Genomic DNA, 72089 nt, shown 5'->3' with positions numbered 1-72089 from the left:
CGAACGACAGTATCAGACCGAAAACAACCCATAAAAACCACCAAAATTCAATTCTCTTTACACCACACTCTTAACCAAACAAACTAAAAACAGTAGCAGCTGAAGCAGGGGAACACAGACCTGGAGAGTGCGTGTGGCGAATTCAACACCGATCGTGGACTTAGATTCCAAGCAGAACTCATTCCGAGTGAATCGAGACAGCAGATTCGACTTACCCACGCCCGAATCGCCGATTAATACCACCTTAAACAAGTAATCGTAGTCCTCATCAGGTCTTCTCGCCATTTTATTAAAGATTCCGAGTTTTTCGGCCTCGGAATCGGTCGTTGATTCAAGAAAAAGATATAGTAAAATCAGATCGAGCTTATAATAATCGTTGGGGGTTACTTTCGAAGGAACATAAGCGTAATTATTGTGGTGGAAATAATTGAACTGCACACACATTCCATGCCCATGGGAAAATGAGCTGTTTGCAACTTCCGATTTAATGACTTAAATACCCTTCATATTTTCATGAGAATAAATTTCATTTAATAAATTGATAATTATTATAAAAATAGCAACAAAAAAAAATAGTAAAAAAATATAGAGAAGAAAAGAGAAAAGTAATTTTAAAGAATGATTTCGAAATATTTTATTTGTAATCGAGAGCTCCTATTTGTAGTATACAATGATAGAATATAAATTTGTAGATAGAAAGACTGAGATATCAATCATCTACATATCACAGTACTATCACTTACATTATTATTTACACAACTAGTTCGTTCAATTTTTTATTTGGTAAGATGTTTTTTTGAAAACTTCATGAAGAGTCGTATGTTGTCTCGTTAAAACTTTGACAATAAAATCTGAGCGACGGAAAAAAGAGAACTACAATATATATTTCTCATTTTATGTTCTCTTGATGATCGATACGTCTCGTTAAAATCTTACTAGAAAAAACACAATGGGACAAAACCCAGTGAAGGAAAAAGAGTACGGCATCTTTTACTTCTGCCCATCGGTCTCGTTAAAACCCTCTGATGAAAAATTGCTTGAGAAAATTCACAAACAAATCATAAAGAGTGTAGTCTGGATTACTCCCCTTATTGCAAACATATTTCGAAATCTTTAAGTCATTGTCTAATCTTGCATGATATTTTGAGAAGTTTTTGGTTCATGTTAGCTCATATTGTCATATGTTAATATCCAATTACTTTGTTAACAATGTATAGAAAGTGTAGTTTTATATACTCATTATTTTTCATATCTTCAAAAGATATATTGAAATCAAAATAATTATCAATAATTATATTACCTTGATCTCATAGTTTCGAGAAAACAAATAATTTGTTGAAATCTCATTTCTTACATATGTTTGTTATGAGTGTATCTTTTGTGAGACGGTCTCACGAATCTTTATCTGTGAGACGGATCAACCCTACCGATATTCACAATAAAAGTAATATTCTTAGCATAAAAAGTAATATTTTTTCATAGATGGCCCAAATAAGAGATCTGTCTCACAAAATACGACCCGTGAGACCGTCTAACACAAGTTTTTGCCGTTTGTTATTTAACATTATTTTGATTTATCAATCCTTTTATTGTATTATTTAAAATTACTACTTTTAGAGTTTTTATACTTTTAGGGTACAAAATCTTTTAAATTTATTGGTTGATGACGTTTCTGACGTACTTTAGATTTATCTGTGTTAAGACATTATTATTATCCCAAAGTTTTGGTGATTAACAAAATCAAAATGGCACCTAACTGTTTCAAGAAAATACCGCGATTTATTTTATATAACAAGAACACTTCAAAACCGCTTGAAGAGGTTTCAACCGTAAGAAAATTTAGCAACATCAAGGCAACATAGGAGAGTATGATGGCCAAATGTTTTCTTGACCCATATTATATGTGGTTAAATTTATTTAAAGATGATATCAAAAGACTCATTCGGACGCGTCTTGTCCAACGAGAGGGGTGGTCGAGTTGAGAGTTTAAGGAGAGAGAGATGTCTAACCTATAAATTTCACATGTATTGTTATATTTATATTAGGAATTTTACTTAAAAGTGTCCACTTTGTCAAAAATTTCCACTAAATTTGATTGTCTAACTAGAACTCCTGTTAGTTAGACTGTGTGAGAATTCTTCCGTCGTATTAATATCAAATAATCCATGGTTGATACGACAAACTCTTCTAGATCAAGTGTCTCTCTATTGTCAAATATCTCATGTAGCAGTTTCAATTTCCGATAATATATGATATGATTAAATAACTATTAATTAATTTATTCCAAACACTTTCTAGAATTTTTAATGAGAATTTTCATATTAGTCAAAATTACTTAATTAATATTTAATTAGTATATTTTAAATTGTCAACTAAATAATTGTGACTCCATCGTAATCTCGCTCGTCGAACAGAAATCTTATAACGAAAAGTGAAAATTTCAGAGATAAAATTTTTCTACTAACTCATTTTGATAAGTGTCTATTTTGGTTCATTAAATTAGGCAATTGCATTCTCCTCATAAAATTAGCAGTCAAAATAATTTCCATTACTTTCAAATATGAAATACACTTATAAACTCTTTTATAAACTATGTGTTTGATCTCCATCAAAATTGATCATCAAATTCAACTTTTTGAATTCGAATATCTCAACGAAAACACATAATTCAATACTTGTGTGACCTTTAATGATTAGAGATATAAATAGTTGTGGGCTCAAGACTTCATATGATTCGGGACAACATTTGTCGAATCTCTCAACTTGATATCTTGTAATTACACACTTGAATAAATATGTAAGAAATACAATAAATTTTTTTGTTATCTTCAAAATCAAAATTGTTAACATTTCCACAACTCAACACTACTAATCAGATTACAATAATTAAAATATTTTTCCATCATTCTTGCAAACTTGATTTTTGTAATTAAAATATGTTATGATAGAGTAATGAGAACTTGGTATTCATTTAAACCCTGTTGCTCCAATTTTAGGCAATTTATTTTTAAATATAATCTTTTATTTTTATTGTAAATAATCTAACATTTTATAAATATATTTTGTTTAGAATATATATATATATAATATTATTATTTTGTGCACAACATAGAGTGAGTAGAATATCGGCACGTAGAATCAAAATTTTCGGCGGTTCAGTGTGCTTAATTGGTTACACAGTTTCAAAATGGATCAAACTTCAATGACCTTTATAAAAATCTCAGCAGATTCAATCGTTCGGACTCATTTGGCTTTTGATTATACTAGAAACAAAACGCAAGAGGCGTGATTCGGAAACGATAAAAGCAAAAAGAAAACGAAACCTGTGGGCGAGATGGAAGTCTCCCATTTTGTGGGGAGTGAGCAGAGGAATGGTGTCAGGTGAAGATCCGTCAGAACTATGAGTGGCAAACGCCGCGGCCATTTCCACGAAGCAAGAAGAGGAAATATCAGTTTCCAAGCTGTGCGGGAGCCGCCAAGGCCAATGAAATGAGAGAGTTCAGTATCATTCATGGACCTGTCTTTGTACACGTGATCATCGATTCCTTCCAAATGTTTAAATATGAAATATTTATAATAAAAAATAATCATTTAAATAAAATATTCCTCTCAAAAAATTAACTAATCATATCGTCTAAAAATAGTTATAGTTTTTGTGATATGTAATTATAATAATTAATTAGCAATTTAGAAAGTGATTAAGATATATAATCTTTTATACAGGTGGTTGATGTTTCCGTAATCCGGACCCAGTTAATAATTAATAATAATAATAATAATAATAAACAATTAAAAGAGAGAGATTCCTTACCAAAAATTTAATAAATAGTTGTAAGAAGTTGAACACGTGTTCTAATCTCTTCCACATACTAAAGAATTCACATGTAATTAATTATGTGCTGGCATTTTATTCGAGGACTTTAAGTTTAAATTAATTGTACCGAATCACTTGCTTGCTTCAGGTGAATGCTCTCATTACGTCTTGAAGAGATTTCTTTTTCGATATATATTTGGGGGTTACATACATTTGTCTCGAATTAGTCAAAAACTTGTGTGAGACGGTCTCACGGGTCGTATTTGTGAGACGAATATCTTATTTGGGTCATCCATGAAAAAGTATTACTTTTTAAGGTAAGAATATTACTTTTTATTGTGAATATCGGTAGGGTTGACCCGTCTCACATGTAAAGATTCGTGAGACCGTCTCACAAAAGACATACTCCTCGTATTAATTGTACCAAATCACTTGCTTGATTTAGATCATTGAACCATAGAGCTTATGAGACTTTTTTATAAAAAAAATCAGGGGAGAGGTTTCTAGGAATATAAACGAACTGATTAAGTTCACAAGTTTTTCGAGACGACTCGAATAATATTCGAATTTATCGAATTCGAGTCGGACTCAAGTTATATTATTCGACAGCTCACGAGCCTTGATATTGTATATATATATGTATGTATATATATGTATGTATATTTGTATATATAATGTCTAGTTATATATGTATAAAAAACAAAATAATAAAAATAAATAGATTTTGAATCTTTCGAATATTTATTTTCGAGCAATACTTCGAATATCTAGCGAATATGTTTATTCTTTCGATCCGAAGTCGAATCTGAGCCTGATTCGAACCAAACTCAAACCAAAATTTAAAATAATCCAAGCTTTAAATCGATCTCAAATATATATATTTAGAGCCATATTCGAACTTTAATTTTTTCATAAAATTCGATTCGATTCATTTACACCTTTTAAGATATATCAATCATTCATGGCAAAAAGTTGTGTGAGACGGTCTCACGGGTTGTATTTTGTGAGACGAATATCTTATTTGGGTCTTCCATTAAAAATTATTACTTTTATGCTAAAAGTATTATTTTTTGAGTAGGTCTCTTGTGAGACGATTTCACGAATCTTTATATGTGAGACGGGTCAACCCTACCGATATTTACAATAAAAATTAATACTTTTAGCATAAAAATTAATACTTTTTCGTGAACGACCCAAATAAAAGATCGGTCTCACAAAATACGACCCGTGAGAGCGTCTCACACAAGTTTTTGTCTTACTTTTTATTGTGAATATCAGTAGGGTTGACCCGTCTCACAGATAAAGATTCGTGAGACTGTCTCACAAGAGACATACTCATCATTCATTAGACATAATACCCAAATTGTGACATTAGATGCCATTAAGACAACAAACCATGGCCATCAATATATTAGCTATTAAAAATAAAATCGATGTAACAGTAAAATACCGAGATATTTCAATATGAAAAAAATCAAGAAGTCTAAATTATTTTCAAACAAACGCATATGCATCATGACATAAATGTAACTTAACATTTTAATATTCAAGTAGAATCCTCTCACAATTTGTTATAGTTTGATAATTTTCTAAATTGTATAATATTTAATTTAAAAACCCTATATCGTTGTTGTGAAAAAGTAAAAATCTTAAACTCTCAAAATTATCAAACTACACACTTTATAATATTTTTCTATCAACTCAATTGTGATTTTATTCACAAATATTCACAAATGAGAGATCTATTTATAGAAAATCTTTACAAATAATCCAAAAATAAATTCATCATTACCTACATAATCACACACTAATTTTCAATATTTACAACTCTTATTTTCAACATTCAAATATTCAACATTCAATTATTCAATACACACATTTTAAATATTATTTTTCAACACTCCCCCTTGTGATGATGATCATAATGATTGTCTTCATTACGTGTTTTTATACTGCCTCGTTAAAAACCTTACTAGGAAAAACCCATTGGGATAAAAACCATAGTAAGGGAAAAAAAGTGCAGTCACGTAAACTCCCTCTCATGTTGACACAAACAATTCTTCACAAATTTCGTAGATTGCACATCTCAATATTATATATGTGCTTTCTGAATATTGTCGTAGGAAGTGCCTTTGTGAAGAGATCTGATGAGTTTTCACTTGATTGAATGTGACGAACATCAATATATTTATTCTTCTCAAGTTCATTGGTGAATGCGAAGAACTTAGGAGGAATATGTTTAGTTCTGTCGCTTTTTATGTATCCTTCTTTCATTTGAGCAACACATGCAGCATTATCTTCATATAGTATCACAGGCTTCTCGTCAAATGATAATCCGCATGAGATTTGGATATGTTGGGTCATTGATTTTAACCACACATATTCACGACTTGCTTCATGTAGTGCAATAATCTCGGCATGATTTGATGAAGCTGTTACGAGCGTTTGTTTCTGTGAACGCCAAGAAATTGCAGTGCCTCCACGAGTAAATATATATCCAGTTTGGGAACGTGCCTTGTGTGGATCAGATAAGTATCCAGCATCTGCATAACCAATTATACTTGGATTAGCATCTTTTGAATAAAAAGGTCCCAAGTCTGTTGTTCCTCGTAGATAACGGAATATATGTTTAATTCCGTTCCAGTGTCTCTTTGTTGGATATGTGCTAAATCTTGCCAATAAATTTACGACAGAAGATATATCAGGCCTTGTACAATTTGTAAGATACATAAGGGCACCGATAGCGCTTAGATATGGTACTTCTGGACCAAAAATATCTTCATCATCTTCACATGGACGGAATGGATCCTTTTCTATGTTTAATGATCTAACAACCATTGGAGTACTTAAAGGATTTGATTTATCCATATTAAAACGTTTAAGGATCTTTTCTGTATAATTTGCCTGGTGAACAAATATTCCACATTCTTTTTGTTCAATTTGTAAACCCAAACAATACTTGGTTTTTCCAAGATCCTTCATTTCAAATTCTTCTTTCAAGTATGACACAACTTCTTGAATTTCCTTATTCGTTCGAATGATGTTTAAATCATCAACATATACAGCAATAATTACGCATCCAGATGCTATTTTCTTAATGAAAACACAAGAGCATATTGAATTATTTACATATCCCTTTTTCATCAAGTGATCACTTAGTCGATTATACCACATTCGGCCGGATTGCTTTAACCTATATAATGATCTTTGTAATTTCACAAAATAACATTCTCTGGATTTTGAACTTTGTGCTTCAGACATCTTAAATCCTTCAGGGATTTTCATATATATATATATTACTATCAAGTGATCCATATAAGTAAGCTGTAACAACATCCATAAGACGCATTTCTAAATTTTCAGATACAGCCAAGCTAATCAAATACCGAAACGTAATTGCATCCATCAAGGGAGAATACGTTTCTTCATAATCAATTTCAGGCCTTTGAGAAAAACCTTGTGCAACAAGTCGAGCTTTATATCTTACTATTTCATTTTTATCATTTCGCTTTCGAATAAAAACCCATTTGTATCCAACAGGTTTTACACCTTCAGGTGTAAGGACTATAGGTCCAAAAACATTACGTTTATTTAGCGAATCTAATTCAACCTGGATGGCTTCTTTCCATTTTATCCACTTCTGCCGATTTTTACATTCACCAAAAGATTTTGGTTCATGATCTTCATTATCATTTATGATGTCGATTGCCACATTATAAGAAAATATATCATCAATTTCTTCTATATCTTTTCGGTTCCATATTTTTCCAGTATTAATATAATTGATAGAGATTTCACAATTCTCGTCAGTTTGCGGTTTTGACAGAATATTTTCATCATCATGTGTTTCTTCAGAAACATTATTCTCTATTTTGTGATCATCATGTGTTTTTTCAGGAACATCATTCTTTATTTTGTGATCATCGTGTTTCTCTATAAATTTTCTTTTTCGAGGATTTTTATCATTGGAACCAACTGGCCTTTCACGCTTCAGGCGTTTAATGACATCATGAGTATATTCAATTTGTTTTTTCGGAATTTCAATTCGAGCATGGGCATTTGCAGCATGTATATATGATTTAGTCACCCCTTTTGTGTCTGCAAATGCATCTGGTATTTGATTTGCTATTCTTTGCAAGTGTACAATTTGCTGTACATCCTTTTCACATTGTTTTGTTCTTGGATCCAGATGTAACAATGATGATACATACCATGTAATTTCCTTTTCGGTATGTTTCTGTTCTCCCCTAACATTGGGAAGATTTTCTCATTAAAATGACAATTAGCAAAACTAGCTGTGAACACGTCGCCTGTCTGAGGTTCAAGATATCGAATGATTGATGGACTATCATAACCGATATAAATTACAGTCTTTTTTTGAGGTCCCATTTTCATTCGTTGCGGTGGTGCAATAGGCACATACACCATACATCCAAAAATTCTCAGATGATAAATGTCTGGTTCTTTACCAAATGCAAGCTGCAATGGGGAGTATTTGTGATATGCACTTGGTCTGATGCGAATTAATGAAGTAGCATGTAAAATTGCATGTCCTCATATAGAAATATGGAGCTTTGTTTTCATAATCATTGGTCTAGCAATCATTTGCAGACGTTTAATCAATGATTCAGCCAATCCATTCTGTGTATGTACATGAGCAACATGATGCTCAACAATGATTCCCATAGACATACAATAATCATTGAAAGTCTGGGAAGTAAATTCACCAGCATTATCAAGTCTAATTTTCTTGATTGTATAATCGAGAAATTGATTCCTCAATTTTATTATTTGAGCAACTAATCTTGCAACTGCAACATTTCGAGTTGACAATAAACATACATGTGACCATCTGCTGGAGGCATCAATCAATACCATAAAGTATCTAAATGGTCCACATGGTGGATGAATTGGTCCACAAATATCACCCTGAATACGTTCAAGAGACATTGGTGATTCAGTTTGGATTTTGGCTGGTGATGGTCTTATAATAAGTTTTCCAAGAGAACATGCTTTACATTGAAACTTATTATTTTGAAAGATCTTCTGGTCTTTCAGCGGATGACCATGTGTATTTTGTATAAATCTTCGCATCATTGTTGAACCAGGATGTCCTAATCGATCATGCCAATTGGTTAATATTGAAGAATTATCAACTACCATGTTTGATTCAATGAGACTTATATGTGTATAATGCAATCCAGTAGGGAGCATTGGTAGTTTTTCAATCACATATTTTTTTCCTGATTTATATGTGGTAAGACACAGATATTTCTCATTCACTTCATTCATTGTTTGAGTATCAAACCCATGGGAATATATATCATTAAAACTCAACAAATTTCTTTTCGATTGTGGTGAATACAAAGCATCATTGATAAAAAAATTTGTACCATTAGATAATAAAAATTGTGTTTTACTGCATCTTTTATTCAAGTCTACAGGACCTGATATTGTATTCACCATTGTTTTTGTTGGTTTTAGTTCCAAGAAATATCTTTTATATCGGAGGATAGTGTGCGTTGTACCACTATCAGGTATGCAAACTTCAGCTTTGTTCATAGCATTTTCATGTTTGAACTTCAAAAAAAAAAATGCAATGGAATAAAATTACTGACAATACATATGTAAATATAACATATATCATAATTGTACAATAAAACGCTATTATATGAATACATGAAAAATAAATTATTGTACATTTATATTCCACCAATATATTGTTCATTTTCAGAGAAATCATTGAGAAAATCTGCAGCATCAATATTTTTCATTTCTATCCCACCAACATATTGATCATTTTCAGAGAAATCATTCATAAAATCAGCAGCATCAAAATGAGTTGAATCACTCAAACGGTCACTGCGTTCAGTGAAGTTGGTCTCTTTTTCTTTCTCCTTTCTCGATTCTTTATAGAGCTTGCAAAGGTGCTCGGGGGCTCGACAAATACGAGACCAATGTCCTGGAGTGCCGCATCTGAAACAAGAACTTTCAAATCTTTTCGAGTGATTTTCATTAACTCTCATGTTCTCATGATGGCTTTTTAGTGGGTGGTTCGTGACGCCATTTTGAGATGAGTTATAAAAATAACTATCTCGATTGTTTTCAAAACCACGGCCTCGACCACGACCACGACCACGACCACGACCACGGCCAATTCCACGTCCACGTACACGACCACGACCTACGACCTCGACCTCGACCTCGACCAAAACCTTGTCTTTGAATTTGATTTTGTTTTCCATGTTTGAATTCATTTTTACATACAGCATTTACTTCAGGAAATGCTGTTGATCCAGTGGGTCGAGACTGATGATTTCTCATTAGCAGCTCGTTGTTCTTTTCCGCCACAAGAAGACATGCGATGAGTTCAGAATATCTTGCAAATCCACGCACTCTATATTATTGCTGTAGAGTTATATTTGATGCGTGAAACTGTGAAAAATGTTTTTTCAAGCATTTCCGATTCGGTAACCTCATGTCCACAAAATTTTAGCTGCGAGATTATTCGATACATCGCTGAATTGTAATCACTTACTTTCTTAAAATCTTGGAATCTTAACATATTTCATTCATCACGGGCGGTCGGAAGTATAACTTCCCTTATATGTTCAAATCTTTCTTTTAATCCTTTTGACAGAGCCATAGTGTAACGCCCCGAAAATTTAAGAGTCCACGCGAACCACATGCATACAATTATTAAATTTCTTGTGTATTTTAATTAATTATGTTGTGTATTTTGCATGTTTAAAACATATTTTTCTACATTGTCGCATTAAATGTATTTTTAAAGGGTTTTCGAGTTGCGATCAAGGAACGGAGACCGGTGGCTGAAAAATAGAAAATGTTTTTATTAAATAATTGTTTTTAATTATTTAAAATATGGGTGATGTTTTTTCTTATTTTTTTGAAAATAAGGGGTTTTGAGGTGATTTTATACGCCGGGACATAATTTTTATTGGTGTTGGATTTTTAACAAAAACGCAAACGTTTTAGCAACCCGGCTAATAAATTCACAAACTTATTTAAACGAAATTATTTTTAAGATTTTAATTAAACTTTAATAAGCACTAATGGGCCTAATTACATTCTTAATGGGCCTAAGCTTGTTTAAGGGATTAATTAGTATATAATACATGAAAACCCTCCCACTTTGACACACAACTCACGCCCCACTTCTCCAACACAATTAGGATTCCTTTTCACATAAAATACACGGCACACACACACAAGTTTAAAGTAAGGAAAAATTCAAAGGTTGCAAAATAATTCAAGCCAAGGTCGTTCCTCGCCGTTCTTCGCAATCGTCAACGCAAATTCGTGCGTAAAATACGCAAAGGCACGTCATATTCTCCTTTTAATCATCATCACACCATAGTATTTGTTTATGCATGATTTTTAAGGAAAAACATAACACACAAGTTGAATTTTCGTAACTACATGCCTATGTGTTCTAAATTTGTGTTTTTGAATTCCAAAATCATGTTTTATATGTGTTAAAGGGGATGACATGATTAGGACATGTTTAGACATTGTTTTACATGAATTTAGAGGCCTAGAACACACCACACACGCTGGTAGAACATAAGAAAACAAGCTGGAACAAGTTGCTGTCTTAGTGATCATGTTGTTCGGTTTCAAGGGTTTGGTGGCTAGGCATGGGTTCGGCTTGGGACCAGGGCTAGCTAGGGACGTGGTTGAGTCAAGTGAAGAGTCCTAGCCACGCTAGGACTCGAAAATCAAGGGCTGGGAGGAGTCCTTGTCAACAAGGACTCCAACCGAGAATTTAGCATAAGTGCAGGCTGGGGGTGCAGCAGCGTGCAGATGATTAAGGGGCTTGGTCAGGGGATTTGGCTGAGCTGGGATAGGTCCTTAGGCTCCTAATAAGGTGCAAAAGGGGCTGGTTCAAGGTCTGGTAAAGGGGGTCAAGTGGCTAAGCAAGAAAACATGGAGTCCTAGTCTAGGTGGGTTTTCTCGGCCAGTTTGTGTTGCTGGGATGTATGGCTTCGATTTTCAACTGGGGCTCGAGTCCTATGGGTTCTAAGGGTCCAGGAGGGTGCCTAGAGAGTATGGTCATGAGTTGGTGCAGTGTGGCTCGATGGGGCTCGATCCAAACACATAAAACATGAGGGAGAAGAATTTGGCAGCAAGTTGAGCGTGAGGTTGCTGTCAAGGTTCAATGGCTTCGCTGCTGGGTTCTAGGGGTTGGGCAGGTCTGGATATTGCCTGTGCGTGGTCCAGGGAAGGTTAGGGATAGGTTGGCTCGGTGATGGCTCGGTTGGGAGAGTCCTAGTTGGTTAGGAGTCCTAAACATGCAAGGAAGCACACTCACACACACGTACAGAACATGGGTCGAGTTCCAGGAGGTTTTTGGTCGGGCCACGGCTTGTTTTACGGGCTAGGATTGGTCAGGAGGGTCCCTAGATGGGTTGGCTAGGTTTTGTCTCAAGGTGGCTCGGGCGTGGCTCGAGTAAATTAGGAGATGGCTCGGTGTGTTCGATAAGGGGTCAATTTCAAAAATTAAAGGGCTAAAAATGAGTCCATGGGTCCACGGGGGTGGCTCATGACTTGGAAGGGTAGAATAAATATTGAAAATGCTATGATTAAAATTTGGGATCAAAATAACGAGTTTTGGATTTAATCAGGATTTAATCGGCGCACGAAACGCTAATTAACGAATTAATTGAATAGCCTAGTTTTAAGCTTCATAAAATTATGAAAAAATATATTTAAGCTTAAATAATTATTATAAGTCTAATTTTTCAATTTTGGATTTTTATATTAAGGTTTGGTTTAATTCGGGATTAAAACGCATTAATATGTTATATTTAAAGATTAATTTAAAAGTCATCGATTTAAGCTAAATAAAAATATGAGAAAATTCATGTAGGACTTAAATAATTATTTGAGACATATTAGAGTCAATGAATTAAGAAAATATCAAAAACGAGAAATTTTACGTCTAGGGATAAAACTGTCATTTTACACCTAGAAATTAGTAAACGTCATGGCAGTGTCCTGAAGGCTGTTTTATATGCTAACATGATTATTTTAAATGTTTATGGATGCTTTTATGATTTCATATGCCAAAATGTTATTTTAAAATGATTATGGAATTTTATACGTTTATGGAATTTTACGTCAAAATGTTTATTTTAAATGTTTATGATTTAAAATGTTAAAATGTTCATTTTAAATGTCTATGGATTTTTATGATGAAACGATAACGTTAAAAGACATATTGCATGCTTGGTTTAAAATGAAAAATGTTATATGCATGATTTTTGTTAAGTAATGATAACATGTTGAAGGATGTGAAGGGATTGTGACTAACACGATGATATGTTGGAGATATCGTGAGGGTGATGGTCCCAGTGAGAGCCCGACGATCGTATTTTCTTGGATACAGATATGTATATGTATATGATGATATGTTAATACGTAAGGCCAAGGCCCAGTTGACGGGTGAGAGTGTTGCTGGTGTCTCCGCCGCCCAGTACTGTGGTTAAATGTAGATGGATCCATCGCCCAACACGTATATGAAAGTCACAATCAACGATCTGAATTCAACAAACACGAACATGAATATGAATATGAATATGAATATGATGATATGAATACGTTGATATGAATATGGATACGAATATGAATATGTTTAAGTTTATATGAAAATGTGTATGAAAATGTTTATGCATAAGATTATGAAAACGTTTTTATGAAAATGTTTTATGCATCATGAAAATATTTACGAAAATGTTATGTTTTAAGTTTATGCATCTTCATGAAAATGATATTTTAAATACAAATATTTTTCACTGTTATATGTTAAGTGTATTACGTATTACTTGTTATCAAGGATATGACGTGTCGAGTCTTTAGACTCACTATGTGTGATTGATGCAGGTGATTATGATAATAATGATTATGGAGGTCTTGATGGTTGATCTGACTGGACTGAAGGTGCACATAACCCGAGGACCGACGCTAGTTTTCCGCACTAGTTATGATTTATGATTTCAAATTATGTTAAAAATATTTTACGACTTTTTATTTATGTTTTGAGAGGTTTTTGAGAGATTATAGTATGGGCTGTATTTCTCAAATATATAGTTGGTTGTTTTATTTTAAAATGATGTCCAAAATATTTTGTGTAATTTTTGGTGGTTCGGCCGATGCTATGGGAGGTTAAAAAAAAATTAGCATGTTTTAAGAAAACGAATAAGCATACGTTTCACATGGGATCTTTTTCGATGAGATATTCACATTTTAAATCTTCATCAAGATGTCGCCGCAAAAATATTATAGCTTTTGCTTTTTCTTGTGATGAAGATATACCATTTTCTTTAATGGTCTCGCTTAGACCCAATGACTCAAGATGCATTTCTACATCAAGGGTCCATGACATATAATTTTTTCCCGTAATATCAAGAACAATGAATTCGAGCTTTGCCAAGTTTGTCATGGTGGTACTTTCTTCTGTTTTGGAGATTGGAAAAATATGGAGGACTTTTAGAGCTTCGTGCTGATAAAGTGTTGTGAAAAGTAAAAATTTATGATAAAAAGTAAAAATCTCAAACTCTCAAAATTATCAAACTACACACTTTATAATATTTTTCTCTCAACTCAATTGTGATTTTCTTCACAAATGAAAGATCTATTTATAGAAAAAATCTTTACAAATAATCCAATAATAAATTCATCATTACCTACATCATCACTCACTAATTTTCAATATTTATAACTCTTATTTTCAACATTCAAATATTCAACATTCAAATATTCAATACACACATTTTAAATATTATTTTTCAACAATCATGACATATGTGGAGCCTCTTTTTTTTTAAAAAAATCCAAATATCACTAAATCGGAGGAATGGTTCGAGGATTGTTATAGTTTTGAAAAGTTTCATAATTTGTCATAGTTTGATAAAAAAAATCGTAATATATTTTTTAAAAAAATAGAAATGGTCGAGATCTGAATTTTAAAAAAAAAAATCGTGAGGAAGAATCAAAATCCGATTTTTTTTAAAAAATAATAACTTGTGAGGATCACAATCAAGATGCACATTCCAGACATACTAAATTCAAAATTTACACCAAATCATGTGTCGATTTAAAAAGTTTCGTTATTGTTCTTTTCAATAAAGAAACAAAAATTCTATTTTCGATCGAGAAACAATACTAGAAAAGAACAAAAGAAAACGTGAAGAGCGCAAATTACAAATGAATAAAGCAAATATGTAAAACATACACGACGATAAAATAGTAGAAACAACGATGAAAAGAATACAAAATCACGAACGAATATCACAAAGATATGACATATATATAAATGAAAATTTCTAAAGAAATTGTGTACAAGAATTTGTAAATATCGTTTCTTGATTTGTCGATCGATCTTGCATATATAGAAGAAAACAGGAAGTGGTAGCCGCATCATCAACAACATTAGATTGAACGTTTCTTCATGCAGTTATGTTGTTGTGCCCTCGTCACTGCTTACGGTGTGGAGAAAATTACAATTTTAGTTCTATAAGTTGAATTGTTTTGACTTTTAGTTTTGTAAGTTGTCAAAACTTGTACAATAACTTAGATTTTTTTTTTGTTTTGGTCATTTTACCTGAAATCACTAAATCCACTAGATTATTTGACATCGGTATTCTCCTATTAAGCTCATGTGACAAGAATAAAACTTATATTATATACATTAATATAAAAATAGAGAAAAATGATTAAAAAATTTGGGAGGAAGAATCAAGATCTGACAGATAAATCTAGAATCTAAAAAAAAAGAAGTAAGTGATACAAATTATTATAAACAAATAACACAAGACGAGCAACAATACAATGAAAACTATATATCCATCAAGGGAAACTCACCAACGAAGGGTCGTTTGCGTTTGATTTCTTCATCACGACGCTTGATGTCAGTTTTAGCACTCATGACTGCTCCCATTAAATCAGAAAAATTGGTGGGTTTATATACTGCTAAGGCCGACTGGTCTGCTATAATGGTTGGGACATAAGTTCCGAGATCAATAAATTTTGAAGTATACTCTATCACTGTCATATCTACAGTTTGCTGAAAGTCTTCAAATTCACTTAGCTTTTGCAAACAAAATTATGTAAGGTAATATTGCTTCAAAAATTTTCTTCGTAATATTTGCCATGCATACATAAAAAATATTAAAAGATGATCGATAACCGAGAGTTAGTTGATCCATACGAACCATATATGTATCCATGTCCAAAACCAAGGTTAATGCAGGGATGTAAATGTCATATTACAAAAATTTCCAATATTTTATATGTCTTCGATCTTCAGAACTCCTTCTGAAGATCAGCCCCACTGTCTTCAAATCTTGATCTCCCCTAAATGTAATATTTAAATTAAATATCTATGGCACATTGGGATACAAATTCAGGGGGTGAGAATAGATTATAAATTAGGTCAACTTTTAATTATCCAATAATTAAAAATACAACACACAAAATATCATAACATACATCTTGCAAATTGATCATGAGCTCTCGATCATCTTTATAACATATAATATCAAATATTATATTAATTCGATGATATCGCTTATTATCTACAAATCATGTATCTCGTAAATTATCACTAACCGTCATAATTATCAAGTTAAACAAACACTTGTATTTAACAACAATAATTAAATTTTTTATAAAAGACTTTTTACCATAAATAATTCAAATCATATTTTAATTATTTATTTTGTAAGAAAATAATTTTATCAAAAATTTATTCCAAAGGCAAATTCGTCTATATCTTCATAAAACATCAATTTAGCCACGAATTTTTCGTAAATTTAGAAAACGGCTCGGGGACTCCCGGAAAAGAGTCACAATCAGGAAGGACTGCCCGAGATGTCGGGCGAGACTATCTCGGGCAGCCTGCCCGAGCCTTGCCCGGTTCCGGCAGCCCACGGGCCGTCCTGCCCGCCCCCTTAAATTATTTTTCTTAAAATCAAGGGCAGGCTTTGTGATACGTATGCGCTTCCCGAAACTTTTCCGGGCAGCGTCACATCAAATTTTTTTTGTTGTTTTCAAAACTTAATTTGAGGGGCGGTGTTTTCCTGAAAATTTTTTACACAGTTAGAAATTATAAACTCAACACGATTTTAATATTAAAACATACGATGAGAATAGACTGACTTTGATATCACTGTTGGGGCACATTTTTCTCGAACACAAGACGCAACAGAAGTTTAAAATTTTTACGTTTCGACATTCGAAACGGTCCTTGGGCGTTGTATGTTTAAAAACATGCATTGGGTATATAAATTTTATACATGCGCGTATATTACGCTTGGATTCCAAACTATTATGAGTTTAAAGTGGAGATAATCCTTCTAATAAATTCCTACGAACATAACTCGCTTTTGATCGTCCAATTGGTCTATGATCGGAAACTATTTTTCTCGCTTGGATTGCACTAGAAATCGCAAGCGATTTGTGCGTTGATACTATAGCCTCCGAATTTCCAAAATTCGAATGACGGCTGCAGCGATGACGACGCGTCGTCAGAAGAACAAAGAGAAGCAAAATTTTCTTTTAAAAAATCCAAGTGGCCGAGAGCTTTTTCAAGGGAAGGGAAGGATTGTTGTAAGTTTTGTGTGCAAGAATTTCAATACATTTTATGACCCCTCATGGCGTATATATAGAGCGCTGATCCTGATCTCATCAGCAGTCCCTCTCCCACAAGGACTTTTAGTCCTTCTCCCAATAGAACTCTATATTTCATTATATTAAAACTTCCATATTATTAATATATATAATGTATTTATCAACATTTTATAATACATGATATATTAATACCATATATACACAAAATTTATATCATCATATAAAATGTGTGTGTGTGTGTGTGTATATATATATATATATATATTAATGTATATAATATATACACATGCACTTTTAATACATGTATAGGTATATTAATTAAATTAAATAATCCATTATTGAATTTATGTAATTAACTCATTAGTTAATATAATTCTAGACACCTCTAGAACATTTATGGGAATTTTTACATGTTAGTAGTCACCACTACTAGCACAATCATTTAATCAGTAAATTCTCAATTCACTTAATAAATGATTCTGAACCTATTATAATCCCGATAGAAGATCCGAGAGCGCTGATGTATCAATTTACAAGTCTTGTTCATAAAATGAAAAAAGAAAATTTCGAAGATCAAAATTTTCATTTATCATATTGGGCAGTAACTGCATATTCAGTGAATTCCTTCACAAAGTACTGCATGCTAGTACGTATTGCCCCTACATTATCCCGAGTCAAACGACTAATGATGTACAACCATAACCACAAACTATTCTACTCAATAAGAGAAAACCGCTTGGACAGTCCGAGAGAGGGTTGTTTAGCGCATCATAATATGATCATCTATCTGTATGAATGGACATCTCCGAGCCCTTGCCAATGAAACATGACGTTTACATCACAGATACTAGTCTCAAGCTCAAGCGATATTTATCCTTATTTTAGGCGGCTGATTCGACTAGGAACCTATTTAGAATATACGATACACTTTTTAATGGGTTTTATGATCTTACGTTGAGTGGCAACCTCATGGTACCTATTGTATATTCAAAGACTTTATCTATGCAGCTTGTATGGATATACAGATAAAGCATAATACCATAATTGATTAAAATCGTAAATATTATTAAAACAAAGATGGTTTTACAATATAATCAACAAAATCTCAAACCATAATTGGCTTGCTGAGCACTCACTCTAATAGTTGTGATTTGCATTTTCGATGTCTTTTTTTGGCAATAATCCTACAAACCACTATTGAGCATATAATGTAATGGATTGTGATGATAGAATCTTAGAAACTATTTGAATCGAAAATATGTATATGGAGATATATGTTCTTATATACCAACTCTGACCCCAATCCAATCACATTCACTTTGGCTTTTCTATCAATTTTTAGAGCCAAGTTCTAATATTATGTAATGTAAACCATCTGCTCCATGAATCTCATCTCCTGTAATAGCAGACAAACAAATATAACATGCTTCAATGGCACTACTAGCGGCCAACCTGAAATCATCGATAATAATCGGGATTTTTCGATCCGATTGTCAGTCGATGAGATTTGGAGATTGGCGATTAGGCTGCATTCAGCATACCTGATAAAAATAAGTGGTATTGTTACGACAAACATATAACCAATTTTCTGAGGGAAAAAACTTTGAATTTCATAAATAATCATATGTGCAACCTCATCAAAAGTAGCCAGCTACCAGGAATATGTCAAATGTGGATTTTGTTTTTGTTTGACGTTATTTTTTTTATTTTTTTGATTATTGGTTAAGAAAAATTAAAATATTGATTTGAAGATTTTTGGAGATAAAGGAGATAAATGAAGAAGATAACTATTCGAATATATTTTGTGATGTGTTGAAGATATTGGATGACATTAATTATTTTGAAAGATGTAATCACGATTTGAGAAGATAATGACTATCTTGAATATGATAGATTATTCTATATAAAAGAATGTTAATTCATTTTGAAAATCGACGAGTGTGGTCATATGTGGTCGAGGGAGGCCATGAGCTTTAAATGTTATAATATTGTGAGAGATCATCAGTTGTTGTGAGCGACTTTTTGTGAAGAAAAACGAAACTATCCATTTTGTATCGCGACATCTGTTGAGACAAGCTACTGACAGTTCCACCTTATCATTTTGTTTTGAGAGATTTTCGATTGATGTGCACACGTGCTCTGAGCCTCGCGATTAATTCCGAGAGAGAGGAAGATGACGTACTCGAGAGAGAACAATCCGTAATTTTGAAGAGAGGTTGATCAAGACGGAGTTAAAGACGAGTGATGTTCACCTAGTGAATTCTATTAAATGTGTTCATCATAGAGACATCATTAGAAAATATGGTCTTTTATTTGAATAAATTCATATATGATCATAAAATTTTCTATTTAGTAGATCAATTTGATAGTTGAGCATGATCCCGTGGATGAAAGACATTTGGATCAAACTACGTTTAAAATTACATGTGTTCTATTTTTGCTTTCAGTTTTATCTCAACAACATGCACTTTTTGTGGATTTATATTTGTTAATTTTGAAGATTTGTTGACAACATGAAGTTCCAAGGACAGACCCAATGGATAGATGCATTATCAAGAATGTGGTAGCTTTATTGATATCTTATGTGAGTGCGTATATGCATTTGAGAATTTGGCTCGTATTTGTGAGACAAATACGAAATATTGGAGATGTTTGGGATTCGACATTCAATTGTGACAAATCATCTCGTTCAACTAATAACAATAACAATAATAATAAGCCTCAAAGTGATGTACGAGTTAGTGAAGTAAGTGAGCGTTTGATCAATAGTCAGGAGTTGGATTCCCAAGTCAACACCTTCTCGGACGAGCTTGTCACACGTGACTTTTTTCAACGTAGTTTACTTAATTAATGTGATTTTCATATTATTGAGTTAGTTCGAAGATCTAACTAATATCCACCGCTCACTTCATAAAAATAAATAAATAATAATAATACCACACAATCCGTATGGTGCGTTTGGCAATGTGTCGAGAAAAACTGGATATAGCTTAGATAATAGATACAAGGTGGGCACACGTGTGGAATTGTCGAACAAGTTTTGGATATGATATAATATTTTTAAAAAAATATTTCATACCATATTTAGAAGCTCGAAGCCATATGGATTATAAACAATCAGCATCATGATGTGATTTTTAAAGTACCAAAAATTATCCTTTTATATTTCAAATCATACTTTCCAAAATTGCTCTCTATACAAAACTATCTCAACTTTATTTAAATTTAATTGCAGATTTTATTCCGATTTTATCTTAGTTTAAAGTAAAATATTAAATAAATCATATGAAAAATATATTTTAAATTATTATCGGTTCTAGTTAACTATTAGAAAAATTTATATTTAAAAAAATAATTTTTAAGATTGTTAACTTCAATATAATACCTAAAATTCTCGCATAAATAACCACGTAATAAAATTTAGCCAGTCTTTGGGAGGGTCAAAATACATTATTTATCGTTAAGAAATTTATTATGGGATTATTGATTTAATTTCTAAATTACAAGATACATGAATATATATATATATATACACGATATATTTTTGCTATTAAATTGGATTTTTTTCCATATATATATATCATCCAAATGATTCACGTATTACAATTATATTTTTAATATAGAAAAAAAGATAATATTATTATGTTTTGAAACAATAGCCGTACAAAAGTGTATATATATGAAGAGTCCTTGGCCAACTCTAACCCATAGAGATAAGAATTGGAGAAGAATTAAATTCATTAAAGAGATGGCAATCTGCAAGTTTATCGCTTATAAATATCCCTTCTCTTCAAATCTTCTTGTATGAAATTGCGTCCACCAGTTGTTTTTTTATTTTTATTCCAAGGGTTTTGGCTGATTCCAGCCAATCGTGAAAACTGCTTAAATGGATTCTAGGAGAAGTAGTATAAAGGGTTCTACACATGGAAATCTCAGTTCCGTGGAGTGGATCGAGGCTGACGATATGCCGGAATGGATGTTAATGGAGGTGCTCATGAGACTGCCGTTCAAGGTTCTATTCAAGTTTAAAACTGTTTCGAAGCAATGGTGTTCTATGATTTCTTGCCCTTCTTTTGCTAAGATGTACGTTGATCGAATATCCCGGTCGCCCCATTCGCAGGACTGGATCCTTGTCTCTAGCTTTGCAGAGAAGGTTATGACAGAACAGTTTTTCCTGAAAAAGTTGCCACTGGATGGATGTTCCCTTGGCATCAATTGCCTAGATCTGCTAACTCTCCCATGTGATGATCAGTCTCATAGTTTCGACCATGTAGTGGTCGGAATCAGCAATGGGTTATTGCTCTACGGTCCTCGTTTGGAGGTTGCCAAAAGACTTCAAATTTATAGTTACGAAATATGCAACCCTATCACCGGGCAGAGGATAACCCTTCCTCCACCTGAAAGTTGCTTTGAGTTTGTTGCCACGGGTTTTGTGACACAAGTTGAAGACAACGTCCTCCAAAGTTATAGAGTTGTGCGCATTGAAGTGCATCATGCAAATTCCGGCTTCATCAGTTTCGACGTGTACTCTTCCGAAACCCGTGAATGGGAGTATTTCAAAATATATTCTCGTATCTGCTTTTATAAGTGGAAGAATCCTGTCGTTCTCGGCAAAATTCTGCATTGGATGGTTGCCACACATAGCGTGATGGCGTTCGATCCTTACAATATGAATAAGCCTCACTTCATTCGCCTTATTCCGCTGCCTAGTGACGATGTCGCAAGCTATAGACTAAGAAAAATAGAACTCGACCATGTTTTGTTCGACGAACATCAAGGGCATTTGAGATATGTAGAAGTAAAACTGGATGGCGGCCAACCGATTAAGTTAAGTATCTGGGAATTAAAGGACTACGATTCGGGAAGGTGGTGTCTGCAACATAGAGTCAGCATCGACCAACTACGTATACGCTCGGTACCATTGTCATTCCATCCCTTTGATTCGAACAATATTGTGTATCTGATGAACTACAAGGCCCTTTTGTCGTTCCATATCGAGACAGGAGAGTTAAAAGTTGTGGATGATTCAAGTGAAAATTACATTGATAAACTCCCATACGGTATGTCATACTTCTCGTTCGTCATTCCACCATGGCCAGTATTCATCAGCCCCTCTCTTTTTGAGGTCACTGATTCATGATTTTCTTTCATTTTTGGATAGATTTTGTTTGATTATTAGTTTGACTAGGTTCTTTTTTTATATCTATCAATGAGAACATCTTGATTCATGTAATAATTTGTGTGATTGGAAATTTTGAATGCTATTAATTAATTTACAGGTTTCTCTTTGAATATTTCGTAACAATGTATCACTTCCATATGTAAGGAAGAAAATAATTAAGGAACAAACTTTATGCCAAGTTTTCAACATCTTCGTCAACATGTATACCTTCAATACTATTATTAAAACTGGTTTTAATTCAAGGCTTCTGGGAGTTTTTTTTTTTTTTTTTTTTAAGAAGGAAATAATATATTTAAATTTCGTACAATTTTTTTAAATCTTTTTGCAAATGGATACTTTTACATTAAAATTCGAGTATTTGTTTGAGAAAACCATGTAGGTGTGATTGGTTTACATGGAAGGAGAGGGAGGTCGAGAAACGATGTATTTTTTATTTCCATGATTTTTCAGATATTATTTTGGGATTTAGATTGGTTTCGGGGTTATATGAGTAAATTTTGGAACATTGTTTTGGTGATGTGATCGTCTTAAAAAATTTGTTCAGAAATATTAAAATTCAGCACACCAATGAATCCAGTAGTCGATAAGTTCAGCAGACCACTTACACACTTATCATAAATTTAACTAACATCTATCGAACTGAATCTTGTCAACAGTCATTTATGAGTTTGGACTTATTTATTTTAAATTAATTTAGCAAATCAAACATTCAGATAATGTTCAACATTCTATTTAAAGAGAATATATTCTGATCGTTTGAGTGCCCGTATCATAAGTGTTAATGACTGACTACCTTTTATTTGTGGATCATGACAAATGACACATAACAAGCTATATGATTGCATTTATGCACTACAAAAAAAAGGTCGTTCTGATCCGAACGTTAAAGATCATCTATAAAAGGTCAAAGTTCAGCAAAAATAGAACACACTTACGCGATATATCATCAATTGAAGCAGAGTTCTGTTGAAAATATTCAAAGTACACATTCAAGTTTTATCATATCTTTTTATAGATCATCTTGTGTTGTTTTAACTCACTATTCTTACTATACTTATATGTACTCATCTCATTGTTTGAGTAAGTGATTGTAACTGACATAAAGAGTCTTTTATGTTCAGAAGTATATTTAAAATCTTTAGTAGTTTATACTAATAGTTTTAGTGAGTAGTGTTTAAGTCTTACTCAAGTGGGTGTTTACAGAATCTATAAATATCAAATATTTTTAATGAATACCTTCTGGAAACAAAAGAATGAGAGACACATAAGGATCCTAGCCTTCGATTAAAAAACAATTACGATTTTTACTTACTGCACTACTCTTTTTATCTGTTCACAAACACTTGGTAGACTCATTCCGCGTTGCACATAAATTGTTTCCTGAATTTTGACAGTCAAGATCAGATTTCTAGTACTGTTAACACCAATAAAATTCACCTAAAATTAAGATGCAAAGAAATTAGGAGGTGATTATTCACCCTTCTCTAAAGTATCTCTACATATCCTAATAACTGATCTAATTTTACTTAATACAACTATGGAAAATCAGTTGTTTAAGGAGTTTAACTTGAAATTAGAAAATCTAGATCTATATAGAAATACATTCATGATTTGTTATGTACGATATAATTTTAAATGATTAATGAAAATAAATTTGATTAATATTTTATTGTATTGAAAAATTATTGGTGCTGATTTTATGTAATGTATATGTTGGCCATAAAATTAAAATTTTGTAGGCTCGAGAAAATAGTAAATAAAGTCCAACTCAAAAGAAATGCTGAATGCAAGAAAGTTGACAACCAATCACGATGAGAAGTGGATGATTAGTTAAGCGTAGAAAATTTTATGTTGTTTGTTGTGTTCTCTCTCACACACACAAAAGATGTTTAAGTAGTTCATCTTTCTTATTAAGTTTGCATCTCTTTTGAACCGGCCTTCAATTGTGGTAATGTCTAGGTTTCCCTTTCATAGAGTAATATTCGGTTGGATTTGGCTTCATGCGAGACTAGTTCGAGCTGGTGGGACCAATTTGATTTTGTTTGCATTCCAGTCATGTCTAGTTGATCTTAGAACTCTCTGATTCAACATAGCCTAAACATCTATGCTTGCCTCTGTTCTCAAGATTTATATTCCGGCTAGGTTGGATTTCTGGCTGATCATGTTCATATATCGTATTAGGCCAAACAAAGTTTATCATTTTGGAGTTGTCATTGTCTAGAAACGATTGAGTAACTAAATAAGAAGAACTACATTCATTGTTGCCAAAGCCTAGGCCAGTTCTGTCTCTAGTTGGTTTTTGCAACTCATGCATCATGTCAATGGTAGCAGAAGACATGTTCCAAGAACTTACTATTAACGTCAACTGTTTCCTCATTGATAGTTACTTGGAACAATTTTCATATATCATCATTATCAGCCGCTAGCATATTAAGTTTCAACCTCAGACCATCAAGTTTCTAGCATATTAAGTTTCAACCTCAGACCATCAAGTTTCTTCTGCAGCAAGCAACTAAAGTCGCTCGACTTATTTATTAATCTTTTGTTCTCTGTATGGGCTTTCTCAAATGATTTCAAAAGTCTTTCATGCTCGTCTACCATTTTATGCATTGTCGTGACAATATACGCTCGTGTAAATTCATCAGTATCGAATTCAAATACCAGATCATCATCGGAAGTCTCCATATCTACATCTGCCATGAGACACCAGGCCTTTTCATCATCATTTTTGCTAGATGAAATCTATGAGCTTGAAGGGTCTAATTATGAGTTTGCCCACTTGCTTTAGCTATCCTCAGCAACAAACTTTTTTTAAAATCTTTTTTCTTCTTAAAATATCTCTTCTCATCCTTGGATCTTTTCTTCTCATAAGGTTTTTTATCGTCTTTCTTTGGCATGTTACAATCTACAATAAAATATTCCTTCTTTCCACAGTTAAAGTAAGTTTGATTATCGTCATGTTGATCTTATTTACGATAAGAGTTGAATTTAAACTAGTTTTTTTTATCATAAATTTGTCAAATTTCTTAACAAGTTAAGACATTTTTTCATTGCTTATCTGATCAGTAGAAATTCTGGTGGAACTTTGAAAATTCTTTGTGGACGGTCGGAGTTGAGGTTGTGGCGGCTAGAGCTTTGGTGGTTGTAGAGTGGATGACTCTTCTTTATCCAGATCTACAGCTCGAACTTATATGCTTTTAGGTCTGCAAATAAGTCATGAAACTCGAGTTTGTTAAGGTCCTTGGACTTTCTTATAGCTATCGTATTTACATTTTACTCTCTGGGTGTTGCTCTCATTATCTTCTATTCAGGTTCACGGTTAGATTATTCTCTACCAAGTGATGTAATTTCAATAACAATACTGCTAAGCCGTCCATCAAACTTATTCATAAGTCTCGCCAAGCTTCAATTTTGCATTATCAAACTCGTGGACTGACACCGTCAATTTGTTATCTTTAGTCTGATCATTGCCCTCGCAGAGTTAAGTCCACTTTTCCCAGATTTCTTTAGTGATTGAACATGTTTTTGTCAAGATTTTTGTAAAGAATGTCTTTGGCCACATTTTCCAAGTTTGTTTTCTTCCTCAGCAGTCCATTCTGACAGATTATTTTCAACCATCTGTGGCATGCCCTCTGCTTTGGATATGATAGTTTGAGGATATTTATGGGACCATTTGTGATGATATACCACATGTCATTATCTTGTGCTACTAAGTGTGCATGTATACTTATATTTCAATCATCATAATCTTCCTTTGAGAACATTGAGATATTGTTAAAATATGTCATTATAAATTTATAATTATCAGAGTTCAAGAAAAACCCGCTCTGGTACCACATACTGGGATCGAGACAGAGTTTAAAGGAGGATAAATAAACTCTTTTTCAAATATTTGCTAAAACTGAGCATGATTTAATATTTTTTAGGCTGTTACGACACTTTCTTGAACAACTAGATTTCATTGAACCACTAAAAATAAACAAGTACAAAAACAGTTCAACAAGACTAATGATAAAATATATATTTAATATAAACAGAATTTAACACAAAAAAGCTAAATATACAAGCAAGCAATAGAAAGTTTGTAAGATCAAAAAGACATAATTTATGAATATTCGGAGATGAATACTTTTGTGTCACGCTTTCTTTCAATCAGGAAGGAATCTACTAAAAGACTTCGGTTTTACAACACTTTACAACTCACTTCGACAAAGACTTATTACTGCTTAAATCAAAACTCTTAGTGAACACACAACAACTTTTGACTTTTTAAGAACCATCGGTTCTCCAGAAACTAATACAAACACAAACAATTAGCTTTGACGGCTTGAGTTGGTAGGATAAGACAAAATGATCCTTAGAAGATCTGATGTAGTCTAATGAGCATGTGTTAAGTTGAGCATCTTGATATTTGAGCAAATAAGAGTGCTATAGATATTGTATATTGTATATTGAAATGCAAGTGGTTCAATTGATTATCGATTTTCTGAATATGAATATTTATAGTTGAAAGCTCCAACAATCGGAAATTCTTTTCATCAATCATATGTACTAACTTCTCAAATAATGACATTATTGCTATCAATCATCGTACTATTAATGAAATGTCATTTAATGTCCATTTGCTTTTTTCGACTTTAGCTTTTTTAGCTTCTAAAAATTTGATTGACCTTTGATGCTTTAAAAAATATTCTGTCTATCGGGAGTTGTCAGATATTGTGCTTTGATAACTTTAACTGATAGCTATTGAACAACTTGAGTTGCAGTATTTATCTTGATTTGCTAATATCTGACCGGTTGCAGTGCGACTTGTGCAATTTATTGAAGACTTGGTCCGATCAGAAAACAAATGATCTATGTAGCTTGAGTTTCTGATATAATGTTTAGCGGTCTGAGTTCATTCAGCGAGTAGAGTCTTATAAATACACGAAAATACTTGGCGCCTAGACTCTGAAATAGCTCGATACTGTTATTTATCATTACCAAAACTTAGGGTATAATATTTCGTAACACGTACAATACATTCTTTCATCTCATATATCCTAATTGAATATGCAACTATTAGTATATCGAGTATTGTTTATGAATTTGATAATAATAGTGATGTATCTTTGAGTAATCATAGTGACATCAGATGTGCAATTAGTGAACCACTTTGCCATAAATCACATATCATACTTTGGCCATAGATTTCATACACTATTAATTTCTGAGATCATATTGGATATCTACACTTGTAGACGAGTGATGAATCCCCGACTAAAATGCACTGGGTCCTACATGTGTCGCCACTACACTTAATCTCGTCACCCGTGACCTTCATGGAGCCGGTAAACGAGTCAAAACGTAGCACGAGCACTTAAAACATCAGTGTTGTCACAAGTCGTAAGTAATAATGGTGTACAACCATAACCATAGACTTATCAGATCGATACATAATAACCATTTGGAAAGTCCGAAGAGGACTGTTTGGTGAACTCATCATATAATCATTCTCTGTATGTTTGAACATCTTCATGTTCTTATCAATGAAACATAGTACACAATATCACATATGCTAGTCTTTAGCTCAACCGACCTTTATCCTTCTCTTAGGAGGCTGAATTTGACTATGAACATGTTAATATATACCGTAACTAAGATTGTGTTTCATGATCGCTATCATATGTACAACCTTATATTTATTGTATTACAGTATATTCAAAGTTTTTATCTATTCAACTTTCATGAGTATACAAATATTTAAACATAAAAATAAATAAAATATTATTAAAATAAGGATAATTTGTTACAAACAATCAATAAGCCATAACCAATCGCTTAAAGAGAACTTATTCTACCAATAATATAATGAATTCATACATTTGATGACGAACGTGAAACACATTTAATAAAACACTTGATGATAGTTTTCTTTTATTTCCTAATTTTATAAACTAAGAATCATTTGGAAACTTTTGGATATTATTTATAATTAAAATGACACATTTATAGTTATACCAATCTTACCAATTTTATCATATAAATATTCAATTTTATACAAATTAATTAGACGAATTTACCGTTTAAAAGTGGAACTTAACATATATTCAAAGTATACCGAATTGCCATATTTAGAAGTATAGTTATTGATATTTAACCATGCCGAATGTAGACAATGTTTATTTTTATAAGTTTTTTATATATTAATTCCATCTTTTCTTCCCCAAAAAATAAAATAAAATAGATACAACATTTATAAAAAAAATTATATTAGTAAATTATATGTCTCATTAATTTTGTAAAATATAATAATAAAATAAGATAATTTTAAAATAAAAATCATATTGCACATATATAATTATGATATTCACCGGTGTAAATAATAATAATAAAAGGTAAAATACGTGAAACCTTCGATAAGAGCCAGGCAAGGCGGCCAACGTGTGCAGAAGACTAGAGATGAGCGAGATCTCGAGAAAGAGGGGGCTGTTTTTTCTCGCATTTTTCTCTTCAATTTCTTCACTGTTTTTCCCAGGTTCGTTCCTCTGATCTCCACCGAGTTTTCCTTCTTGTTAATTTGAGTTATCGATTGCTAAATCTGGCTGATATGTATAATCTCTTGATGGAAATTGGAATTATATTTTATGAAAGTTTTTTTTTTTTCAATTTGTTTGGCTCTCGGGGGAGTCCGGTTGAATTTATTTAGGTCTTGTGGTTTCTGATGATTTTGCGATTGTACTCTGATTGTAATAATCTCTTGAATTCGGAGAACAGAGAGGATACGGTAATGCTGTCGCCCCGTTGTTATGTTTTGTTTCTGAAAAAGCTATGTTACCCTTTTTCTGAGTGTTTTTCTTACAATGTGTCGGATTTGTGATATATATCACTGTGTGAACTTATGAAACACATCATTTTACTGCGATTTAGATTTGCCTCGATGCTTGCTTATTCAGTACGCATTCTGTTTTAGATAAAGTTATATCCTAAATTAAGCCTGATTGAATATTTTTGTGGCCTTTTCATGCTATCAATTTGGAATGACGTGACTTTCTTTTTTTGTTCTGCCGGGGCATTTTCTCAGTCTCGTTAAAAAGATGGACTTTTTCATGCCCAATTGATTCCCCATCTTAAGTAATATACTTATTGCAGGCTATTCAGATGATACAATAAGTCACAATAATGCAACAGCAACAGTAGATCATGCTCATTCGGGTGGCGGCAAGGGATCCACGATAGCTATTATATGCTTACTGCTTGTGATAGTTGCAATTTTATCATTTTTCCTTTTCAAACTTTGGCAAAAGAAGAAGCGTGAAGAGCAGTATGCTCGTTTACTGAAGTTGTTCGAAGAGGATGATGAGCTCGAACTCGAGCTCGGTCTACGGGATTGAGCATATTTTTTTTGTTCATTTTAATGTTTGTTGAGGTAATCTCCTTTTGGTATTCTGCTGGTTCTGTTGCTAGTCTAATTCGTCCATTGCTGTGCTTTTTCTTTGTGGTTATAAAATTCACTCTGAGGTTCCATGTTCCCTCCATTGAAGCCATTTAGCGGTTTCATGCGCATGTAATATGACCCAAGATATTCTATTTTGTCGGTGGCTTTCTGTAAGAAAGACCCAAATCAATGATTCTACTGTTTTTGTTGCAATAGGTATTGTCAATGGAGCTTCAAGCTTTCTAGCTTCGCGTGAGCTAGATTTCATGTTTTAATTTGGTCTTAATAAGTTGCCACTTGGCTAACCTAAATGTTGAGAGCAAAAGAGTATTCCCTTTTGCCTCAGGATTAAACATTGTTTTTTCTAATCGTGAAATACATTTTTACTTCTGAGCATCCCCTTGAATTCGACTGCCTATTTTTATGTTCTATTCCATATTATTGTTACTTGTTATATGTTAGTTTAATCTATTGATAAGCTACACTAGATTTTCTGCAACGATGTTTAGCCTGGGCAAAAGCCAAGTTTTTCAATGTCATTGAGGGGGTGAAGTTACTCTTTTATGTCAGTGCAGTAGGTGGGTGTCTTGTGAACGAACATCCCGTGCTGATTTATTGATAATAGTTACTAGTGGTGTGGCTTTGTAAGCTGTATTGGTATGTTAAGAAATTTTGGCGCTTCGCCCTATTTTTGTCGCATCTACATGGCATTGGATTTGATTTCTTGTCAATCTTGGACTCAGATGAATATTTAACCTCGGGTGGCTTTTGTTAGGTGGTTTTGGAGTAGTTTGCACCGTCTTCTGAACCTCATCTGAAGATTTAACACGGCATTGCTCACTGGAAATGTCTGGATCACGGCCTTCTGCAAAACCTCATTAAGTATACACAACACACGGAGAAAGACATTCTTCAATTGGAAGGTTTTAGCGTATGTATCAAGATTATTGTACCTAATCTCCGAGGTCTTGTTTTACGTTTGAGATTCAGACATGCATTCGTTTATTCTTTGTGTCTTAAATCAGATGTCATAAGTTTGGAATTTGCTATAGTTTTTTTTTCTTTGGGATAATTTTTTGAATTTCGAAATATAATATGTTTTTCCAAATATCTAAATCGTTTTATTTGTGTGTAATTAGAATAATGAATTAGTCATGTCAATCTATCTATTATCTATTACTATTACTATCTATTAAGAATCAAAAAATTGATATGTTTTTTGATTTCCCAGTTTTACCCTCATTTCATATCAAAATTACATTTTTGTTTTTATTTTTTTAATTTCAAAAAACATTTTTGTTTTTTTTTTAAATTACAACGATTCAAATAGCACTTTAGTCCTTCGATAATCTGTAACATTTCACTTTAATCTATAGATAATTATAAAAAAATTGTACACACGCATCGCGTGTGCAAAGTAGCTAGTCTTCAATAATAGGCATCATGTCTGCAATAGTTTAATATTTAAAATACATATATATATACACACAATATAAATTTAATAGTTGCTATATAAATCTATTGCAAGTCATTATATTTTTTAAAAAACTTCTAATTTTTATCTGTGGAATGAAGAACTATCACAGTTAAGCTCGATATGTAAAAATATTATTTAAGCTAAATAAATTTTTTAATAGAGCACTTTAGTATTTTAAAGATAACACTGGATAAATAATACAATACGGAAACCTGAAATGTAGATGCATCAACATTTTACTTTAATATATATAACACAACTTATCGAGAAAGCACCAAATTTGAATTGGAACCACACAGATCGAGCAATTTTCGATATTTTGTTCACCGATTGATAAACACTTATTTTTATGTATTAAATAGAATTTTATTCCACTTTCTCAAAAGATATTTGATACTAATATTAGTGGTGAACAAAATTTTGGTTAATCTTATTATTTATATATAATTTAAGATTTTTAGAATTTAAAATATATTATTTAATGTATTAAGATTTTACGGTTTTTTTTTAGAGCAGAACTTGTAATTTTTTTGAGATAGATCAATTGTTACAAGATTTACTAACCACGAAGTAAACTCGCCATTCATCCATACAAAAGATGAAGGCAAAAACTTGTGTGAGACGGTCACACAGGTCGTATTTTGTGAGACGGATCTCTTATTTGGGTCATCTATGAAAAATTATTACTTTTTATGCTAAGAGTATTATTTTTTATTGTGAATATCGGTAAGTTTGACCCATCTCACAGATAAAGATTCGTGAGACCGTCTCACAAGAGACCTACTCAAAGATGAATGGTAGTAAGAAGAAAAATGAACAATGTTATGATCTACATTATTAGTCAATCTATTCTCATGAATAAAATATGCAACTACGGGTTTTTTTATAAGATCTATGATTTTTGAAACACATAAACCTGCATAACCCATGTTTTCTTTATCGATATATCTCTAAAAAAAACTTATAATTTAGCTCGAGCTCGAATTTAGTACAAAATAATAAATAAATATAATAATATATAGATTTGAATACGATTGACAATATGTAAACATCGCTGGATACGTACGTACAATATAATGTACAGTTACGAAAACCGAGACATTTATTTTATTTTTGTCGATTTCTCTCACTAATTCTCCCTAAATTCAACATTCGAGTTTCTCTCTATTTGTTGTTTTCTAACCAATTCTGCATGGGCAGCAATCCCAAATCCAAATTTCCAAATTAGGGCAAAACATCAACAGATGACGAGAAACCGGGTGGGCAAAACGTAATGTCCATGGCACTGGAGGTGTGATTCGATAGGGGATTCAAGTCAATTCAAGAGTGTGATTTCATTTCATCGTAACTGTAGAATTGGTGTTAGGGTTTTTTCGTTACGCATGACGGGGATGCTAGATCGAACGAAGGTGGTGGTGCGGCATTTGCCGCCGACTATTTCTCAGTCGAATTTCGTCGAGCAAATCGATTCTCGCTTCTCTGGGCGCTACCGTTGGATTTCTTTTAGGCCGGGCAAGTCAAGGTTAGTTATATGGGATTTTTTTAATGAGTTCGTGGTTTAAGTTCTTTCTGTATTAACATCAATCGTGTTCGTTGGAATGATACTTTTTGTATCAGTGGGTTTGGTTGTAGAAGTTGTTCTATTTATTTATTCATATCGTGCCCGAGTTTTTAGTTAATTTATAAATTAAGCAGGATGCAGGTTGTCATTTGATTAATTCCTGGTAAATGTGAACTTCCAGGGAACAGGGGTGGGGGGGTTGGTCATGGACTCAGGCCTTCATCTAGTTTTCTTCTTTTATCCTGGAGTTTAGCTGACCGGTTGGGAATGAAGTTTCCCATATGTTATGAAATTATACAGGTTCAGATAAGCGGATAACTGGGGGAGTGATCCGCATATGGTCCAAGTAGTGGCCAAAATTCTAGGGATTTGAGCAAGATTGAACTAGCATTTTCCTCTTTTAGGTGTGAGAAGAGTTCTTATTTGTTAATGTTATGATCTAGTTGATTAGATTTAGTTTGATGGTTTTGGGTAGTTGGAATCGAGATTTTCATTTTCTAGTTTTGTTGCTATCTTCCATTTATGTTTCCCTTTTTAATTTGTTGCTCATATCGATGGAGCTAACGGAAAAGGTGGTTGTGTTCGGTGCTGACTCATGGTGATATGCATTCATTTTACCATCATTATTATGCTTCTTCCTTGAAAATTTGACTGCTGGGACAAATGTTATTAAAATTATATTTCAATAATATGGTTACTTATTTTGATTTTAGGAGTTATATGCTCAATTGCTTATGTTATTATAGTGCTTCTTATGATGTAGTTGTGATGATGTTTGTTGTTGGATTCTTATACCGATTTTGAATGTTCCATGCGGCATTCAGTGGGACCAATAGCTACACAAAAGATATGCGTTCACTACATTTTTGAGTGATTATGTTTTTTCATCTCTCAGGAAATTAATGATCATTTATTGTGTGATACAAAATACATTTCTGTAAACGATCTCCCTTTATTTTTAAAATTTTTCGTCGGACCATGCATTAAAAATGCAAGGTGCACTAAGGAGCCCACATGTCTTAGAGTTTAGGCACAAGTGGTTAGATGAGATACACACCTTGTCACAGCTTACTGCATCAAGGTATAGCATACTAAAAGGTACTCCAAAAATTATCGAAGTAAATAAATATTCATTATCCTAAAAGCAAAATGATATATTATTACACTGAATAACACCCGGATCCTTATTTTTAAGGTGCACTTATATGATGCCTCGATACTTTAAGGTGCATTGAGGTGTGCGCCTCACAATCAAAGTGGGTTGAAATTTGGCACAAGGTATGAGCCTCACCACCATGTGGTGAGCACCTTGTGGACTTTTAAGGAATGTGCGCCAGCTTTGAATTTGCATCTCGGACAGGCTTTTCGGGAAATGAAGAGATTTTGTTATAATTGTAAATTGGAGGAGACATATTTGTTTGTAGATCTGACAAGAGTATGAATCTGTTTCTATACCCTAAACAGTTTGCAGGGCCTCTACCTTTGGTGGGAGATGTGGGATGAATGAGTAAAAAAATTGACTGCAACTGAAAATGTGACTTCTTAGATGTGGGAAATGACAACTGTTGAGGAGTAAAGTTGAGATTTTCATTGATGCTTTTTCCCTTGTGTGTACGCATGCTATAGTCATTTATTTCTCTGACAAATACTTCGAATATATGTTTCCTTTTTGAACAATTGCTGAAGTAATCGGGCAGATTCCATTTATTGGTTCTCTCCTATTCTTAATTAGAATTTATAAGTATGTTGAATCGGCACAAACCATGTAATGACCACTGTGCCAGTGAAAACAGAATTACTATTTCCTCCTTTGTCGTTTAGACCTATCACCTACATCATTCCTTATTAGAAAGTTGAGGACCGTATTACAAATGTGGTGTTTTTCACTTTGAGAATAATATGTGATTATGTTCTTCCCCGAGGTTTGAGATTTCATTTATCAGAAAAGGTTCACTGAAATAACGAACTTGTCCAACTAGTCAAAAATGGAGAGGTTTGTGACGAATTGTTGCATTCATGAGGAAGTCCCCAATTACAATATGTCATTGCTTCATACTTTACCCTCCACCCCCTTCCATTTCCCTCTCTGAAGTTATACATTTGCTTTTGCAGCCAGAAGCATATAACATATTCAAGAGCGAGCATCGACTTTAATAAATCAGATGATGTGCTAGAGTTCGCTGAGTTTTTTAATGGCCATGTTTTTGTCAATGAGAAAGGTAAGGCGTGCCAGAATATTTGAATTGGTTCATAAGATGGCTTGATATAAGCGGTAAAAGTATGGATTTTTGGGGCTTTTATTCTATCACCTTATTGCTGCATCTTGGTTGGCCTTTTGTTTTGGTTGGTTTGTTTATTTTTTGTTTTGTATGTGAAAAATAATTAAGTTTGTGTTTGGGTAGATGAATTTGAAACTCATAGATTTCTATTATAGTTTTATTGTTTACAATGAAATAATAGATCAAATCTTAAATCTAGACATTACTTATTTACACAATAATAAGACAAAATAGAATGAATTTCAAATAACATTATTATCAGGTGAACTTGAAATCCATCGTAATTAACATGAAATATTATATAAACATGTGAAGAGTGGATTTGAAGTTTATAGTCTTACTTCTCAAAACAACAAAAATACATTTGAAATTTATGAATTTGAAATCCTTCAGTCCAAACACAACCTAAAATATATGTATTTACTGGATGTTTAACTCCTTTTTTTCATTTATGTCAGGGACCCAGTATAAAACAATTGTTGAGTACGCCCCTTCACAGCGTGTTCCGAAGAATTGGTCAAAGAATGATGGCCGTGAAGGGACTATATTGAAAGGTAGTCTTTTGCTTGCTTGTTGTGCCTGTCATAAGTTTTATATCTGTCTGAATGTAGTTTCAGATGTTGATTGTTTATGATTGAGATGCCATCATCCATTCACTTCCAACCCTGCTTTCTTTTTTTTTTCGGAAAAACATGTAGATCCTGAATATTTGGAGTTCCTTGATTTTCTTGCGAAGCCTACTGAGAATCTTCCCAGTGCGGAGGTACAGCTGGAGAGAAAGGAAGCAGAACGAGTAGGTCAGTCTAGATACTTTTGTAGCTTATACATACTTAGAATTAAAGCTGAAACCGGGATGTATCATTTATTCAAGGAAGATGTGTCTCAGACTAACATCTTCTCAGACTAACATCTTCAGTTCTTTAGTTAAAGCAAATTCACATTTTCTTTTAGGTGCTCCAAAGGATATTCCTATAGTTACCCCTTTAATGGACTATGTTCGTCAGAAAAGAGCTGCTCGGGGTGGAGCTCGGGTAGGAAATCTTATTGATTGCAACTGGACATTTCTTTCTTTTTTTGACACATAACTGCAGTTGATTGCTACTTGAAAAAGAAATCACTTGTTTTTTCGTGAAATATTTCTTGGTGTTCCACCAGAGCATCATCAAGCTATTGGTGTTTCCTGGCCTTTTTTGGGAACTGTTTCCTGGCATTTTTGACATCTTCCAATTCGACTATTACACTTTTCAGCAATGACAGTTCATACAATAAAATTTATGTGTCTTGTTGACAGACATGCATAGCATCGCAACAGCAGGTGCGGTGATTCGATGTTTCACCTTACCCCATCTCTATGTGCGCGTGTTCTGTATTTTGAAATATGAGCAAACATTCTTTTACGCTCAAGTGGAACAATTATATGGATGGTGGAGATTTACAGCTTTGATTCTCTTGTTTTACGTTTATGTTAAAATAAGTGTTATATCTAACACCGAATGAGGGAATACTTGAGTTACTATTAACCTGATCGTGAATAGTGACTTAGTGAGATAATCATCTGTATGGTTTTGTTGCCCCACTGTTTCGTGGATCTTTTGGGATAATTTGTAACACATCCATTTTATTGCCATAGAGAACCATTTTGAATGGAAAGCCAACGAGGAGAGTCAGTGGAATGCTCTCCAGGAATACAGGCTCAGGATCTTCAAGAGGTGGCTCAGAAAAAAGAACTTCTACCATGGTAGATTATTGTTATTATTTTTTTGGTTGAATATTATTGATGGAGACCGCTAATTATGATTTTTTCCGTGGAGATTTGGTTTCTCACTGCTGAAATCTGGATTTTATTTCTGATGTTTGCGTTGAATGTGCCATTTTATATGTTGTTGGTCATTTGCCTATTTCATGAAAGTGGCACTCTTTGATGTTGATTGATCTGTCACTTTTAAGTTTATTGCTCACATCTATCGATGGTTAACATGCAATAAATTTTGACATGATGTTTTATTTTTCCTCTAAAACTGTTGGTGCGTGGGAGATGGTCCTGGAACTCAGTTTGTAATTTGTTGGGGGGTCACTGGATAACTTGCTAAATGACTTGCTGCTTATGGATCAGTTTTACATCCTTTTGTTATTATTTGTAAGTTTGTTTTGCTATATGTGTTGGTATGTACTGTGATAAGGCCCTGGTAGGAAGGCAGTTTTGATGCTGTGACTGGCAATGTTTATCATTTAATAATTGTCATTCAACTGAATTTTTTGCAGTACGTGTTAAGGGACAGCTCAAAGGGTGCAAGCAGCAAGGACAAATCATCTTCTGTACCAGTTTTTAAACAGGATGAGCAACGACTCTTGGACAAATCTGTCACTTCAGCTGCAGTCTCCAGAACTGATTCATTGGAAGGGGAAGGTGGTAAGATTCAATGGCCAGTTTCATATATTTATGATTACGATGATTTTTTGTATTGATAGTGCCAGTCTGTGCATACTTGATATGAATATGGTACTAGGTTATCCTGGATGATATTATTCAATTAATGTCCTTTTGATTTTTATTTTTCCATCTGTACAATGGAACTTGGGAGACTTCTTTCTGTTTTCCTTAGGGTTTAGCTAGTCTAGCCCATTCATGCTAGGAATATTATCCTGTTCTTTTCTATATGTGATGTGATTTTCTCTGGGAAGTAATGTCACTATTTTTTTGGGTAGGTTACCGAGTCTTTCAGAACACTACTACCCAGGCCTGTTTTGGTTATGTGCTTTTGTGAACAATTTTCCTTGTTACTCTTTTTAGATTCTGTATAGCAGAGATAGAGGACTTGGACTTCTTAGCTTCTATTCTACTAATAATGGAAACCCCATAAACTGAAAACGGAGAAATATCAGTGAAGCATGAATATAATGCATTAGACTGCCATCTTCTTTGATTTCCCATGTGTGCTGTTGATATCTGCTGATGATTTTGTTTCTCATCGACGCTCTATTTCGTATGCATGTTCACTTCATGCAAGCAGAAGTATAAACCTCGTCTCTTTGTTTTGATATGCAGTCATGGTTTTGTTTGTATATTCCACATCTGCTGTTGATATGTGGTCATGGCATTTTTTTTTGTATCCATTTCTTGTAAGCTACAGGGTTTACTCGTATTATTTTCTCATGTTTTGAGCTAGTTGTGGAAATTTTTTATCGTTTTTGCAGAGTCCTGCATGTTGGTTTTTATCAAATGCTAATGTAGATTTTCCTTTGAGGACACCAACTTTTTAAGTAGATCATTGGAGTCTCTGCCCAACTGTTAGAATGATTGTATCTCTTTTCGTAAATTTTATGTTTTTCTTTTTACCAATGTCTTACACATGTCTTGGGCGGCTCAGATTCCTCTGAAATTGGGAAGCCGAAAATCTTACTTCTGAAAGGGAAAGAAAAGGAAACCTCTAATGTAAGCCTTTCTATTGTTTTCTGTTTAAATTGTGTATTAAAACATCCGAGAACAAAGATATTATGTATCAAAATATCAGATATAGATTATTTCTGCCATTTGTTTGCATTTTATTGAATTTATGGTTGTGCCTGCACTATAAGCCAGTTTTGAATGGAGAGATATTTCTCTTTTGTATCATATTATCACACAAGCAAATTGGTTTTAAAATCACAGTTTTTTGGGGAATGATGGAAACTGTGGCCAGAAATGTATAGGAGGTAGAATTCTATTTGTGTTGCTAAGTCAACCTGCAAAAGTTTCCTTGGGAAGCTATTAATCTGCACCATTTATAAATCACTAAAGTGGCCCGCTTTCTTCCATGTCTGGTAAAACAGCAAAACGATGCACAAAATTTTGAGCCTCTTCTGAAGCTTTTAAAATACGCATATTCCAAATTATTCTGCGGATGTAGCATTGTGCTATTTTCTCATATTGTACTGGACTATTGTCTTCATTTATGTTTCCTACTTCTTCATTGTTGCTTATATGCCAGTGCTGTAACTATAATTCAAATTTGTGTATGTTGAATGAGATTGAGCTAGTTTTCTGAATTAATAAATCAAACAATTTATCCTGGGAACCTTGGTTGGCATAATTTTATTTTCGTTTGTGCTTTCTTTCTGATGAAGTTACAGCCATGAGCAGATTTCTGGTGTGAATCATTTATTGGGCTATAAATCAATAGCTTTTATCGGCAAATATAGCAAATTGGGTTCAAAAACTTCTTCTAGAACTCAGCTATGCCATATACCATAATAAGCTTGACAGAAAACTTGAGAAACTTCTCATGGGGAGAAGGGTTCGTGTGAATATACCGCTGACTTAATTTTTGGTATTATATGCATATGTATCTGAGCAAGGACTCCAGCATCATGCTATACACTAACTTTAAGTGCACGAGAGTACTAAACCACGTACACTAGTGTCATTTTTCAAATAAAATTCAATTCACAACTAGAGTTTATTTTATCTGACTTTACAGTTATCCTGCTTCAGGAGAGTGTAAAAGAAACATATATCATGATTTCTGTTCTATTTATTTATTTCTTCTCGCCTAAAGGCTTCTGGTGTTTCATTACCGCAGCAGAATGGAGCTCCTCGTGCCAACAATTTGCACAGTCCAATTCCTCTTAAACAGAATCATCGACGCGAATCTAATGATAGGATCATCAGGAGTGTCCTTAACAGGGATATTCGGCAAAATCAAACATTATCTGGATCTCAATCCGAACACCGAATTCGCAATATAAATCAGGACAGAGACAAGAAACCTCCTCGTCCCACAAATGTGCAGTCATTTCAGAAGAATGCAAATGGGTCTCCTGAGGGTAAGGTAGCCAGCCGTGATTCGCAAGCTTTTCATGCTGAGAAAGAAGAAAGGCGGACAAGGAACAGGGATAGACCTGATCGTGGTGTTTGGGCTCCTATTCGACGATCGGATGGATCACATGCAAGTGATGAGTCTTTATCATCCTCTATTTCCCAAACGTCCCAAGTAGTGGATTTTTCTGAAGGTGTTGATTATTGATTATGCAATAATTTTCTTCATCCTCGTGCTTTGGATTTATGTCAAGTTTTGGATTTGGTAAGGATTGTGGTTTTTTTGGAATTCATGTAGATATTAAAAATGATGTGTTGATTATGCGTGGTGGTGAGTTCAGACATAGTGGAAGTGGTCGTGGAGGTCATAACTCTGTTGGCAATGGTTCGTTGTACCTTTGAAATTCAGAAGGATAGATGGTCATCTTTTCTTTATAAAATACTTGGCTGACTGATGTTCTATGGCTTAATATAGGTTCTTATAGGCAAGGGGGTCGGCGTGGTTCGGCATATAATAACAAGGATGCCGATGGCTCCCAAGTGGAGGGGAAATTCCCAAAGAGAGGAGGTTCTTCTGGCCATGTTTCCCATGAGGTATGCTTCATAATCAGATGCTACACTTTCAATTATCAATTTTCAGTAACTTATTTCTTGAATTTTGCTTTAAATGATTTTTTTTTTTTTGCAGAAACAAGTGTGGGTCCAAAAGTCCAGTCCCGGTTCATAGTTTTTTTATGGTAAAGTTTCATTCCTTAATTTCTGCTATTTCCTTCTTGTGTTGTTATTTTCAAGAATCTTTTTTTGTGAAATTTTATTTTCGAAAATTATGATTGTTTATTAGTATGTTTTTTATGCAACATACAGGGTAAGAGAATTATTGTTTCTTCTAGGCTCCACTCCTATAAATTTATGTCCGAGCTTTCAAGAATGAAATTTTATTTTCGAAAATTATGATTGTTTATTAGTATGTTTTTTATGCAACATACAGGGTAAGAGAATTATTGTTTCTTCTAGGCTCCACTCCTATAAATTTATGTCTGAGCTTTCAAGAACGAAATTTCTATTTTCCTTGTGTAATCTAATTGGGCTTTCTCTGCAGTGAATGCTTTTGGTTGGCTACCTTACATGTGAGAGAGGCTGGAATAGTATCTTGTTGACAGAATCTCCTGCATTAGCAGGCTTAATGGACACAAACAACGCTTGCGTGGAAGACAGTACAGGCCCTTCATGTTAGGCCTTAGGCCTAAAGATACCATGTATTTATGGCTCAGTGCAAGGAAGAAAATATCATCCCAAGTAGAAAATGGTCAAGAATAGAAGCAGCAAACAAGCTTAAAAGCAGATACAATCAACAGCATCACCATTTTCATCGGCATCTGAATAGTGGAATTATAGTCATTACCAGGACTATGGATCTACAATTCTTGATATCAATGCACCAGCAATCAAGGTAATTAGCTTACTTCCGCTGAGCTGTAAATGCAAGTCTGGAATGGCGTGTGCTGCTACCATTAGTTACTATATACTAATGTTTTTGTTGAGATGTTTATCGCTAGCTTTGGTGAGTATGCATACTATTATAACCCAGGTTAGTTTCAGGTTTAACTGTTACTGGGTTTGGCTAAGAAAAGGTCTGAAGTTGTCGTTAGAGTGCTTTTGGCTGGCTGTAAACTGTTATACTAAATTTGTGTGTATTTGGAGGTTCGATGATTCGAAATCGGAGTTGGCATTTAGGCCTTGTTTGGTCTGCTCTGGTTAATATATTTGTCATATAGCTAATGCGGTATGAGATTTAATGGATCATTGCAATTCATTATCCGTCTGTAGCCTTTGCTTACCTCTTATATCTTAGTTTTGGGCACTTTTTGCTTCTAAATTTGACCCAAAATTGTCATTTACAAAAATGTTCTTTTTATTTGTCAGAAAAATATAGGGATGAAGATTAATAACAGACAGAAACATATCGATGTTGATATTATGGGGAATTTGATTCAAGAACTCCTTTTTTTCTCTTGATTAGATTCATTTGTTGGACAAGAAGCTATCATTATACCATATATTTGGACCTTTAACTAGAAAATTTTGCGGGGCCATGATCAAGTTATGAACATATGATTCGTAGTAAGAATGCGATAAAATCATTTAGAATATAATTTTTACTATACATGGATGAAAACTTGGATCATTGCCCAGCTTGGCGAGGATTTAAGGCGGTGGACTCCCCTTAATATGCAAATAAAGATGCATGCTTGATTTAAGATGATACACTGTTGGAGTTGATTTTGAAATATGTTTCGAATAAAATTTGGAACACGGATTTTTATGTTTTCATTTGTCCAACAAGATTCTCGTTTCTCGATTTTGTTATGCGTAAATAGTCGAAAAAAGGTTAGATTAGTGAAAAAACAACTTTAGCAAAATTTTGAGTGGGTTCTTTTTTTAAAAAAAAATACATATCTTAAAGTACTAAACATTTACAGCAGATTTTAAACAAAAAATTATAAAATCCTAAAGTCAATAAATTAATAACTATTATATTACTTTACAAGGAAATTGAAGAGGAAAAAGAGGATAAAGTCATTTTCAAGATAAAATTGTCGATTAATTTGATATGATAGTGTATTCAACTGAAGGAGATTTATTGATTTTTAATGACTTTTGTAAATTTTAAAAAGTCTAGATGTATTCAATTTAGACTTTTACATACTTTATAGAAGTCTAATAGTATTCAAAATAGACTTTCATAGAGTTTTAAAAAAATCAAGTGGTATTCAACATTGACTTTTAAAAACTCTATAAAAATCTATAGGTATTCAAATTTTCAATAGACTTTTAATAACTTCATGAAATTCATCAAAATACAAATATTAAAGCCTAATGTACAACTATAAATTGTCAAAGATTGTATTTGGTTCAACCTAAATATTTGGATGGATTTTTAAAACTTCTAACTCATACACAAGCTATTTATTTATCTCATCTATCTTTTTTTTAGTAATTTTTATTTTAATATCATAGGAAATTTTGAATTTCATAATTGATTTTGTGATTTTTAATTTATGATTTATACAAATTAATGTAATATGCAATAATAATAAAAGATGATCCAAAAAAATATCGTTTAATTCTTAATAATTGAATAATCTCGCAACAACCATGATTTTTAAATTCTTTTTAGCATTTTCGATTTCGATTAATATGTAAGCTATGATATTTGTATACAAAATTATATCCACACAAATATTCTTTTCACATGTATATTATCAATTTAAAAACAAAGTTACGGATTAATCAATTGATGTATTTTAAAAAATTTACAAGCATGCTATACAAACCCACATATATACACATGTAAGGATTAAATGATTTAACTTTTAAATAAGTAAATACATTTATTAATATAAATATTGAAAAACTATTTCAAACTGAATATGTTATATATATTAATTAATTATTGATTCAAAGAAATTAATAAAAAAAAATATGTTATAATTAAGTACAAAATTTTTCAAATTCTATACAAAAAATTCACAGAACGTCTATAAAAATCTTGCAAAAAAGTCTACATGAATCCACATAAATATATTTATAAAACTGCGGGATTCTGTAAAATTCAATAAAATACATAAAATTCATAAAATCTATCACTTGAAAAAATCATTAAAAATCATCAAAATTCTGAATCGAATAAATCTCACTAAATTACTAGCCTCCATTCGACCATTGATAAGATCTGTTTGGGCCTACTCCATCTTGGTGCTCACTAGCCACCAGAACATTGCCACGTGTCGATCTCTCGAGATGATACCTACGTTTTGTATAAGAACTTACTCACAGTCACATGAGCTCACCAAGGAATTAGTTCTCTTTAATAAAAAAAAAGTCTTTTATTTTTTCAATTAGTATTTAATCCGTGCAACGCACGAGATGATATTTTTAAAAATTAATTATTATAAAAAATAATAATATAATTATAAAAAATAAAATAAGAAACTATTTTTTGGTTAATTTTAAAAAACTTTCTTAAATACAACGTATGTCGATTAATTATGTTAGTCTAAGACAATGATATGTTTGTTATCGTGTTTAATGTATTAATGTCGACCATCAACCTAATACATATTTAGTTCTCTAATTTCCGAGAAGTTATATATATTATTATTATTTAACATGTGATAAATAAATATTTTTAAATTAAATTTAATAAAACTAACGAGAAAACTTTTTTCAAATTTAGCAACTTCGTCTAAATCTTCATTCACAAACAATTTTGTGACATGGTACGTGTTCGATACATTTGAAGGATAACAACAATTGCTTCATCAATATCTTTATTCAAATAGGTTGTGTTTTTATCAACAAGATATATCCAAAATGTACACAACAACCTAATATTCTAAAAAAATGAAGTATGTGATTATAAGTAAATTATGTATAAATCAGAAAAGTTATTTTATTAACATTTACTATATATATTCCAAAACAATGTAAATACGTTTTATAAGGTGTTCTCTTATAAGATGTGTACTTCCTTTAGAATCGGTTTAATTCTTTTCATTATGGGACATTTTATACTATATTGTATCAGTGAATTTTTTAATATAGAAGAAAAGTATCACATTAGCAAATGCATAATAATTAAAATTTTGTACGAATATGATAATAATTTTTTTACTTCTCGATCATGAAAGACAGATTTCAAACTTAATGTCTCATTGTTCTGGTTAAGTCCATATGTAGGTATTTCATAATATAGAACAAATCTAAGTTTAAACCTCCATTGCAACTTGAAAGGATTCAACTCATAAATGGTGTCGAAAAGATGAATCATTTCAGAATTCAGTTTTGGAGTACATGAATTTAGTAAGATAAATATAATAAAATTGGTTTTCAATATACTATACAATAGTGCATTATTTATAATTTAAAATTCAAATAAGGTAGCCCAAGAGAAAAAAATTATACAGCGGGTGCTTTTGACATAATTATATCATGCATTAACTATTTCAAATTATGGAAATCTCGAATTGCATACATTTGGTGTCAAACATTTCTGATTATTGAGGGTAATAGACATGTTTATTAGAGTAATTTAATGTATATTTGAAACCATTTTGAATATCTCTCTTTTAATTTTCTTGGGCTATCTTATTTGAATTTTAAGAAGGCATACCAAGAGATACAATACACATGATTTTTGAAGAAAACTACTATGCATTAATTATTTCAAATTAACGTAATCTCGAAATAATATGAATCTAAAGTCAAACATTTATGATCACTAAATGATAATTTAATGTTTATTGGAAACATTCTTTAAGTTATAACTCTTAATACTCAACCAAATATATATAATGTGTGTGTATCTTTTACTAATATATATTATAGTTTGGCTCATTATTTGAAATTGTTATATATATATATATAGTGTGTGTGTGCAGGATATCAAAACTATATATATATATTATATTTATGTATGCATGCGTGTATCAATATTTAAAGATTTACCTAACTTTAATTAACAATCTATAATAAAATACTTAAGCCCCTTATCGAGAATTAGAAAATGATAGGTGATTAACCAAATTCCTTTACCATTAGCTTATAAAGTTTGCACTTTGATTCATATTTTGATAACCCTAAGGTCGTCACATCTGGACGAATCAAAGCTCATTTCTAAATAGGTCATAGTCTTATAAGAGTCGGGCCCTATTATTAGGCAAGGGTCCGACTACTAAGCCCGACTACACAAGCAGGAGTCTGAGCCCATAGGTCTGACCGTCTGAGCCCATAGGTCTGACCGTCTGAGCCCATGACTCGTGAATAAGGCCGATCTCCTCAACCCCGTGTACCAGAGGCCTGAGCCCACCAAGGGGCCGGGAACTCCGAGCCCTGACACGGTTAAAATATTTGAAGATATTCTCATTAATAGATAAGAGGTCTCGACAAATGCGAGGTTCAGTTAAATCTAATCAATATAAGACAAGAGTCTCAACCGTCATTGTCACACAGTCCTGATGTTTGAGGTCTCCTATCTCAGGTAGGATTCAATCTCAACATGGGTCTTACTCCAACAAGATAACTAATCTCATCCCTATATATACATCAGGTATTGGTCACGATTTTAATACACATTCTTTTGATCACTTAACATCAATAATATATTTATCTATTCCTTACCCGGATGAACTTAAGCATCGGAGGGGCCACGCTGGAAAAACTCTCCGGCGCCCCCTAACCCTCTTTCTCACTGTGTAGAGCTCAGAATACCGACCTGATCCATTCAGTTATTAAGATTTGAATACCCGTTTTCCAAATCGAACCCGAAATAAAATTTTGGTATCATCATATTCATTACTTTTTTTCACGAGGGTGATGAATTTAATTCCATAATCTAACTAATTTTTTTTTTTGATAACAAAATATCATTTCTAGGATTAACTTTTCTTGTCCCACAAGACATTTTCAATTACATATGTCCCTGACTCCCTATATATTTTTATTTTATGAACCATAAATGTAAACTCAAATAAACATTAAAGACATTCAAATTTTCACAGATAAGGTTTTTAGTGTTATCTATTATTTAAACACAAAAACTCTAACGAAATCGCCTCACAGATTAATTTTATGAGTACCCATCTCATGAATATTGATACATGAAATCGTATTACAGGAGAACAATTTATTTTAATAAATATAAGATGCTTCGTTTTAAACAAAGAGTATGTATTTTGTAAGACAGTCTCAAATGTTTATATCTATGAGACAGTTTTACCCGATCCATATTTTTCATGAAAAGTAATACTTTTGACATAAAGATGATATTTTTCTTGATTTGGATTGATTCTAAAGTCGTCTCACAGAATCCTTTTCATTTTTTATGTTAAATACATTGCGTCTAACTTATCCAAAGTTTCCACATGTGCTCTGGTTAATCGCTTTCCAATTTGATTGATTAGAATCCATTACTATTTATTAAGTTTCCCAATAATAGAGCCTAAAGATTTGATTTCTTGGCCTGTTTTTCTTTTAGCATATGCTAACATTGTGTCAACTTTCTAATACAAAATATCTATAGGATATAATGTTCTTTACTAAATGGAAAATCTTAAGTGAAAACCGTGGTTTATTTTATTGAACAATTCCCATTTCAATTTTTAAAAATTAATTAATTTCAAATTGTAGTTTAGTTCTTTAGTATTATTTGTAATATGATTCTAATTTAAAAATAACTAAATTAATTTTAATTTAATTTTTTTAAACACAAATAATAATATTATGAAAATGATACACGAGAGAGGCATAAAAGTAAAAAATAATGAAGAAGCATTGGCCTGATTGGTTGGGTGCACCGAAGGGGATATAGACCTGCAACACTGTAACAATTACCATTTTTTGTCTTTATGTCGCTCACTCACAGTCAACACTCGCTTCAATGCCAAGCACACGCATATACATACACTCTTACACATCGATAGATATAGAGAGAGACAGAGGAGGAGTAGTGAGAGAGAGGGAGAGAGTTGTTGAAAAAGCAGGTATTAGAGTGCGATGTGATCGGAATTCCTGTGCATTCCATTTTGTTAGTGTGAATTGAGTGCTTGATCCTCCTGCAGAATTGATTGGAGTTGCGGAGGGGAAGGTTAAGAAGATAAATGCTCGAGTGTTTGTGATCTGCTGCGAATTTTTCATGGGTGTCGATCCAGGTTAGGGGTCTTATACTTTGCTTTGAATGCTTTATTTGTACACGTTTTTTACGCTTCGTGATTGTTGTTGTGTTCGTGATGAGTTTTCTTTGGTCATTTTTGAATCTGAAGATTTTTAAATTGAAGACAACTGCGCTGCTGGAGTTAGATCTAACGATTAGGTTAGTTTAGTGCACCATACGCTTAATTTGATGTAATTGACTCTTCATTGATTGAGTGTATGCGCGTGTTAGGTGGCCAAACAAATTCCGGGAAAAAGATGTAGAGATTATAGGATTTATGTTATATTATGGTGTTTTATGGAAGATTTTGATATTTCTTTCATGATGTGAGCATTAACATGGTAATGGGGTAAGTTTGGGACTTGGGAGTACTTGAGCGAGAAAGGAACAGTTATATTATGCTTTTCGTGTGCCAGTGCTCTGACCCGAAGTTTAAGGCTTTTGGTTCAGAGGAACCACCACCTATACGAATTGAGCCAAGATGATTAACATACGATGATAGGTCCTTTAAAGTTGACTTGATTATTTAGTGAGTTCTGCTTCACACCATACCCGAAGAAGTTTTTATCTGTTCGAACTTCAGGTTAGCTTAAATTTTTTGTTATCTACTCGCTTACTATTAGTCTAAGGAGTTGGATCTATCCAACTTCCTTAATTTGGCAGTCCCTAAATGTGTCAAGGTTTGCTTATCATACTGTTATTATTAACTAGTACTTCAATTTCTTTGGTTTTTTTATTTTATACTGGATGATAATCTGAAAACATAGAAGAAAGAGTTGGCAAACAAAGCTGAATTTTCAACATTCTGAATGATTTTCTGTTAGCATAGTTCTTGCTTGGGTTATCATGAAACTCTAAAAATGCTGATTCCATTATGAAGTGGAAAGAAGAAAAGGGTAACATAGTTTATAACTTTGATTCTTTTACACAACATGGACATGATGGTGTTTATATAAAGTGGCCAAAATAGAAAGTCTTACTGTTGTGCGGGGATCTATGTACAGCATTGAAACAAATCTAGATAAAATAATATTTTTCCGTGGATACTGCATGCTGTTGGATTGGACCATAATTTGGCAATTGCTGGTCCATATTAAAGATAATGTGATTGAACTTTTTTACTGTGACCAACAAAAGAAGTGCAAGATACTGCTCTTAGGGGGAGTTTAAGCTTACACATACATTGCATTTCTGCCTTGTTTCTCAAAGTTCCGGGTTTATGCAAAACTATAACATGAATCCGTAATAAAATCCAAAAATAGCATCCTGCAGTGTGCAAATGTCAGTTAGATGCAGCTGATGGTCTTCAGTGTTATTCATGTTGCTGCAAAACGACCTGTATCTGTTATGCGGTTATAGGAACTATAGTTCATGGAATTGCATTCTCTCTTTATATTACTAGTTCAGTTATTTTATGTGTGGTTTATAGGCGTTAAAAGTTTTGATTACATGACCACGAGAGAACTCATTTTTCTCATTTTTATATTTTTTCTGATTATTTTTTATTGTACTTTAGAAATATTGAACTTGCTTATTTTCCCATCTAGATTTCACCATTCTGTAATTTAAACCTGATTGATTGGTGTATATTCTTCGAAATTCCTTTAGCTAAACTGACGTGGACTTCCTTACTGTATCCAGGTAAAGACCGGTGTTTTTGAGATGAAACATCACATCCTCAACTATTGGAGAGCGTATTAGTGCCTTGATATTCCTCAGGCTTACTCATGGCATCTGCTGGCCCTAGGGCATGGAGGAGCTGGCAGTTCAAAATCTGCAAATGGCTTCAAGGTATCGAATAGTTCAGTTGACTGGCTGGGAAGGGAGATGAATGATATGAGATTGAGGGACAAAGTTGACCTGGACGATGATAGGGTGAGCTCAAATGATTTTCCAATGCTCTTGCATTGACTTGTTTGTGCTTTTTGGAGTTCTTTATTATGTCATTGGTTCAGTAAGTAGCTTTTCTTGTAAACCTTAGTTTTAGACCTATAGTGGGCGATGTTGAGGGATTTTGATAAACTTGACCAGGGAAATATCCTTTATATTGCAGGATAGTGAGCCAGATATCATTGATGGTGTGGGTGCTGAAGCAGGTCATGTCATAAGAACTGCCATTGGTGGTCGAAATGGTCAGTCCAAGCAGGTTGGTTGAGATTATTGTCAAGAAGTTTGCTTTGCTTGCTCACTTGATTCTTTGTAGTCACATCTGTTTTATGTTGGTTTACAGTTTGTCAGTTACATTGCAGAACATGTTGTTGGAACTGGGTCTTTTGGAGTGGTTTTTCAAGTAAGCTGAATGACAGTGGTTTGTGTATATATATGCGCTTTGCATTTCAAGATGCTTACCTTGTATTTCTGCTACATTTTGCCCTTTTTTTTAATGATTCTAACTACTGGTAACAGGCAAAATGCAGGGAGACTGGAGAAATCGTGGCCATTAAAAAGGTACTTCAAGACAAGCGCTACAAGAACAGGGAGTTGCAGATTATGCAAATGTTGGACCATCCTAATATTGTAGCCCTAAAGCATTCTTTCTTCTCAACAACTGAAAAGGAAGAGCTATACTTGAATCTTGTTCTTGAATATGTTCCTGAAACTGTGAATCGTATTGCGCGGCAATATAGCAAGATGAACCAGAGGATGCCATTAATATACGTCAAACTCTATACCTACCAGGTATGCGCTTGTGTTTTAATTATTATATAAAGTAGCGCTTGAAGTCTTAGTCCTTTCACGTGGAGATGGTCGTTAAATATTGACATTCTTTTCCTGCAATTTCGCATGAGATTTTTATCCCTTGCAAATATATGTCAGATATTAGATTGATTTGGTTGATGCTTATCTTTATTTTCATTATACTTCGGGATTTAGCCAACCATTATGAAATTTTGTGGTGTAATATTTATTTTTTTGTTATTTTCCAACTGTTCTAACTTCAATGTTTTAGGAAAGCTACTGAATTTTTAAACAATAGATATGTATACTACTAGCTTAGTTTTTTCCTTTATGTATCACACTCTCGTGATAATAATCTCTTTTGTTGCAGATATGCCGAGCCCTTGCTTATATACATAATGCAGTCGGTATTTGTCATCGCGACATAAAGCCTCAGAATCTACTCGTAAGTTTATGTGACTGGTTTTTAATCAGGGTGACAAGGTTGGAAATTCAAATATCATTACATCATTTCCTTAAATTGATTGATTAGAATCCTGCTAAAAACAATTCCTAGCACGGCGCACGCTAAATACTATATAAATGTGTGGTCATTCTCCGATTTTCTGTACAAACCATAAATGGTGTGAATTAATTCTATGATAAAATGTTATGGGTTATTTTCTTGGATAATTCAAATGCACTATCACAAGATATTTCCATGGACTGATCTAGAGAGCTGTCATGGTGTCCGATATTGAAACGACTAAAGGTGTCTAATCTTCTTATCTAGAAATTGTCTGACTATTATATGAAATGACTGAAAACCAAGCCATTTAATCAACTAGGGTGGCTCAAGATATGTGATAATATTTTCAGCTAAACGTCTGTGGTTGTTTGAGCAATTGTAGTAAGCAGTGATAATTAGAGGAGTCGGTATACATTGATGTGATAGTACATGATGGATTGTTTTCAATCTAAAAGCCAAATATCACGCAGACAACAATTTCTGGAAAAAAAAAACCATAAGATTTTACACAACCTTTTTAACCTAAGTCTGTCATTTGTTGAATGCTATTGTGTGAAACTATCTGATATACACTGTTACTTTCTTTTCCAGCTGTATTATATTTTAAAATAAAGAGTTCTCTGGCTGATTGGATATTGGAAATTAGTGTTATCTAAGTGTCATTTATGAATTCTGATAATTTTGCACACAAGTTGAGTAGTTGACAAATGGTCTGGAGAGTTGGAGATAAACTAATCAGTTGTTTTATTTTTGTTATGCTGTTATAATTAATTTTAGATGCTGAACCCATATTAATGTACTTTCAGGTGAATCCACACACGCATCAGCTGAAACTTTGTGATTTTGGCAGTGCCAAAGTTTTGGTACATCTTTGTGCAGCATGATTATTAATGCTTTTCGTTGCCAAAACAATTGATTTACATTCAAAAGTCCGTTGTTTCTCATTTCTGTGAATAATTCAGGTGAAAGGAGAACCTAATATATCCTATATCTGTTCAAGATATTACCGTGCTCCTGAACTTATTTTTGGTGCCACTGAATACACCACTGCAACTGATATATGGTCAACTGGTTGTGTAATGGCTGAGTTACTTCTTGGACAGGTTTTATGATGAATGTCTAACTTATCTATCAAATCTTTTTTGCTTCTTTAAGTTAATCAGATGTAGCTCTCTGATTTTGCAGCCATTATTTCCAGGAGAGAGTGGAGTTGATCAACTTGTAGAAATTATTAAGGTCAATCCAGTTGTACTGATAGTTAGGATTTATATTGGGTTTCAAGTTATATCAGTGGAATATACATGGCAAAATGTCTTAAACTTTTTTGTTATGTCCTGCAAATGAATGATACTTTCAGTTTACTATATTGAAATTTACAAACATAATAACATGTTAGGTCTGCAAAAACTTGGTATATTTGGATAAATTTTTGTATGACGCTAGCCTTTTTAACCAAAAAGATATCTTTCACTTTGATTTCTCAATAAAAAAAACGACAAATTATGTGGGCCGTGAGATGGGAAATCTAAGATTGAATTGATACTTTGCCATTTTGGCGTGCCAGCTGTGAAATATATTACGTGCCGGAAGATGCTGCTCCAACACCTCTGTACCTTAAAACCGTTTCTTAAACAAATTAGCATCATACCAACTTTTCTATTCCAATTATTTTATGTTCATCATGCAATACAGGTCTTGGGTACACCTACAAGAGAGGAGATCAAATGCATGAACCCAAACTATACCGAGTTCAAGTTCCCTCAGATTAAACCCCATCCTTGGCACAAGGTATGTTCTGTAAGCCTTATTTTTTGTCTGTATCCATCGTCAGTTATATTTTGAGTCATAAAGCTCTAGACAGTTTGATGCATATGTTAATCTTCTTTTGTGTAAAGTATGGGCTAAAGTGAGTGTTCTATCTCAATTTGATTCATTAGTATGCTGCCATTAATATTGTAATTCACCAGTGGAGGCGGGAGCCATGTTCATAAAATAAAAATGATTGGATATATATAAGTGGGTGACTGGGTTAAACCTAATTGGAGCCTAATTGTGCGTAGCTTAAACGAGCATTACTTTCTGCTTGTGGAACTTCCTCCAGAACGAGACCATCTCTAACCTTTTCCAGCTTTGAGTGGAACATTTGTGTGATCATGTGCTGCATCCAATTTCAGGTCTTCCAGAAGCGTCTACCTCCAGAGGCAGTGGACTTGGTATGCCGGTTTTTCCAGTACTCACCAAATCTCAGATGCACAGCCGTAAGTTCAACTCTCATTCTCAACCATATAAAATCCTTTTAAAAGCCAAAGTCAATTTACATCTTATTTGTTTTCTCATGGCATTGCAGTTGGAAGCTTGTATTCACCCTTTCTTTGACGAATTAAGGGATCCCAACACCCGACTTCCAAATGGTCGCCCACTTCCTCCACTCTTTAACTTCAAACCTCAAGGTATATTTCACTCTAGACTGCCATGTGGAATCATTAAATAGTTGGTATCTATGGCGACCATTTCACCAGGAAGCACACCATAAGATGAAAACAAAAATGTCCTCTCTATCCAATGCCGGACCTGAGATTTTTTATGCCTCATACGAGCAAAAAAAAATCGTGCCCTTAAAGCGTAATATTTATATATTTTTTATCGATGAATATGATAATATAAATAACATGAATTATAGAAATAAAAAGATAGAAAAAATATATCATCCAAAAATAATGTCGTAAACAAATATTAATGAAACCAATATCATCCAAACAAAATATAAAATTCATGTTTTGAATAAGTATACAGTCACTTGAATATTGTTTCGAATCACAGTTTTGGAAGAAAAAATACTGATCAAGTTTGCATATCAATTTTCTCAACTATTTTTTTCTTGATCGATAACATAGCCAAGTCATGTGCTAATTCTTGTAACATAGTTGATTCGAGAAAAATTTTGAACAACTTGTTTCGACATATGCAATTTTTGATGGATCACGAAAATTATGCATCAAAGTGTTGGAAAATTGTCTGAAACCGATCAATATGCAGAGAAATCATAACTCATGATAAACTTATTTTAGATTGATCATTCTTACTGAATGTTTATAAGTGATATTACAAAATGGTGAGACTTCAGGTTTTCATCATGGCCATTGTTCATTAATCATTACTTATGAGATGAGCTCATGAGTTAACTATATAATACTATATTAGTAAAATTTTAAAAAAAATTGGTGCCCCCAAAATTTGGGACCGAGGCGCTTGCCTCATATTTTATACTACAGGTCCAGGTATATCTCTTAAGGCCGTTTGATATTGTGATTTTTGTTTATGTTGAGATTTCACACTGCATTTTCTTGACCTGAACTTAACTTAGACTTTCTGGTCTTCTGATGAAATTTGTAACTGATAAGAGCCAATGTAATCAGTCACTTCGTGTCAAAATCCTAGCATCGTCAATCAAGCAACTCAAGTTTATTATTTTGATACGGATGCCTGCAGCTCTCCAGGGGCCCTAGAGTGCAACAATTGAAGCCATTGCATCTACTATGCTTTTATAAGTATCTTGACGTGTCCTTTTGTTATTTACAGAGCTTTCACGTATACCTCCTGAGACCATCAATCGTCTTATCCCTGAGCATGCAAAGAGGCAGAACTTATTCATGGCCTTCCACTCATAGAAAGTACATGCAATCCAACGGCTTCTGTTCGTCAAATACTGCTCAGACTTGGTTAGTTTTTCCGGTGTGATGGAAATGAGTTTTCACTTGTATGTTTACCAAGACGATGTTGTGGTCTTGGCAACTTTTATCACATGTGTGTAAGGGCACGTCATATGTATATTACCGGTTGTGACGAGTGCGACCAGAGCTGTTTTTGTATCAGATTTCATGTATATGAATGAGTTAATTTCAACATTGCCAAAAGATCTATCGTTTGGACAAGTGTAAGATGTAAATGATGAGTTTATTTTTTTTATGCCCCTCCCTACTTTTTGGAGCCATAATGCATGATCTTGCTATTTAATTTATTGCCGTTGCCACGATGAGTTGATATATTTTATGGTAAAATTTTGTAATTTTTTGCAGTTTGTAAATTTTATGTTTGTAACAACTTAAAGTTTTATTTAGCAGTTTCAAATTTATGTATTATTTTTATCAATTGTATGGCTTAAAACAATTATGATTATGATAAAAAAAATCAACACACTTTCGTTCTTCTTACAACCTTGGAATTGTAGATATCTATTATATTTTATTAAAATTGAGGACATGATAGTAATCACTCAAGAAGGACATCAATTTTTTCTTCCAATTTTATCTTTATATGATATTAATATTACATTTTGTTTTGTTTTTTTAAAAAAATTTCAACACATATTTTTATTTTTATTTTTTTTATTTCAACAATTCAAATATCAATTAGTCATTCTATAATTGTCAAATTTTATTTTAGTCTATTGATAATGATAAAAAAAACTGTAAGTATTAATATAAAACAAGTGATTTCAAACCATTCCGGCCCAAAAAATGCCCAAGAAGAAGCAAGAAGTTTCCAGAAAAAACACTCGCTCTCTCTCCCAAAAACCCTCTTCACGTTCTCTTGTCTTCTTCTTCACCAAAATCTCATGTCCCAATTTCTAGGGTTCAGTTTAATCTCCAATTTCAATCATCGGGATATCCAAGTTCTCTTCTAATCGCACTACCTGATTCGTATATTTTCGACCACGGCATCCTCCGCAGCTCAAATTAACGCTCTCGGCGCTACGTCCGCCAGTACAGTTGGAAATAATCCTGTTAAAACCGTGTTTTTGGGAACGAAGCTCAATAGTACGGTGTCGTTTGGGTTGAAGTTGCGAGCCAAGGCGAGGAACAGCAGCTCACGGAGGAACTCTCAGTTACGCATAGTCGCGGAGAAAGTTGTTGGGTTTGATCTGGGGACGAAAAATTCTGCTGTGGCTGCGATGGAGGGTGGGAAGCCCACAATTGTGACTAATGCCGAGGGCCAGAGAACGACTCCATCTGTTGTTGCTTACACGAAAACTGGTGATAGGCTGGTGGGGTAAATCGCTAAGCGCCAGGCGGTGGTGAATCCTGAAAATACTTTCTTCTCGGTGAAGAGGTTTATTGGGAGGAAGATGTTAGAAGTTGACGAGGAGTTTAAGCAGGTTTCGTACCATGTGGTAAGAGATTAGAATGGGAACGTCAAGCTACACTGCCTTGCCATTGGGAAACAGTTTGCAGCCGAGGAAATTTCAGCTCAGGTATATTCGTACAAGTTCCGTTTTTATTTTAAAAAATTCTTTTTTAGTTTATTTTTCTGTTGCAGATTTAGTTCTCGTGGATTGGAATCTTTGTGGGTTTATGCTCTAAATTGATTGGTCTAAATCTCCAGGGTGAATTGCTATTTATTTTTATTTTTGAGAAGAAAATCTGGGTGCATTGAATTTGTTAATGAAGTTTACATTTGTAATAGTCCTTTGGTTTTCCTATTTTCTGAGTTCTGAGTGAATCAATCGACTCTTCTAGGTGCTCTTTCCTTGCTATTAGTATTTAGTAGCGTACATGCAATGATTCTTCTGTTTTGATTTTGATGTATCTTGATAGAGATTCAAACATCTCAATTCCGAAGTCGTTGACATTGCTTCAAATTCACGAAACTCCCAAGTGCGTATTTCATCCAATATTTGTGGGTACCCATCATCTTGACCTCTGAGAGCTGTAGTATTTCCAGATGGCCATTCGTGAGAAGTTCACTGCTCTACTGTAGTTTTTAAAAACAAGGCAATTTACCAGGATTCATCTGCTTTTGAATTTTTTCTTTATGTGTTTTTATTTGTATATTAATTTATGGTGTCTTTTTAAAGAGAATGGATTCATAGTGGAAAGGCATATTGTTTATTCTTTCCTGGAAGTTCTTCTCTAAGATCAATTTCACAGCACCTTCCAGGCTTACTGTTTTTGCTTTTGAACAGTTTGTGTCTATTGGTGCTCACAGCCAAAAATGCAGAACCAGTACCATTAATTCTAAAAAGCTATACATTTTGCTCTCTGTTACATTTTTTGGTTATAGAAAACTGAAAGGATAATTTTCTAGGTGTTATTTTTTCATCATATGCTTGACAGCCTATGCTTGATTATATGGTTTAATTTCATCTGGTGACTTTTGTTATTTTTGGTTGTAGGTACTGAGGAAGCTTGTGGATGACACTTCAAAGTTTTTGAATGACAAGGTCAATAAAGCAGTGGTCACAGTTCCTGCATACTTTTTTATGATTCTCTGAGAACTGCAACCAAGGATGCTGGTCGTATTGCAGGACTGGAGGTTCTCCGAATTATAAATGAGCCAACTGCTGCATCATTGGCCTATGGTTTTGAGAAGAAAAGCAATGAAACCATTCTGGTCTTTGACCTTGGAGGTGGTACTTTTGATGTTTCACGTATGGACGTGTTTTTTTATTCCCTTGAGTTCATTTTTTTTGGTGATTGTTTTAATCAAAATTTTCCATATGATTTGAATGATATGCATGTCTTTTAATTCTCTGTTGATTTTTTGTACTTTCTGTACTAGCATGACCTATTTGTTGTGTCATCACAAGCTTTCCGGCTGAGTATGATCAAGTAGATGAGCATTTGTGTATTGGCATTCAGGAGAATATGTTTTTAGGCCCGTTGAATTGTGTTTATCTATCAAGTGTATTAGTGACCGCAATGTTTTTTTTTTTTTGGGGCTGTTTAGTAAATATTAGGAGTAACATAATTGTGGAGTTTCAGCTTTTAATTATGAATGCTATGCATTTAAGGGTTGCGTTGCAGTTATGTTCACAGACGTTAGATGAGTTTGTAGATTGGGCTGAATCGCAATTTCTCACACGATTTAGTTGGGGCCCTAAATTGGGCTTCAATGACAGAACAAAGTACATTGTAATTCAGCCCATTGAATGGCCCATATTATTTCTTTTGGGCCGGTTTGAACTTTATTCATAAATAGCTCAAGTTAACAGAGTTTTGATTTTTAGAAGATATAGTTGGGATAAACAATAAAAATTATGTGAAAAAGCATTATTTTCTCACTTGGAATCAAACCTAGTGATGGGATGGGGTCGGCCCATCTCGTGATCTCTGTTCCGATAAGAATTGATAATATTTTTTTTCTCCGGATCTCGTACCCGATAATATTAGGAACCGCGGAATCTCATGATCCAGTATGGTAGGGAGATGATGTCCGAAAGTTCGGGACGGATAAAGAGAGAATATCACGATTTATATAGAGACGAGAACAACAATATGATGATCCCTTTATTCTTGTAAGCTTAGGCTGAAGGAAGAAATTAACGACAAATTCTCTTTTGTTTTGTATAATTTTATTTGAATTATAATATTTATAAATGTGAATTTTTTTTATTTGGATTAATTAGTCAACCGTTTAATTAAGACTTAAAATTGTCATCTATAGGCTAACCCTTTTAAATACGTTAACCAATTTCCACACTGGACTTCGATCCAATATTATTTTATTTAAAATGACAATCTTCCAACCCAATATATTAATAATATTATAATATTTTAGAAAAGAAATTAAAAAATCGGATCGTGTCGGAAATCTATCGAGAAGGATATTATAAGCTTCCGGACGAGAAAAATCCCGACAAATCACACCAATGCACATGGAAATGGTTGTGTGTGTGTGTGTATACATTTTATTTTGAAAAAAAAAAGGAATAAATTGAATCACAAATACGAAATGATTACGAAAAGAAAAAAAAAAAAAAGTGGTTCCACCCTAAATTATTTGAATGAAGATTTTTTTTATTAAAAAAAAGGCATAGGACCATATCATTACGAATGGCCTCGTTGTCTCCTCTTTATAGAGAAGGTTCCCAGATGGATATGAATTATGATGGATCATTAAACACCCCTTTTATTTCTTTAAATAAATTATTATGCTATAATTATTTCTTTAAATTAAATTATTATGCTACAGTTTCCATCATTAAGAGTGACTAATTTAATAATAAAAATCGATAAAAATAACTAAAGAAATATGAGTTTCTGTAATACACACACACATGCGAAGGCAGTGTGGGATTTATATTGCCATTTATTATTGATGGCATGATGTTGTGTAACTGGTTATAATGAGTGAACTGAAGCACGCCTAAAGACACAGCCATTTTCACAATTTTTGTCTATACTAGTGTCCATCGACACGCGATACATATATATATACGAACATCGTATCGTCGTTTGTATTCAACCCTTTGATCCAGTTCCAATTGGTGCTGGTGCAGGCCATCATCCATGAAAGTTAAGTTGAGTGCTTTTTTTCTCCCAAAATGAAACGAAATACCTTTGAGAGAAAGTCATTCCAAACAGTGGCAGGGCCAGAAATATGGCTCTGCCCGTGCTAAAATTTTAAACTCTAAAATCTTTTAATATTTTAAATTGATCTACCCGACTAATATCATATTATTTCAAAATTATAGAAAATTTACACATAATTTTTTTTAAAAAAAATTGGGCCACCCATGTAGCTCCGCCCCTGATTCCAATCATGGATACCTTTCAGCTCGTTGGCTTCATCTTTTTTCACAAGCACGACCACTTCAATTTTTGTGGTAGTAATACAGTAGAGGATTAAGACAGAAAAAGATACGTGCTGAGCTAGTTATTTTCCTATAAAGTTGAGAGCCGATATGTGTCGAATATAATGAGTGAAAGTTTCATGGGGTACTAAAACCCAAATTCTATCGAGCTGCGTTTGGATCGATAAATTTCAAATCCATAAATTTCCAATTTATTTTTTGTGGTTTTAGAGAAGCAAGGTCATACATTTCAAATCACCACGGCATGTTTATCTAGTGTTTTATATTAATTAGGATGAATTTCGAGTTCATCCAATAATGGAGACATTTAAAATTTATTATATTTTGTGTAAACTAGAAAAATGCACGTGCGTTGCACGTAAAAACCTAAACTGTTGAAAATATATGTACGAAATTTTGATAATATTTAAATGAATTAAAACATGGCTAATAACATTTATCAACTGAAACAAACTAAGCCATAAAAAATAAAAAAATCATGACCATAGACGGTATATGAATAAGAGAAATTATCTTATCCACTCGAAACACTTTCCAATATGCTTCTTGGTTGATTTTGAGAACTCAACAACTCTTTGTCGTAGTTTGTTATAATATGCATATAACTATATTGGTATGCTCAGCAAGTATCTGATCGTCTTTAACATATATTATGTTATTTACAATCCTTATCCGGGATCTGACATGCTCATAGTTTGCTTCTTTATCACGACAATTTTTCGGTTTTCTACATTGTTTTTATCTGATAATCTTATTTTTCCGACTATCTTTTTTGTTGTTAAATGATTTTTCAGCTTTTGACAATCATCAACTATAAATCCTAAGAAAAAATGCTTTTACTCGCGATAAGTTTTCACTGTGACTAAAAATATGTATAACTTATATATTCTTCAACAACAAAATCAATGAATGGTGTTGCACCTTCTTCAAATATTGTGATATTTGTGATATCATTTTTATATATTTAGTATAAGGTTAATAAATTTTTAACAACTATTTCTCAATCATTGTGAGAAAAATACTTGAAATCTCTTCAAATGGCTATATTTTAAAATTGTGTCCTCATTTAATTTGACGCAATTCAAGAAAGTCATATTGATCGTCATTTTTCGAAAGCTTTGAAATAATGATTGCATACATCATGTCATAAGGATGATATAGTTTCAATCTCATTTGTTGCGTTTAGAACATAATATTGTATTATTCATTGAGACAAAACAAATTTTCTTCTATCGAGTTTATATTTTGTTTTATAATATTTTATATCTTGTGGAACGATATACAAAATTAATTATTGTATTTTAAAAATCTTGAGAAGAGATACGAATAATCTAATTAAGATATGCATATGAGATATCATTCAAATATATGTCAAAGTATTTGTCTTATTCAATATCACATCTAATAATATAACCATTTAAATTTCATGAGCATTTTATGATAGTCAAAATTAATTTGATGAAATATTGTAAAATTTTATTTGAATTTCAATAGTTGGCTACGTGAATTTATTTGACGAGGAGTTTTCTATGCTACCATCATATATGTTATGAATTAGCTGGGTAGACATTTTGATTAAAAGAAGAGACAAAAACAATCTCGTAGTCACATCGAAATATATCGAGATAATATTGGAGGAAATAAAGTGAAACTGGCTTAATGTCTCAATAAAATGCACAAAATTGATCTATTATATTGTGTCAACAAAGCTTTAGAATTGTTCTCATACCATTATAAATAGAATGAGAATTATGCACAATTTGTTTTTTATGTATTTCTTTTTCTGAATGAAGAATTTTTTCTTTTTGAAAACTATTTTATTGAGAAATATTGACATTTTATATGACATCCATATGTCGCACAACCATGAAGTAACAACATAATCAATATATAACACTTAACGTACACATACAATTCTTCAATTTCTTCTTCATTGTGCTTCGTTTAAATTTAAATCTGAACCATTCTTGATCTTAATATTTCGCTTTAAATATGATTTAATATATATGTATATGTTTCATGTTACTTAGTTGGACTTAATTTCAAATATCTATAAAAAATGTGCTTGAATTATATCATACAGAAATTAGGACATAGTATATAGGACCGCGCTTGCCGCTTTACCAAAATCTATAGATAGTAGTAATGGTGCAACTCAAATCTTTTAAACTGCACAGCAGCTCAAGCACCACGGTTCGGCCGCTCTACCAAGCAGGGACAATTATTGCACCCGACAATATCCCTCCCAATAATTGCACTCCTTGCAATCAATGAGAATCGAACCCGTGACCTTGACTCTGATACCAATTGTAGGGCCGAGCGCTTGCCGCTTTACCAAAGCTATAGCTAGTAGTAATGGTGCAACTCAAATCTTTTAAACCGCACAGCTGCTCAAGCACCACGGTTCGACGGCTCTACCAAGCAGGGACAATTATTGCACCCAACATAGTAATACACAACATTATTTTTTTTATTTAACATGTCTTTTTTTTTTTCATCCACTATGTTTGTCTTAACTTTTTTGTTCAAAATTTGACGCATTTCGTAGACTATATGTATGAAAAACCAAGAATACTAACCAAAACGAATAAAAAAATCATAACACAAACAACCTCGATAAAAAAAAAATGATAACTCAAAATTTAAAAATAATTTATTTAGTACAATAACAAAGAAATTGAAGTATATACGAGCAATAAAAAGCATAAATCACTCTTAAATTAAATATTAACTCATATTATTCACAATTTGTATAAATTTTTTAATATTTTTTTCAAATAAAGAGAAGACACCTTATTAATGTCATCGTTTTATAGATATTCATTCCACTTCTTTAAAAAAACACAAATGAAAAATGGTGCCTTGAAATCATAATAAAACCATTTAGAAAAGCAGCCGTAAAAATATAATTCAAAGTCACACAATTTTTCTTAAACCATAGAAAAATATTATACTATTGACAAAATATATATAACAACAACAAAGCATGCGTTAACTTGTGATATAATTAAAATTTAGAATCATGCATAATCATTGAATTAAAACAAAATCGCATGCCAAAAATCTACTGGATATTATATATTTTAATAATTTATCCATATTTGTCGTTCATCAGAGGACTCTTAGACCTACCAAATTTTGTAGTTCACCTATTATTTTCATAATAAATAATATTACAAAAATAATATAAGCAAGAAAATAAAAACTCAAATTAAAATGTCTTCTATCAATCTAAGTAAAAAAAATTGATTAGAGAATATAATAATGTCGTAAAAAAATTAAATATTGATTTATAGACAGAAGTTTGGAAATACATTTGCCCCAATAAATAAAAAATATTATCTCTTGATATTCTGAGACATAAGGTAAAAACAAAGAAATATTTCAATTTTTTTAATATTTTGTAAGTCACTTCAAACTAACTAATCTAAGGAAACAGAAAACATGCATTATGTGTTTAAAAATTAACAAAATATCTCAACAATAAAAAATTGAAAAATAACCATTTTTGTTGGATATTTGATTTTGTTTCTCTTTTCTTTGTGCAAACAAACAAATCACATAAACAATCCAAATACAATTACATTATCAATACAAATGACATATAACAATCAAACATGTTAACGCTAGGGTAAAAAAACTTCTCTCATTGCAAGAACAAAAAATGATCAAATGGAGCATATTATTTAGTAATATTTATTTAGCAGTATTTATAAAAAAATTTGACTAAATAACTTAAAAACAGTGTTTGAAATCACTTACAGACAAACATTTCTCTCAATCACATATCTCTATTGACACATAAAGAGTTTGAAAATATTTTTATTCTCAATGGGAGAAAGAAATTTTGTATGACATTAATATTTATTAATAATTTATTTTTATTCAGTCCGACTCATCTCCCTTTGTCTTCATATTATTATTTGACGACAATATATAAATTTAAGTAATTAAAATTAAATTTAAAAGTAAATTAAAATAATAATTAGTTTGATTGAGTTAAATACACTATTAATGATCTTATTAAACTAAGATAAAAAAATGACTTAAATAACATCATTAACATGACAAATTGTAAAACAAAAAAAATAATAATATAATAGTAAGATCACAAATGAAAGTCATATATTTAATAGATTAATTAATAGATAATATATTATTTAGTAATATGTATTTAGCATCATATATTGAAAATTGATTAAATAACTTAAATGTTTGCAATGAAATCACTTACATATAAACATTTTCTGTCAATCACGTATTTTTGTTGATACATAAGTAATCTATATATATCTACCTTCTAAATGGGAAAAAAAATGTTTTATATGACCTTAATATTTATTAATAATTTAATTTTATTTAATCACACTCATCTCTATTCGTTTTCCCATTATTACCTTAATGTTCGTAATATTAACAATTTATTTAAATTTATAACAATATGATATTGATTTTCTGTGAATTTGATGTCAATGTAAATATTAAAGTAAATAATTTTAAATTTAAAAATAAAAATATATTAATGATTATTATTAAATGAATAGATGAAAAAAACAAAAAACTAAATATGTATTTATGATAGTGATTTTATGTGAATTTGATGTCAATGTAAATATTAAAGTAATTAATTTTAAATTTAAAAAAAATATATATTAATAATTATTATTAAATGAATAGATGAAAAACAAACAAAAAATAAACATGTATTTATGATAGTGATTTTATGTGAATTTGATGTCAATGTAAATATTAAAGTAATTAATTTTAAATTTAAAAATAAAAATGTATTAATGATTATTATTAAAAGAATATATGAAAAAGAAAACATGTAGTAATTAATTTTAAATTTAAAAATAAAAATATATTAATGATTATTATTAAATGAGTAGATGAAAAACAAAAAAAAAATAAACACGTATTTATGATAGTGATTTCCTGTGAATTTGGTGTCAATGTAAATATTAAAGTAATTAATTTTAAATTTAAAAATATATAGATTATTAGTATATAAATATAGATATAGATATAGATTAAACCTCGACATATAAATTTATAATTTCTTATTTTCTGTTTTCTTAAATATAAATTTTTTGTATTATTTATTTTAATAAAAGAATGTTTCTGTTTTGTTAAATATAAATTTTTTGTATTATTTATTTTAATAAAAAAATGTATAACACTATTACTATTATTTGTGAGATATTTTCACAAAACCAATTAATTTTATAAATAATATTATTATATATTGAAATTTTTTGTATTATTTATTTTAATAAAAGAATGTTTCTGTTTTGTTAAATATAAATTTTTTGTATTATTTATTTTAATAAAAGAATGTATAACACTATTACTATTATTTGTAAGGTATTTATACAAAACCAATTAATTTTATAAATAATATTATTACATATTGATTATTTTAATAAAAGAATGTATAACACTATTACTATTATTTGTAAGGTATTTTCACAAACCAATTAAATTTATAAATAATATTATTACATATTGATTCGAATCATTAGTTGTTGAACAGATACTTTGATATTATTTGTAGTCATGCCATGAAATTGAGTGAAAGAGTAATAAATAATAATTAGTGAATGGATTAATAATAATTAACTAATTACATAAAAGGAAGACAAAGTGTCATTAGAGTAAATAATATTATTACATATTGATTCGAATCATTAGTTGTTGAACAAATACTTTGATATTATTTGTAGTCATGCCATGAAATTGAGTGAAAGAGTAATAAATAATAATTAGTGAATAGATTAATAATAATTAACTAATTACATAAAAGGAAGACAAAATGTCATTAGAGTACAATTTTAATGAGGATAATAAAGAAAATTTACAATTCAATCTGTATATTTATATAAATATAGATAACGTGCAAATAAGTAACATATGGATTTAAGATTTTATCAATTATTTCATTTTTAACAATAAAACTATAATCGAACTCTATGTATTTCAAATACATCTCTCAAAATGCAAGTTTCGAATATAACTTGTCTTAGATACAAAGTCCCATTTTATTTATAAAACGATTTTTGAAAGAAAAAAATTGAACATTTCTATAATTTAATTGAGTAAAAATATTTTGGTACACAAATATTGATATATTTGCAAATTAATACATAAATTATGGTAAATAGCTCAATTGGTATATGATGCAACTAAAGAGTCAATTTTACCATTAAGATATCTTTATTTTAAGTTCAATTACTATTATTAAATTCGATTAGATACACGTTTTTATTTTTAATATTGTGTTGTTGAATGAAAATATAAATATATATATTTATTTAAAAATTATATTATGATTAATAAATGTCATTCTCTTTGAATAAAAATAATAGAATTATTAATTAATACAATTATATATCATACTTTTAAAGTATTTATAGATATATGATATTTTTCCTTTATCCATATTATGATATTGTAATTATATATTATGAAATTACAACTCGATAAATAAATAATATACACAGCTAAAACTGATAAAACTAAAATAAAATAATATATTTTTATTTATATCTATAATATATAATGATTGAGACTATTAAAGAGACCAAATTTTTTTCCTAAAATTGTCCTTATATATGTGTGTGCGTGTGTGTAAATTTGATTATATGTATCTATACTTACTATTATATTATCTTAAGCACGTATGAGTAATAGTAGTACTGAGATTAATGACTTTCTGTAAAATTCTCGTGTGTCAAACTGCCGACGTTGCGTCATTTGATTTGATTGGATAGATGAGTTGTAAAATAATGACGTCAGATCTTAAAGAATAATAATTTCTTTGCTTGGGACAAGGCTGACAATAGAAAAATGATAAGACTGATCTCTAAGGGTGTGTTTGCTTTGAATAATAGGATAACTAAAATATTAGTAATTAGAGTGATTAAAAATGAGAGATATGATAAATAATATAGTGAGATAAAATATATAATGTTTGGTATTATTTTAAAATTCTGGATTAATTGTGTGTATTATATTGAAATGAACAAAATATCCTGACTATGTGTATATAATTACCTAACCTAGATATAATAAACATAAAATAAATAAATAATAGAAAATAAAATAATAATAAAAAAATTACCTAACCTAGATACAATTACCTTTCGATTTGTCATTGTTATTATTTATTAAAAAATTATTTCTTGTTATTTATTATTAAATTTTTTTATCATACAAATTCTGATATTAATATTTAAAATTCATTTTTTTTCTAAAATTTATTTTTTTATACAATTATTATTCTCTTTATAATTAATGATATATTCTTTAATCAATAATTTAATTATACTTTCATGATTAATTATAATTACAATTAATCAATAATTTATTATTAATTTAAATAATTATAATTATTTATTTTTTTATTATTGATATTAATTTGTATCTTCTCATTTATTATTATTATTTTACATCTTATTATTTATTATTATTATTATTCATCATCATTATTATTATTATTATTATTATTATTATTATTATTATTATTATTTGAATAATATAATTTGAAAAATAATTAAAAAGTAAATATTGAGTAGTAGTAAATCCGTTAATTGGGTTTAAGACGATTTTTAAAATTGTACAGTTTTCCAATTTCTCTATTTATTTTCGTATTACATAATAAAACAAATGCTGAAAAATCATAGTTTAATATTATATTAATTTATAAAAGATAAACAGTAAAAATTCATGTTATCATGGAAACTGTAAAAGTAATCACTTGACAAAGATGGGTTTAATTATCTCTATTTTTGTGTGTATAGTGCGGGCCACATGCGGGCCTTGAAGATAGTAAAAAAAGCTAAAAATTGTGCCAAACAAATGATTGTGACTGATTATTTATTAATCAACTTCTTATCATTCAAACCAAACACACCCTAAGAGATATGTGACTGTATCAGCAGATAGACACACTTTCTCGGAATCATGGACCTAATAGCCTGGTCCATTAGCACAAAAGTAGGTGTACTCTGCGCTGTCACAAGTATAAGAACATAAAGTTGTGTCTTGGCTAGCAGCTATAGCTTTTGACCTAGTGATAAGCGCTCGATCCTAAAAATTAGTATAAGAGCGAGGTCATGTGTTCAAGTCTCCCAAAAAGCATATTTATATACTTCTTGGGGGAATGTTATGTTAAGTATGCATGAGTGAGAGTAGTGCATGTATAGGTGACCTACTGAGAAGTTCTCGTGCTTCAAGTTTCTGATGTTGTGCCGCTTGTTCTATTAGTCTAGGTTGTCCGTAAAAGAGTGACGTCAGATCTTAACATGTAATACTACCTATGCTGGGGATATGGCCGATAGTAGGGAAATGTAAGATAGATCTATAAGAAATATGAAACTGCACCACATATAGACACATACTTCCTCTGACTCATGAGCCTAACAGCCCTACCCATTAACATCTAAGTAGGTGCATTCTGCACTGCCACAAGTATAAGACAATAAAATTGCGTCTTGACTAACAACTATATCTTTTGGTCCAGTGGTAAGCATTTAATCTAACAGTAACTAACATTGGTTCAATACTCCTTTAAAATAAAATTACTCCTTTTAATTTAATAAAAATTATTTTAAAAATCTATTTTGGTAAATTTATGAATTCCTTTATCACTATCTATAGAACCGACGCTAGCTATTTTACCAAAAGTTATAGCTGATGGTAATGGTGTAACTCAAATCTTTTAAAACGTACAACAACTCTCAATTGTAACCACTTAAGTTGCGTTTGGATTGAAAGATTTTGGATTTGATGAAGCATTTGAGGAGATGATTCGAAACGATTCCATGTAGAGATGGATTTACAATCTACCACAATGACTCAAAAAATAATTATTTAAGATTTGAAATATTTGCCAATAAGATTTGCCCAAACAAGTCAATTGATTTGTTATTATGGATTTGAAATCCATAACTTCAATTCATCCATCCAAATGCAACCTAAAATAGTTCAATGTATTTATATCATAAGCACCTATTCGAGTATATGGATGTCCCTATATCCATGGTAATAAAACATAACAATGACACAACATGAATACTATAATCGAATGAGTTTGTCAATATCTTATTTTTTGAGAGCTCATCCATGAAATTAAGTGGGGTATATTCAATTCCAGAGTTTTGATGACTTTTTCAAATGATATATTTTTATGGATTTGATAGATTTTTATTGACTTTTACAGAATCTCACAGATTTATACACATATTTATATGGATTCATGTAGACTTTTTTGCAAGATTTTTATAGACTTTTGTGAATTTTTTTATAGAATTTTATAAATTTCGTACTTAATTTTAACATATTATTTTTTATTAATTTTTTTGAACCAATAATTAATTGATATAATTAATTTTTATTAAAATTTTATTTTTTATTAATCTCTTTGAACCAATACATCAATTGATTAATCTGTAACCTTGTTTTTGAATTGATAATATACATGTGAAAAGAATATTATTTAGCATTGTGTGGATATAATTTTATATAAAATATTATAGGTTACATGTTAATTGAAAATGCTAAAAATAATTTAAAAAATCATGGTTGTTGTGTAAGGCCCGAGATTTTATTACTGTAATCCGAGATTAATCTGAAATGATTTAATTATTAATTAAGATGATTATGGATAAAACGGATCAGACCGGGAGAGCCGAAAGAAGATTTGACATTTTGTGCGAGAAGAGTTCGGCGCATATGCGCGACGTATATGGGCGCACATGCGCTAGGAAGACAGAACCATGCGCGCACATGCGCGGCGAATGCGCGCACATGCGCGGAACATCCTAGAGAGTTTGGCGCACATGCGCGGCGGAAGGCGCGCATATGCGCGAGCCATGTGAGAAGCCGAGGGAGAACTCCAGAGAGTTCGGCGCATATGCGCGACGTGGATGGGCACATATGCGCGAGGTAGAGAGAACATTGCGCGCACATGCGCGACTTGAAGGCTGCGCACATGCGCGGGGTGTCCAGAATGTTGGGCGCATATGCGCCGAGATAGTACGCGCATATGCGCGAGAGCCACTGTGAAGACACGCGCGGAGACTTAGTGTCTCGCGCATATGCGTCGAGTGATGTTGCGCATATGCGCGAGACGTGGATTGCAAAGAAGCGAGCCACTTGCCTTAATGCATGTAACGTATATATATATATATATATATATATATATATACACACACACACACATGTCTTCTTAAGTTTCAGAAAAGAGGAAAATTAAAGGAAACGTTAGTAAAAAAAGTTGTCCTTGAAGCTTAGGATCGCGATTGTGCAAAATCCGTCCGTCTTAATTGTAATCCGACTTCGGTACTGTGTTCCTATCAACGCAGGCTACAACTGGACGTAAGTTTTGTTACGTTTAGACATGTTCTGAAATTATGATGTTGTTGGAATTGAATACACGTCATAAATGATGTTCTTGACATGTTAGACATCATAGAATCGAAGTCAGATTAAAGAACGGACTGATTATGTAATTGTTATGATTTTTGGAATTGATTAATTGAGATTCGATATCAGATTGGTGTTGTTATTGAAATTATGAATTGCACCGATATTGATTATGAGTTCTGGTATTATATCTGTGGTGTTGGAATTGACGGGGTTATCGAGACTATATGGTTATGCCGTCGAAACATCCGTAAATTGATATTAATCAGATTCGGTATTGGTTGAGATGGTATTGTGGTATCATATGTCGATTGACATTGATCAGATTATGTTTTGATTGGAGTATTAATCAGAACAGGTTTTAAACTGAGTTATATACTGATACTGTATCTATTCGATTGTCATTATCAGATTGGGTATGAACAGAGTTGACTTCAATACTTCGTCTTCGTCGGACCAAGAAGATAAAGGTATAAATTAATGTTGAGTTGGGATTGCACAACTCGAGTGAGGTTTGGCTCGAGTTTCCCTAAATCACATACTTTACCTTATTGTATTGATTTGATTGATGTACTTGTTCTCTGGATTTATAGACAGCAGGTATTAGACGAGTATCTTGGGACAGAAGTGCCTGATAGTGGTGGGATCGCCATGGGCACATTGCACGATGTCACATGATAGCGTATTGGCGATAGTGCCAAAGTCTGTCACCGGATGATTGACTATCGATGTGGATAGAAATGTGGCTTCTTCTATTACTGGTGATCGGTACTCTATCGATGTGGACTAGAATGTGACTCTTTTATTACTGATGATCGATATCATATCGATGTGGATAGAATTGGAGTTTCTTCTATTACTGGTGATCGATACTATATCGATGTGGATAGAATCAGAGCTTCTTCTATTACTGGTGATCGATACCCTATCGACGTGAATAGAACTGGAGTCTTTTCTATTACTGTTGGTCGATATGGGAATGCTAACTTCTGGAAACCGGGATCCCTAGACTAGGATTGAGTCTAGTCTTAAATGTGGAGTCATGAGTCTAATTGACAGTTATATTGATTTATGTTGATTATGTTCCTGAATATGGTACATGATGAGTTATGTTCCTGTTGATGGTACATGTGTAGAATAGGATTTATTCTTGATATGGATTTATATTCTGATCAGAATACATGTTAGACATATCTGTTATATGCTTTTATATTGTTTTTATGATTGCATGTATACATGATTTATACTGAGAATATAATTCTCACCTGAGTTATCCGGCTGTTGTCTTGTTTGTATGTGTGCATGACAACATGTGGGATATGATAAGGTCAAGAAGAGAACGAGGCTGGACTAGATAGCGTGGAGATCCGGGCTTCGAAGCAACTTAGGATTCAGCGCTGAGATATAGTTGAACCTAGTTGAATTCTTGTAGATAATACAAGATTTGTATAATTATGTTTAATATGTAATTTGAATTGAATTACATTACGTTTCCGCTTTGTATTTTAAAAAAAATTTAGACCCTGTTTATTATAATTGTTTGAATTATTCCTAAAAACGATTAAGAAATGAATTAGCGTTCGGGTCCCCACAACAGGTGGTATCAGAGCATTAGGTTCCAGAACAGTAGGTTCTAGAACTGTAAGTTCTTGAGATTGAGATAGAAGAGAGTGAGCGGGGTAGATCGAGTTTTCTTTCCTGCATGTGATTGCTAGCATGTGACTTATTATAATGTTGACTTACATTGTGTATGCTAGCATGATATTATGTTTACTGCTTTTAAATACATGTTACCTTAATAGCTGAGTTGATTTGGTAATGTATTTGATTTGAGAATGAATCAGAACCAATTCTTGATCAGAAGGTAAGCTGATCAGGAAGGGACTGAGATTGATTTATCTCATGTGGTACTAACCCTTGTGGTAATCAGATATCCCTCCCAGAAGAATTCGAGAATTGGTTAGTACTTCGATTGATCAGATGGATGAGACAGAAACT

General features: G+C 32.2%; 4 protein-coding genes, 1 long non-coding RNA gene and 1 pseudogene across 9 annotated transcripts in view; 5 read left to right on the top strand and 1 right to left on the bottom strand.

Moving 5' to 3' along the window:
• LOC142527429 (ras-related protein RABA2a-like) overlaps nt 1–467 on the bottom strand; it is a 2796-nt gene extending 2329 nt beyond the window's left edge. Inside the window, exon 1 of the mRNA XM_075632233.1 lies at nt 121–467. Within this exon, the coding sequence (XP_075488348.1) occupies nt 121–444 (324 nt within the window). The 5' untranslated portion in view covers nt 445–467. The remainder of the gene's footprint in view (nt 1–120) is intronic.
• A 20797-nt stretch (nt 468–21264) lies between these two features.
• On the top strand, nt 21265–22604 carry LOC142526051 (F-box protein At3g28330-like). The gene has a single exon (XM_075630324.1). The coding sequence runs from the start codon at nt 21351–21353 to the stop codon at nt 22602–22604; it is 1254 nt and encodes a 417-aa protein (XP_075486439.1). The 5' UTR covers nt 21265–21350.
• A 7411-nt stretch (nt 22605–30015) lies between these two features.
• On the top strand, nt 30016–31107 carry LOC142527696 (uncharacterized). The gene is made up of 2 exons (XR_012815503.1): nt 30016–30315; nt 30839–31107. It is a non-coding gene; the product is annotated as an uncharacterized LOC142527696 (long non-coding RNA).
• Nucleotides 31108–32637: 1530 nt separating this feature from the next.
• LOC142526608 (regulator of nonsense transcripts UPF3-like) lies at nt 32638–41971 on the top strand. 2 transcript variants are annotated; one of them, XM_075631109.1, is made up of 13 exons: nt 32638–33062; nt 35214–35320; nt 35839–35934; nt 36079–36177; nt 36332–36411; nt 37011–37118; nt 37643–37790; nt 38749–38813; nt 39943–40369; nt 40474–40560; nt 40651–40769; nt 40864–40912; nt 41275–41971. In XM_075631109.1, the coding sequence occupies exons 1-12, from the start codon at nt 32923–32925 to the stop codon at nt 40900–40902; spliced, it is 1515 nt and encodes a 504-aa protein (XP_075487224.1). In that variant the 5' UTR covers nt 32638–32922; the 3' UTR covers nt 40903–40912; nt 41275–41971. The 2 variants fall into 2 exon arrangements, with proteins under 2 accessions (XP_075487224.1, XP_075487223.1); XM_075631108.1 differs by having other exon boundaries at nt 32639–33062; nt 39940–40369.
• A 5634-nt stretch (nt 41972–47605) lies between these two features.
• Nucleotides 47606–55091, top strand: LOC142526319 (shaggy-related protein kinase kappa-like). Of its 4 annotated transcripts, XM_075630623.1 has the most exons (15): nt 47606–47716; nt 47795–47884; nt 47996–48045; nt 49528–49761; nt 49940–50032; nt 50117–50176; nt 50293–50565; nt 50936–51010; nt 51880–51936; nt 52036–52176; nt 52259–52309; nt 52766–52861; nt 53248–53331; nt 53421–53523; nt 54653–55091. In XM_075630623.1, the coding sequence occupies exons 4-15, from the start codon at nt 49714–49716 to the stop codon at nt 54739–54741; spliced, it is 1170 nt and encodes a 389-aa protein (XP_075486738.1). In that variant the 5' UTR covers nt 47606–47716; nt 47795–47884; nt 47996–48045; nt 49528–49713; the 3' UTR covers nt 54742–55091. The 4 variants fall into 4 exon arrangements, with proteins under 4 accessions (XP_075486738.1, XP_075486737.1, XP_075486735.1 ...); XM_075630622.1 differs by lacking the exon at nt 47996–48045 and having other exon boundaries at nt 47607–47716; XM_075630620.1 differs by having other exon boundaries at nt 47620–47884.
• Nucleotides 55092–55757: 666 nt separating this feature from the next.
• Nucleotides 55758–57700, top strand: LOC142526049 (stromal 70 kDa heat shock-related protein, chloroplastic-like; annotated as a pseudogene).
• Nucleotides 57701–72089: the final 14389 nt, after the last annotated feature.

This window comes from Primulina tabacum, chromosome 15 (assembly GCF_025594145.1).
Source record: "Primulina tabacum isolate GXHZ01 chromosome 15, ASM2559414v2, whole genome shotgun sequence".
NCBI classification, from domain to species: Eukaryota; Viridiplantae; Streptophyta; class Magnoliopsida; order Lamiales; family Gesneriaceae; genus Primulina; species Primulina tabacum.
The sequence above is the reverse complement of the archived record's forward strand: the minus strand, read 5'-3'. Positions and strand labels throughout refer to the sequence as shown.

Coding starts and splice junctions, on each gene's coding strand:
- LOC142526608 (XM_075631108.1), top strand. CDS start 32,923: ATGACGGGGATGCTAGATCGAACGAAGGTGGTGGTGCGGCATTTGCCG. Junction 35,321..35,838: donor TGTTTTTGTCAATGAGAAAG/GTAAGGCGTGCC, acceptor CATTTATGTCAG/GGACCCAGTATAAAACAATT. Junction 37,119..37,642: donor AAAAAAGAACTTCTACCATG/GTAGATTATTGT, acceptor AATTTTTTGCAG/TACGTGTTAAGGGACAGCTC.
- LOC142526051 (XM_075630324.1), top strand. CDS start 21,351: ATGGATTCTAGGAGAAGTAGTATAAAGGGTTCTACACATGGAAATCTC.
- LOC142526319 (XM_075630623.1), top strand. CDS start 49,714: ATGAATGATATGAGATTGAGGGACAAAGTTGACCTGGACGATGATAGG. Junction 50,177..50,292: donor CTTTTGGAGTGGTTTTTCAA/GTAAGCTGAATG, acceptor TACTGGTAACAG/GCAAAATGCAGGGAGACTGG. Junction 51,937..52,035: donor TTGGCAGTGCCAAAGTTTTG/GTACATCTTTGT, acceptor TGAATAATTCAG/GTGAAAGGAGAACCTAATAT.